At 41.1% G+C, this 72,089-nt stretch overlaps 1 protein-coding gene across 1 annotated transcript; it reads left to right on the top strand.

Annotated features, from left to right (window-relative positions):
- Positions 1-48,866: 48,866 nt before the first annotated feature.
- On the top strand, positions 48,867-62,249 carry LOC127639283 (prosaposin receptor GPR37-like). Its single transcript, XM_052121212.1, has 2 exons — positions 48,867-50,408; positions 61,202-62,249. Exons 1-2 carry the CDS (start codon positions 49,356-49,358, stop codon positions 62,030-62,032), a joined length of 1,884 nt encoding a protein of 627 aa, XP_051977172.1. The 5' UTR covers positions 48,867-49,355; the 3' UTR covers positions 62,033-62,249.
- The last annotated feature ends 9,840 nt before the right edge of the window (positions 62,250-72,089 follow it).

Genomic DNA, 72,089 nt, shown 5'->3' with positions numbered 1-72,089 from the left:
TGCGTTTTTTATTCTGTGTTACTGACAGGACGTAATAGAGCTCGCCAGAGAAATAGCCAAAAACTCTACTCAAGTAGAAGTAAAAGTACTAATAAAAATAATTACTTAAGTAAGAGTAAGAAAGTATCCAATTAAAAGAGTACTCAAGTAGTGAGTAACTCGTTACTTTCACAAATGACATAATAGACGTTATCTCCCCAATATTCCATTACATAATACACATTTAACATGTATTACAGAATCATTATTATTATTAATAGAAATTAGACTGTCAGTCTAACATCTTTTGTGTTCCACAGAATACAGAAGGTCACACGGGTTTGGAACAACATGAGGGTTGGGAAATTATGACTGAGCTCAGTTTCACCCAAAAATACAAATTCTTTAATCATTTACTCACCCTCATGACATCACCAATATATGACTTCCATTTTTCTGCAGAAGACAAATTACGATTTTTAGAAGAACATTTCAGATCTGTACAATGCAAGTGAATGGGTGCCAAAATTGTGATGCTCTAAAAAGCACATAAAGAGAGCATTAAAGTAATCCATAAGACTCCAATAGTTAAATCCTTATTGTCAGAAGTGATAATATAGGCGTGAGTGAGAAACAGATCAATCTTTGTCATTTTTTGCAAGACATTCTTTTCCCTACCCAGCAGGGGGCGACTTGCAGAGAAGAATGTGAATCACCAAAAACACAAGAAGAAGAATGTGAAAGTGATCTGTTTGTCTGTTTCTCATCCACACATTCTCATATCATATTGCATCTGAAGATACAGTTTTAACCACTGGAGTCTTATGGATTATTTTATGCTGACTTATTTTTTAGCTTTAAAACGTTGGCACCCATTCACTTGCATTATATGGACCAAAAGAGCTTCTAAAAATCTTCACGTGTTATGCAGATGAAAGAAAGTCATACACATCTGTGATGGCATGAGGGTGAGTAAATGATGAGAGAATTTTTATTTTCGGGTGAACTATCCCTTTAAAGGTGGTGAATGACTGTATAGACTGTCTTTTCTCCATCTGCATGAAGAACGTGTCGGTGTAGAAATGGATTAATTGATCATCAATAAGCTTAATCGATCAAATTATTAACAATATATAATCAATCATTGGTTATTTATTAGCATCCCTAGTTGTGATACATTTTGAGATTCAACCATGTGTGAAATCGAGCTTTTGTAGCTAGAAGTGTTTGCAGTCACGTACGCAGAGGATGTTTTTTTGACTCTTGGAATCACTCAAGAACATCAACTTGAGTGCTTGTCAGAATGACAAAGTATAATTATTTGTTGCATATGCAACAGAAATTCAGCTATATTTACCTTCAAACTGCACAACGGCCAAAGGCACAACTTATACATATTTCCACTAGATTTTGTAAAGGAGTGAAATTACAAGCTTGTCAGTATGTAAGAGCAAATCGCCACATCTTTTTGACAAAGAACAGGTAATTCCTTTTTGCACCAGACATTTACACCAGCCATGCAAAAGCATCCGTTTAGAGAGTGCTAGCCAACATTTCTATTCCTAGCGTGCCGGCAGTTCTGTTGAGTTCTTCACTTTTTAAAACACACAGATGCTTAACTGAAGCCCAGATAAACCAGGAAACTGATGACAGTGACTCCCATTACCTAAACCTTGAGAGACAGGGCAGCCCTTTACCTTGAGGGAGAGTAATGTTGTGTTGTGCTGCGCTGCGGCAGGCGGTAATGAAAGCCAGTGGCTTGGTGACGTGAGAGTGTCTCTCCGGCAGGGGGAATGGATGGGGTTGTCTGTGGTGACACAAGCAAACATGTCAGCCCTGTTAGATAAACCGGGTGATGTGCAGCAAGCTGCTCTTCTGTTACAACACACCATCTTCCTTCTTCCACCCCAGTAGCTACCATATACATATCGTCCTAAAGTTAAAATATAGGGCAGCCTAGGGGTGGGCGTCTTATATCACAGTATGAGTAATAATATATCATGATGACGGTTTGTATCATGATACTTACAGTATGTGCTTAAAAGAAGGATTGTCCTTTGTTTGTTTTTTCTGCAGTGCATTTCATGTAATGCTGCCAATCAAGAATAATATGCTGATAAATATCTTTCGTTTGTGTGTTGCTCACCTCTAGATTATTATTTTCGAGCAACATCAATGCCGATAAAAAATAGGCCGACTGTCTGACTGACGGCCTATTACGTAAGGGTAGTTTCTGCTCATGAAACTCGCCCGTGATTGGTTGGATGGTTGCTCAATCAGTCCAAAGTAATAAAACGCAAAGAATTCTGTGTGAAAATCCACCATCTACGCCCTTGCAGTCTCAATAAGAAGCGATGTCAAATAATAGCGTTCCAGGCGGAGAACTTCTTCATTCTTCACTCAGAGCGGAGAGTGGATAGGACTCTATCAACTTGGCACATCTGGACACTGCAATGTTTCCCCATTCTGCTTTGCAGAACTGCTCAAGCTCTGTCAGGTTGCATGGGGATCGAGAGTCTTTTTCAAGTCAATCCACAGATTCTCAATTGGGATGAGGTTGGGACTCTGACTCAGCCACTCCAGGACATTAATATTGTTGTTGTGAAACCATTCTTGTATAGCTTTGGCTGTATGCTTGGGATCGTTGTCCTGCTGGAAAACAAATCTTCTCCCAGTTCTTTTGCAGACTGCATCAGGTTTTCCTCCAGGATTTCCCAGTATTTTGCAACATTCATTTTACAAGCCTTTACAATATGTGATATTCAGGGACTTGGAATTTTCCTTGTATCCACCCCCTGATTTCTGTTTATCAATAAACGTTTCATGGATTTGTTTGGAGTGTTCTTTTGTCTTCATGGTGTTGTTTTTCCCAAGATTCTGACTCACCAGTAAGTGGACCTTCCAGAGACAGGTGTATTTATACTTAAACCGCTTGAAACACCTTTTCTCACACAGGTGATCTCCATTTCATTAATTGAGCGAATTGTGCACATTGCACACATAATTTAGGTGAGTTCAGGGCTGGACTGGGAAGATAAATCGGCCTGGGATTTTACATGGCAACTGGCCCAAAACTTGTTGAGTGGGCGGGGTGGAGGGGGCATATCGCGGCACCGTTTTGTTGTCCGTTCTGCATAACGTGGCGCCTCATTTTAGCGTATCGCGGCACATTTCGCGGCCGACCCACCAGCCCACTCGGTTCTCCCGATGGCCAGTTCGCCCCTGATCGGCCCCAAATTGCATCGGCCCAAATTCCCGGTATACCAGATTACCAGTTCAGCCCTGAGCATTAAAGGGAGTGCATACTTATGCAGTCAATTATTTTGTGTTCAATATTTGTTTTAAATTTAGACTAATTGGTAGAAATGTGTTTTGACTGATATGAAAGAGTCTTTTTCTGTTGATCAGTGTCAAAAAAGCCAAACTAAATTCACTTTGAATCAATATTTAAAATAAAATAAAATATAAAAACATCCAAGGGAGGTGAATACTTTTTATAGGCATTATAAAATGTGTTATAAATGACATTATGCTACATTTCATGAGTAGAATTCACACAAGATCCATTAAAAAGCTTTATTAGCTACTTGATGATGATTTAAAGTAATATAGAGGATATGCAGTATAGATAATATATCAATTATCTTGTTTACGTTTCAAATTCATGGGGCTAATGCTGTACATTTACATTTATTTTTATCCAAAAAGACTTACTTATTACAGGGACAATCCCCCCGGAGCAACCTGGAGTTAAGTCCCTTGCTCAAGGACACAATGGTGACGGCTATGGGATCAAACCAGCAACCTTCTGATTACCAGTTATGTTCTTTAGCCCACTACGCCACCACCACTCCATTGTGGTCCAAACTCTATTTGACCAACGGTAGTAAGAAGGTGATTAGCAGCTGGTGAGAAGTTTTCTTCAAACCTTGCGCTGGTGAGCTGTTACGAAACCACTTAAACTCAAAAACACCCTATTTTTGGCCAAATTTGTCCATATCCGCTTATCCATATCATTCTTAAATTTTGTATAAAGTGTGCAGGGGCCTTTAGTTTGAGTAAAAAGTAGTTTAGTGTCAACTTGTGCATTTGTTTGCTGTCATTACAATGCGAAGTAGTTTATGATATCAACATAACTAACCTGGGTCGAAAGCTACATATCATCCACCCTCTCCTTAAACTTTGACGGGTGATGCATTGTAAATATCTGTAACTATATCAAATGACATTAGCGAGCAGTGTTAGACTAATGAGCATGCTAAAAATTTACCTTTTTTAAACCATGACGTTATTCCTGCAACAACCTAATGACAATTAGACAACAGTGCATAATGGACGGCAGCAGAACAGCAACAAGGATATCAATTATTTGGGTGGACCGTCCAGCCATATCTGATTATTGGGGGGACTTGTCCCCCTCCATGTATATTGTGGTCACGGTCCTGCTGTAATCCGGTGTACTGTAGTCAAGCTGATGAATTACCCAATGTTGTAATGATTTATTTTTAAAAGTGAGCTCATATAGAGAGACTTTCCTTGCGATCATAATCTGCGGTGTTTTTGGAGGAGGTGTTCAAGAGGGGAAGATCTGCTGTGGTTTGTGTTAATATGGCCATATACAACATTTTGGTGCACTGCAGTTAGTGTCCTGAATCAACAAATGATAATGGCCTTAGTTTTAATACAATGCTTTATTTACGTACCTTTTAGTGAAAGTTTGGACTTTGTAGTTGTTACAGTACACACGTTTCATTCGCAATTGCTGAACTGGCCACATACATTTGTGAGAAACACATCTGTGGCTGCAAAAATAATAAAATAAAAAAATGCTAAGTGGACGTTTCTTTAATATGAGATGCATTAAAGCAGGGTAATAACATTTTACAAACTGGCTCTGCCATCATTGGTGTATGAGTGTGTGTATATGGTGATTGGGACACAGTGTAAAGTGCTTTGGTAACCGCTAAGGTTAAAAAAGGCGCTATATAAGTGCAGACCAGTTACATTATTTTATTGTAAGGGATGATGGCTTCACAGAAAGCTTATTGACAACCAGCTATTTTTCATCCATTTCCCCTTACAAAAAAGTGGCATACCATGGTACATATGGTTTTGGATGATTACTGTAGTCATATACCATGGTATTTACATGATACCTCCAAGGTAATTTGAGGTATACAATGGTATTATGATGGCATGTGTCCATGAAAATAAAAAAACATGGTATCTGATGGCATCAAAAATGAAATATTTTTTTTCTTAGTGTTGCTACTAATTTAAATATTTAATGCAGTGTTTCCCAACCACTGTGCAAACACTAGTGTGCAACAAAATAAATAAATCCATGAAAAAAATTATAATTTCAGGGATCCAAACTCCTCACCTTTCTGAGAAATTCGCCGTTTTGAAACCGATGATTAATTTGCAAAAGTGAGTGATATTTATACACATAAATGGTCATCACATGACTCGCGTCAGCGCTGCAGAATACACTGAAGTCTATGAAGCGAGTGATATTTATACGCGTAAATGGTCATCAAATGACTCACGTCAGCGCTGCAGAATTCATTAAAGTCTATGAAGTGAGCAATATTTATACGTGTAAATGGTCATCACATGACTCGCGTCAGCGCTGCAGAATACATTGAAGTCTATGAAGTTAATGATATTTATACGTGTAAATGGTCATCACATGACTCGCGTCAGCACTACAGAATACATTGAAGTCTATGAAGTGAGTGATATTTATACGCGTAAATGGTCATCACATGACTCACGTCAGCACTGCAGAATACATTGAAGTCTATGAAGTGAGTGATATTTATACGCTTAAATGGTCATCACATGACTCGCGTCAGCACTGCAGAATACATTGAAGTCTATGAAGTGAATGATATTTATACGTGTAAATGGTCATCACATGACTCGTGTCAGTGCTGCAGAATACATTGAAGTCTATGAAGTGAATGATATTTATACGTGTAAATGGTCATCACATGACTCGCGTCAGCACTGCAGAATACATTGAAGTCTATGAAGTGAGTGATATTTATACGCGTAAATGGTCATCACATGACTCGCGTCAGCGCTGCAGAATACATTGAAGTCTATGAAGTGAGTGATATTTATACGCGTAAATGGTCATCACATGACTCACCAAATGTGACGTCACACCAAAAAAGTGCTTTTCACACATGTTTCTGCTTCACCAATAATGTCTTTGAGTGTACTAAGCAACAAGAATATTTAAAAACTGTCCACATTTGTGAAGAGACATTGAATAATAATTTATTTTAATTAAATATTATCTCATCCTTTACGGATATCAGAGACCAGTTCTTCTAAAATCGCCCCTCTGTGGCTCTTTCTGCAACTCTTGTCATTTGGAGGGCGATGCGCAGACCAAATTAAAACTGACACGAGAAGTCGTCTGTCCGAGACAAAGATGCAAAATCTAAAACAATCACCTGAGCATCAGTCTCCCTTGATGCGTTTGATTATGCACAGACGAGATTAAGTCGATGCGGACCAGGAGGAAGGTTTGAGTTCTGTTCAGTTAATATTTCACGTGTTTTGTTCATATTTTAATTGTATTTGTTTTTTGTAATATTGCGTTGTTCATATGTTGTGTTTTAGTGGCATCCGCTGTCACATTCATCTGCTTCGTGTCTCTGTTGTTCATCTACTAAGATGGACAGAAAACATGGACAAGTTCTTGAAAAGGAAAAATATTGACGATGGTTAGCCTATCCAAAAAGGTTGGGAAACACTGATTTAATGTAGGAACAAAAATAACAGAAATATTTTTAAACTCTTTCTACTATTAAAATACACAAAAAAATGATTTTTTTTTTAACAGTAAATGATTTTCTGTTATGATTGGGAAAAATACTGTAAAGACAAAATTTCTTAAAAGAAAATGTACACCCAAAAAAATTATATTTGGTGAAATTGTGGTGTTTGGAGTGCCATTTTTTTTTTTTGCCAAAGAAAGGAAAATATAAAAACTTGACAGCTGCTGACTAGTAGGCATAAATAGAAAGAACAACGACTTATTCAACTCAATTTTGACCATTTGTTTTTCTCGTCTTAACCCTGCAGGCAACTTTTTATTTTTATGTGGGCTTAAAAGGTTTCCGGTGAGGCACAGACAGATGGCACAATTTATCCGGCTTACCTGTAGCGATGCCGCCTCTATGCTCTCGGATAGAAAGTAATGGCAGGATATGACATAACAGACAGCTGAGCCCTGAGCAAAGGTAAAAAATAAATAAATAAAAAGCTCTCCAGAGACACTTGTTTCTTCCTCAATCACTTCCCCCTTATTCCTTTTCCTCACCGCCACATTCCGTACTATCACATGAATTATTCCACATGAGACTAAAAGCCTGTAATGTAGAGACAAATGCCTACTTTTGCTTCCAAAGCAGCCTGTGTATTCCTGCCCTCCTTGTTTCAGCAATTTAACAGGACGTTTATAACGCTGAGTAGCTGCACACAAGAAATGTGTTATTTTGTGACTACACTCTTAATAAGCAGGCAGAGCATATGGAACTTTAGTGTTATTGAATCCTTTAACCACAGTCCAGATATTTCCCGTCGTATAAAACGTAAATTCAAAGTGACTTTCCGAGTGTATCGGTGCTTCCTCTCTTTCTCTCTCATGACCACTTGATGGGTCATTGCTGCTATGAAATACCTTTTGAACTATTTCAAAAGAAAATGGTGCCTAATTAAAGGTGGAGTACATGATTGCTGAGAAAGACTGTTGATATTTCAACTCAGCAGCCAAACAAACAAACCCCTCCTTTCAGTGCTCCTTCAGAAGCTCCACCCCCCCAAATTCATGCACATTGTGGCTATAAAAACCTTTGCAAACATTGTACAGACAAATACCATGATATAGAGCGAACAACAACAGAGCAAGTAATATAAATAATGTTAGCTAGGGAGTTGGTTAGCAAACTGTTGCCACGGTTGCAAAGATAACATGCAGAGAGGACAAAACTCCAGCTCCAGACGGCGACACTCACAACTCTCCTCATACTGTAGCTAATGGGGCTTTTCCACTGCATGGTGCAACTCGACTCAACTCGACTCTGTTCGCTTTTTTGGGGTTTTCCACTGTGGATAGTACCACCTCGGTCGAAGTTCCAAGTGAGCCGGGCCGATACTAAATGTGACGTCAAAATCCTGCAGATCACTGATTGGTCAGAGAGAATCGGCACTATCAGCGATCACTGGATTTCTGACACGTGACATCAACCAGCTAGTTTTAAGGTTAGCAACAGCGATAGCAGTATCATTTGTTCACGTGACTTTCAAATTGTAAAAAGAAATGGCTGTGCACAAAGCCGCGCCGTGGTCAATAAACGAGGTGCAGACGGGCGACTCGTTAGCGACGAGCGAAACGAAAAAGTCTTTCAGGAAGTGTTTCAGCTGTTGGGCGCAAACAGCTACCATCGGATCTACCAACAGTGTAGGGAAAAGTAAAAAACACTTAAAAGTGTTTTACATCTTTGGTTAAGGCTCTGGGTTACTGACTGAAAGGTTGGGGGTTCAAGCCCCAGTACTGTCAAGATACCACTGTTGGGCCCTTAACAAAGGCCCTTGATCCTATCTGCTCCAGGGGTGCTGTTTCATGGCTCTTAGTTGGGATTTTGGAGCAGCATTTACTGCCATCCAGCACTGTCTTTTCCAGGGATGTCCTTGCATTTTCCAGCAGGACAAATTCAAACCACATACTGGCCAAATAATCAGAGAGTGTGGGTGCCAGATTGTCCTGCCTGCAGTCTTGACCATTTCCAATTGAGAATGTGAGGTGCATTATGAAACACACAAAATGTCAATGAAGGCCCCGTACAATTTTGCAGCTGAAGACCTGCGTAATGGATGAATGGGGGAAAATTCATCCATTTAGTGCCTAAATGCTTGATAAGTGTTATTAGAAGAAATGGTAATGTTTCACAGTGGTAAACACTCGACTGTCTAAACTTTTTCGGAGTGTGTTGCAATCATCTGTAATTACTGTACATTTTCAAAAAACTATTCAATTCACAAGGCAAAAACATCATATCATGTTTATTTGTATTGCTTTCAGGGGTGAATATAATTTACAAATCACTCCTTTTAGTTTTTATTAGCATTTGTCATCATGTCTTTTTCAGAATTGAACAAAATTGAAAAGGACAAATTAGTATTTTGTGATAATTTCCAGGATATTCATTAGCTACATAAATGTGCAATATTTTACAAATATTAGATCAAATTGACTCAAAATCATCCATTAGACATTACATGCATTGATCTCATGGAAGAGGAAAAGTTGGCAGTTCATAGTGTCTAACAGGTGTTTTGGAAAGTCCTGTGGTTGTTTTTAATGCTATTTAGTGTTTTGGGAGGAAATAAAATTAATGGAGCCTTTTACCTGGTGGAGCCTTTAGCACCATTGTACCCTTAGTGCGGTGATAGGTGTGATAGTAGCTTGAAGCCACAACGTATGAGCAACACTGACCATGGATCATTCAAAAAGGCAACCCTATGGGGGAATCACACGTTTTCAAAATAAAGAAACCGAGAACCGAGAAGAGTCTGCGAGCAAAAACGGAAAGCGACAGAGCCTGTAATAAAACACGAAAAAACATCGGATTTGCTTTTCAGAGGTGGCGACAATTCAGAGATCTTAATGGATTTAATACCGACCCAAAGATGGAGTTTTTCTTGCTCGACAGGTAAGATATTTTATTGGATTGATAGTTAGCCAGGTAGCTCCCTTAGCGCGGCAGTTCATTAGATAGCATTAGCCTAAAGGGGCATTTTATGATGGATTGTTGTACTGGAGTGCTTTCAAAATCATTTCAGGAAAAAAATGGACAATGGATAAAAAAAGTACTTTTAGGGCTAACCCGGTACTCCTCAAACCATCAGATTCATCCACGCAGAAGGGCAGAGCCGAAGCCCAACTCACGTTTTTACCAAAACAATGTTCCCCCGCAAGTATCTAGTTTTATGCTTAACCGCTAGAGGACGGAAAGTTACAGTGTGTACAGTAGCTTTAATTTGAGCTTAATACGTTACACATGAAACCCTTTAAATTGCACAAAATCTTCTCCAGTGAAATAATAAGAAGGAGATCATTATTTTAGGTTTTACAGTATGTGGCAGGGATTTAAGTGGCTTAGGTCCATTGGCTGCTAGAACGCAAATGCAAGTAAAGTATTGAACTTAGAGCCATTGTCAGATTTTAATCAATTCTTTCAATTAGTGATCTGAAGAAGGTGATACATACTTTTATTTAATCCTGCCAGGGCTACTGTAATGCCCTTTACTTGGGGACTAGTCAGGCAGCAAGACAAGAACGCTGGATGTACAATGAGTGTTTTTGGCCCTACCCTTTTGATCTGTGTGAGGATCTCATCTAATCAGTTACCTTTTCTCATATACTAAACGTGTTATTGTTTCCTAAATTATACTCTCATGGTATGCCATTGATTCAAACTACAGCTTTTAAACTATTAATAAAGACTATAGCTATCCAAAGATTCAAATACATCTTAAAATAGAAACATTCACACTGATCTGATGACTGGTGTCTTTTTCAATGGAGAAACTGTCCGTCTTGGAGTGCATTTGCTGCATTTGAAAAGAGAACGATTTACTTGGATTGGATCTGGTTGAGCAGGTAGTTTGAAGACTTTATGGAGTACTTTTCCCCTTGCTGTCACACCGGGTTTACGGGGGAATGCAACCACGCTGTCTGACTGCTGTTTCTGCTTTCAATTTAACAGATCTGTCCGCTGCACTTACCTGATCCCTGCCTGCCAGGTGCATACTGGGTAGGAGCTCCACCGCTCTTCAGGAGCCATAAAGCAGCACAAATGTTCCACATGGGAACCAACAAGGGCCATAAGGGACTTTTAATGCCCCTATGACCCCATCTCTTATTGTTTCATTCTGTTCCTCTTTCTGTTACCATTCGTCTTCATCGCATTGGCTTGAGGGCTTTCAGCATTATATATCAGAAATAGAGGGCCACAAAAAGCCTGTAAGTAACATACTGAGTGGAGCTGTTATATGTTTTCAGCAGTCATGTAGGAAAGAAAAATCCCAAATGAGATTTCTCAGATCTTAGTTGTGTTTGTCCTAGATAGCAATGAGAATAGATGCAAACTTTAAGTCAAGTTGCTTAAAATTGAACATATTTACTTTCATAATGCACATTGCTGGTCTCATGCTGCAGTCCATTCAAAGTCAGGTGTAGGAAATTCCGAACTTGATATCTCAGATCTCCGACAATAGAGCGTAACATTCTGATTCCGGGAGTAAAAATTGACTAATTGATCCAATGCTCTAATGGATTTTTACAGACATACTGTTAGCTCTGAGGTTGTTCATCATATATGCTCCTATTGAAGCCATTAGTCTGCGTTATTTCAACTTCATTTTTGCTTTTGTGGAATGGTGGTGGTGTAGTGTGCTAAAGCACATAACTGTTAATCAGAAGGTCGCTGGTTCCATCCCCACAGCCACCACCATTGTGTCCTTGAGCAAGGCACTTAACTCCAGGTTGCTCCGGGGGGATTGTCCCTGTAATAAGTGCTCTGTAAGTCGCTTTGGATAAAAGCGTCTGCCAAATGCATAAATGTAATGTAAATGTAAATGCTTAAAAATAAAGTTTGTAATGCTGTGATTCACCTCAGAGCTGGTTGGTTTCTCTGAAAAATACTTACAGAAACCAGGTGGCCGAAAAATTGTCCGGGCACATTTGCGTTCTATCCACCGTTTTCCTAGGCAACCACTGGGTGGTGCCATGATTGTTCTTATCGTCTGTTTTTTGTTTCTAGTCTTGAGACGCAATGCAAAAACTACCGAAATGTGCAATCCAAACGAAGAATAATATAACATCTTAATAATATTATATAGCCCCCCCCGAGCTATTAATAGGAGATGATTAAGTGGGGCAAGATGCCTAGGGTAAAGGTGGAGTTGGGGAGGTGGAGGGACGCTGGAAACAGCTGAGACAGAAGAGAGGAAAACGGCTGCTTGTATACTCTGTCTGTTAATTGAATGATTAGATGGACTCGCTCCTCTTAATCGTAGTACACTTCCGCTTTCAGGAAAAAGGTCTATATAAAGGCATTCCATTTCCCCATGCTCGGAAGATGACGTATCCCGTTATCTTAGCAGGTGTTTGATTTTCACCAAAGATTTCTCTTAGCAACCAAATTGACAAACGATCCTACAATAATAGCATGTGTTGTATAGGTGTACGATTATCAAAAGACTGTATAATTTACTGTATTTTGAACACCTGTCTCTGCAAACGTTTGCGAATTCAGAGTCTCGGACATTTCCGCATGAGTTTGGAAGTTGGAAGTCTGACTTCAAGGGGCATTCCATTGCATTTTTTAACCTAGTAGGAATCTGAACTAAAGTTCATACTTTTCTGAGAACTCCCATTAAATCTCCTGAGCTATTTAAGAGCATTCTTTGTGCAATGAAATCCTCCTATGGTGTTCCCAATGCTTTCCATGCAAGCAGTGACCGCGAGAGATAAGTGCACATGGTCAATCTTGTGTAATGGTGCATGCTGGGCGTGCTCCGTCTGCCCTCTCACCTCACTTGAAGGTAAAAGAACACAAGGATGTGTTATGGGAGACATATTTTACCATAATTAGCGTTGAAATTCCTCGATTTGAATACACTTTGAGCTAATCGGTTTGAAGATTTGTAGCTGCACACGCAGAGACAGCGGCACTCAAATATAATGAGCTCTTTGTCTTTGTGTGTCTGTGTGTTTGTGGGATATCCACCCGTGAGTGAAAACGCTGTGGAGTTGATGTCAGCAGCATTCTGGCTCTGTGACTCACCGGCATGCCGTGATAACGGGTGTCTGTGCTTCAGAGGTTGCGCACACACTGACTTTTGACCTGGAAGTGCTGGAGCCAGCTTTATGCATAGCTGCCCTGCCTGCTCAGCAAAGTTTGTGTATCAGTGGCTGGTTGATTTCACAAGTGTATTTTTTCTGTTATGGTGTTTGCAATGTTGCTCCTAAAAGCTGATGTTCAAAGTACTGCTAAACACTAAAATTACATTGCATTGTTTTTTCATAAGAGTCAACTATTAATAAGCTATTCGTAGGTTGATTTCTCTGAAAAGTGTCAACACTATGGGTGTGTTAGACAGGGCTGGACTGGGAAGAGAAATCGGCCTGGGATTTTACATAGCAACTGGCCCAAAAGTTGTTGAGCAGGGTCCTTTTCTGCATATTGCGGTGCCATTTTGTGGTCCGTTCTGCATAACATGGTGCTCATTTTAGCTTATTGCGGTCCATTCGGCCCGTTTCGTGGCCGACCTACCGGGCCGCTCGGTTCTCCCGATGGCCAGTCCGCCACTGATCGGACAAAGTGCGTCGGCCCACCGGGAAAATGCCCTAAATGCCAGATTACCAGTCCAGCTCTGGTGTTAGATCATCCAGGGCTGTGTTTCCCAAAAGCCGCCAATGGTCTCTATGATCAACTTGCTATGCTTTTGGGAAATGCTGACCAACATTGACTCAATCGATGGCATGGGTTTGGAGCAGGACTCTCTGTTTGCCCAACCAATTGCAGATGAGGAAGATTGCTAGTATCGGCCGATAAATGTTTGGCCGGGACATCACTACTATATCACATTCACAAACACACAGCTACATTTGCTTACATCTTTATATATTTATTAGAACTTTATTAGACTCTTGCTTCACTGCATTTTAAAATCAACCATCACAGATCACCAAATCATTGACGACCCCTCTCCAATCCTGCACTTTATGCAAATCATGCTGAAATCTTCATCAGTCCCTTTGCTTACTCTACCACTGCTGCATGTGATATGTAATGCATTATTTTACTGTCACACCAGCACACTCATTCACAAAAGAGGAAGCAGGTGCTTAAGTGCATTTGTGCTGATGGCGTGACGCATGAGTGTTTAGTCATTCGCTGTAGGTCTGTGTCATTCTGTCATGTCTTGTAATGTATGCCTCCCATGTTAGAAACTCCCAAAAGAGCAAAAGGAGAAAAGATTTCATCCTAAAGGAAACGCATCATTGTTGCACTATTTAGACATTCTATAATGTGACAAGATTTGGAATTAGTTCGGGGTTTGCCTGATGAGACCTGCCATAAATGACAGCAAAGATTTCAAGCCAAAGGGGGAAACACCAGCAACCTTATTAAACACCATCGGACACATCCCACTGCTTATGCTGAATACACACCACTTAGTGCCATTCCATTTAACCTAAATGCTTTATCTTAACATTTACAGATTTCTCTGAAAAATGTAATGTTGCAATCGTTTATTTTTTTTCCAAATACAAATGCATAGTGGCGGTAACTTCACATTTATAATCAGGGCTGTGTTTCCCAAAGGCATCATAAGCATTGGATCCAGTGGTCTCTACGATCAAATTAAGCTTGCAATGCTTTTGGGAAACACAGCCCAGATCGGTTTGGTCATGGTTTGTTCGCGTCCCTGAGCTGTGCAATTGAACCGGTGTGTGTGTAATCTGCATTCGTGCTGCTCTTTACCAGGAGAGAGGGACTGAAAGGGTTGTAGTGATGAAACAGCTGCTCAAAATAGTCTTTTCACATAACACTATCTTTATTTTTATGTTACCAATATTCAAATAATCACAGAATGATGGAAACGTGTATTAGGTAACAAGTTAGTCCATTTGAGCATTGTCCCAGTTCATCCATCAGTTATTTTCACCACTTCCAGAGCAGCAAGCACTGTTATTACAATTATGACAAACTGTTAAGAATTAACACACTATTGTGTGGTATTGTGATACTTTAGCTTGTATATTATCATAAGATATGATTATGGTGTTGTGACAACCCTAATCGGGACCTACTCCGTGTTCAGTCCTGAGTGTGAACCACACTGACGTGAATGCTAGCCAATCAAAACGGACATAATTTACATAGAGAATTCATAAAGGTGATTAAAGAGTATAAAATATGGTAAATTATGACTGTTTCTGTAGATAGAAATTGTCGAAAGTCATGCACTAATATGGTGCCTTGATCCCACTATGGAAAAAACATTTTTGGTGGACTTTAGACTTTATTCCGACATTGCAAGTTGTTTGATTTTGCAAGATATAAAGTCACAATTGCGAAATATAAACTCGAACTTGTGAGATATAGTCCAAATTGTGAGATACTAAAAATTGCAAGATATAAAGTCACAGCTGTAAGATAAAATCTCAAAATTGCAAGATATAATATAAATATCTATAATTAAAAAATATATATAAAAAAGCTGAAGTACTGTAATTACTGCGACACTAACAGTGGGTTCGACTACAGTAACACCTTCACAAACGGTCAGAAATCTAGGGGTAACCATTGATAACAAACTAAATTTCACAGACCACATTTCAAAGACTGCAAGATCATGTAGATTTACACTCTACAACATCAGGAAGATAAGACCTTTCCTCTCTGAACATGCCACACAACCGCTTGTTCAGTCATTTGTCATAACTAGACTGGACTACTGTAACGCTCTCATTGCAGGCCTCCCTGCATGTGCTATTAGACCTCTCCAAATGATCCAGAATGCAGCAGCACGTCTGGTCTTTAATGAACCAAAGAGAGCGCATGTTACACCACTCCTTCTCTTTCTCCACTGGCTGCCGGTTGATGCACGTATTAAATTCAAGGTCTTGATGCTGGCATATAGAACAAACACTGGGTCTGCTCCAACATTCCTAAAATTATTTCTGCAGCGCTACACGCCCACTAGAAGCCTGCGGTCGGCTAAGGAATGTCTCCTTGTTGTACCAACACAAAGAGGCACCAAAACAATTTCTCTGACTTTCAGCTTCATCGTATCACGTTGGTGGAACGTCCCAACTCCATCCGTGAAGCAGACTCGCTCTCTGTCTTCAAAAAAACGACTTAAAATGCATCTTTTCCAAAAGCACTTAACTAGTCACTAACAAAAAAATGTAAAAGAAATAAATTGCACATAAATTGAAATGTTTTGAATACTATTCTGATGCACTTTTGTACCACTGTCTCCTTAAGATGATTCGCTTATGTTTTCCTCTTTTGTAATATCCCGCTTTGGATAAAAGCGTCTGCCAAATTAATAAATGTAAATGTAGCGCCACCGAATATAAGCTGTTTCCAATATCCACTTTATTTTCGGTGAAACTAGGGCGCCGCCATAATCTACCTTGAATGTGGACCACTTCCGGTATCAGCCACTTCCAGCTATTTTAGTGATACAAAAATACTACATTATGCTCCTTTATATCACAGGCTGGCAATATATGTCATCATATGATTATAATTAATTAGCGGGTTTGACTTTGAGATTTGAGTTCAGTTCTGTATAATATGGCCTAGCTGTGATCTGGTGCCTCACGAAGGGCTGAATTGGACTTAAAGGGTAACTAAACCCTAAACCAACTTTTTTTAGTTAATGATCTGTAAGAATGGGGCTTTATTAGTACTGGTCATTGATTCAAGTAATTTTTTTGACATTTGTGTATAAAGTGTTTTAATTCTACAATATATGGTGTAAAAACGTCTGAGTGCTGCCCTCTTCAGGTTGAACGGTGGCTACTGCAGTTGAATTTTCCTATTGGCTGTTTGCGGTACTTCGTGACGTAAGTGGTGACAGCTGACGTAAGCAGGTTCCAGCTCACCACGCCCTTGGTACGAGCTACCACGCCCATGGCAGTATAAAAACCATCTCGTTTCGTCAAAACCACTGTAGCGAGTCAGGAGTTGGAATTGCCATTTTTGAAAACGATCAGGATAGAGTATTTTAGCATCTATTTAGCATAGCATTTATATAGTTATTTAGATTATTTAGTGTAGTCTAGGTAGTTAATTAGCATATTTGTTAGTGTAGTATTGTTAGAAGCATAGTTAGTTAGTAGCATAGTATTAAGGCCAGTTAGGATAGCTTCAAGTTAGCGTAGATTATCTGTATTTAGTACAGTGGTCAGGATGGTACGTAGGTGTAGTGTTGCTGGTTGCAACAGCACTGCTGGACTGTATTGCTTTCCAGCAGACTTGGAAATTAGGCGCCAGTGGTTGCATGTCCTTGGCCTGGAGACCGCGAGTTCCCGCCTAGAGCTGTAGGAGTGTGCAAACTGCATTTTACGCGGGATTGCTTCTCCAACGCATGGAGGTGGAAATGGGCTTCTCCAAACAGAAAAGCCGACGCAGTGCCAAACGCTGCTCCTCCTGCATGGACTCCACCACCTCAGCGGCGTCTTGAGGTGAGTGATCATATATATTTGAATCACAATTTATGGTTAGGCTAAAGTTAATCCTCTGGGGTCGACAAACGCGCCGGCGCATTTGCTGGATTTTTTCACATAGCGGCAAAATATGAATGCTACAGAGCACGCGCTATTGACATCAACTCGATAAAACTCATCAGATTCATGTACATGTCGTCTTGCGACCGTGTGAGGAATAATAATAACATAATAGTAAACTCCTGGAGAAAATTACCACTCCAGTCACTCTCCATTTTAGAGTCTGACAGCAGCTGTCAATTAATCTGTCACTACGGGTCTCAGGTGCACGCCCGCCCGCTCAGCCCCGCCCTCGTTTCGTCCCCTCTATCCCCGCTGGTGTCTGCCCACTTTTCCAGCATTTTTCAAATATTGCTAGTGGGTGGAGTCAGACTCTGAGCAGGGGTTTAGTTAGGCCTCAAATGCTCGCGATCCTTGGAAATGAAATGTGATGCTCAGCTCAGTACATAGAGAGGTGTATGATCACACTGGGGAGATGACTTCTATTGCAACATTTTTGGGCATTTATTTTCTCCAAACATTCTCTTCGATCTTGTGGGATGAAGGGGAATTAGCAGCACTTCGTCGGAAAAAGGACACGGTGACCGCAGCACAACCCCGCGTGAGGACACTAATCGATCACAGCAGCTCAACAGGGGACGGGATTGAACAGTGACAAAGAAAGCGTGGTGTTGATAAAACATACTGATGTGACTCTCGTGGGATCCGCTTATATTCCTGCATGCATCCCCTGCGGGAACTAAAATGAAAGGTCTCTCTGCCATGCAGTTGTGAGTGTGTGTATGTATGCATGTTAATGTATGAGTAATTATGGATGTGCTGGTTATGTAAAAGTGAATTGGGGGAGATCAGCAGAGAGAATCCTTGCTCTCATTTCACTCATTTTGTCTGTAATCTTGTTTATTGGTTATAAGATCAGCCCCCTCTCCTTCTTCATGCATTCTCCTTAGATGAGTCATGTGTCTCAAATATAGATACCACAGCACCATCTGTTGAACTGCATCTGTAATAGCATTTCACCTCATCCAAATGTCCACTGTATGGGTGGATAAACAGACAAACAGGCAAACAATTGAAAATTGTGTGATCTTATTATGTATTGAATTTTAAATTGGATTGTGCATTGTGTGTGTCATATAATAGGGAATACTTCAAACTGTGCAAAGCCGGTTTTTCAGTCTTTTCTTAAATTTTAAATGTTGCCAGTCATAAACGTGTATGTTTCCTAAATAAACAAATTTTCATTATTGCTATTAGCCTATTTACCATCCAGCTGCATAGAGAAAAGCACCCGAGAGCATTTGGTCATTGTATTAATCGATCTGATCTATTTATACACAACATAGCTGAGAAAACCCATATATAAATCAATGATAATAATAATAATAATGAGAAATGTATTAGATAGCTTCTACTAAGAGATGTAAACTCACAATTGCATGATATAATTACAAGATAAAAGTCACAGTTGTGATATATAAAGTTGAGATTGCAAGATATAACATCGCAATTGCGAGACAGACAGTCAAAATAGCTCAATATAAAGATGCATTTGTGAGATATAGACTCGAATAGTCGTAATTGCGAGATATAAAGTCGAAATTGTGAGATATAAAATCTCAGTTGTGAAATATAAATTAGAAATGGCAAGATATAAAGTCACAGTTGTTAGATATAAACTCGAAATTTTGAGATGACAAAGTCGCAACTGCGGGATACAATATAGTCAAAATTCCAAAATATAAGGTTTTAATTGTGTAATCTTCACAATTGTGAAGGATATAATAATTGCTAGATATAAAGTCGCAATTATGAGATATAGTCACAATTACAATAAATTTGAAATTACGAGAAATAAAGTCAAAATTGCAAAATGTAGTCACAATTGTTAAGATATAAAGTCAAAATTACGAGATATAGTCATAATTGTAAGATATAAATTAGAAATTGCAAAATATAAAGTCAAAACTGTGAGATAGTCGCAATTGCAAGATATAAAGTCGCAATTATGAGATTACAATTGTGATCAATTTTAAATTACAAGAAATAAAGTAAAAATTGCAAAATATAAAGTTGCAATTGTGAAATATCGTTGTAATTGCAAGATATAAAGTCGCAATTACGAGATATATTCCCAATTGCGATAAATTTGAAATTACGATATATAAAGTCAAAATTGCAAAATGTAGTCACAGTTGTGAGATAACTCGAAATGGAGAAATATAAAGTTTTAATTGTGAAATCTTCACAACTGTGAAACATAGTCGCTATTGCAAGATATAAAGTTGCAATTGTGATACATTTGAAATTACGAGAAATAAAGTCAAAATTGCAAAATGTAGTCACAGTTGTGAGATATAAACTTGAAATGGCAAAATATAAAGTTGCAATTGTGAAATGTTGTTTTAATTATACGATTTAAAGTCACAATTACGAGATATAGTCACAATTGCAATAAATTTGAAATGACGAGAAATAAAGTCATAATTGCAAAAAAAAGGTAGTCGCAATTAAGAGAGACTTATCTCACAATTGATAAAAATCAGCTTTTCTAATTCCCAAATTCCATATTGCCAGATGTGGCAAAAAAAATCATTTCATCAAGCTCATTTGTGCTTTGCCCACCCATCTGACTGTCCCATTGTCCTCAAAAGATGCTGTTTGTTTGTTATTGGCCATGAAGCACCTCTCCACTTACTCCTAAATTATGCTTGATCTAAACTGTGGGTTAGTGGAACAGAACCGTCCCACCCAATCAAGCCGCACCCTTCCACTGGTGTCCACCAGCACACGGCACACGCGATAATCTGCACGTAACACATTTAAATCATTGACCAGCACTTGGCCGTGGTCACAGTGTCAATGCAAGAGTGACGTGCAGATCCATTTTTATTCCACCTGCTGCGACTGAAGGATGTTTCGCTGGGTTCATCCAGGTTTAATCAGAGCTTTTGTGTGCTGATTCAAAATGATTCAAAGGATCAATCGAAATCCACCCAGGAACCGCTGTCTGCTCAGAGAGAGTGAAAATGGAGGCTGATTCTTGTTGTCGGTGCTTTTGAAAGCCTCTTTTGATTTGTGAGACTTTCTTCGAGTCATCGTCAGCGCTTTAAAATGAAAATAATGTAGTCGGTTTGCATTATTGCATTATTTCTCAAACAACCAAGACCTTTACTATTACAGTACAGTTTAATAATGTTTATAATCCCTAAACTTGTGCAATTCTTCCACCCCACTCAAAGTTAAAAACATGTCAACTAGCATTAGCATTTAATGCTGGATTGATTTAGTCACCCTCATATTGTTGGAACAGAAAATGAGATGCTAGGCTAACTGATGTAAGGGTAAAAGATAACACTTTTCATTTTTTGGTGAACTATATCCCATAATAATAGCCCATAATGAAAACATACTAGCATGTTTTAGGCTACTGGATATGGTAAACCCCATAAAGTGGTTTTGGGCTCTCATCATGGTTACTCTTCCTGCAAAATCTCTCCACACTGCAGTGAATTTCCTGAAAGATGATAATCAACTCTCAGCCACAAAGATACACTGAGAAGCCGCCATATAAATCTTAGCTGCAGAAGGAGCTGCCACACATTCACAGGACCCCTGAGGTGCTGTAAATATTGCCCGCCTCATAAAAGATGAAGAGAAATGAATGCAATATAATGAATGTTACTTATAAGTCGCGAAAAGCACAGACCTCTTAGTCTTTAATATTAACCAGCCCTATAGTATACCCCTGACATCACCATCCTTAACTACCAAACCTCAGGTCCAAACGTCACAGAGAAATATTGGAATCCCATTAAACAAAATCAATGCATCCACTACACATTTCTTTACATGCAATGGGGATTTTTGTTTATTCTGCATTGAAAATTGTCATAGGTCTGAAACAATGTAGAGTTGCAGTTCTAGAGTGGCTTTGCTTCAGGATCCAGATTTTAGATTGGACGCCAAATGGTAAAAAAGTGCTAAAATTGTTTACCATAGAAAAGAAAAGAAAAATGTCTTCATATATTGAGAGTTTAGTTGCTAAATGTATCATGAATTCCAATGGTTTTATGTTCTCAAAAGGGCAATAAATTACAGTAAATTGTGGATAAACACATACAGTGTTTATCCTTATTGCAAGAGAAGTTGTATTTAATGAAGTCTGGGTCGTATTGTCACCATTCGCATGTCACGCTACCTTCCATGTTGGCACCTGCATAATTTGGCTAGCTTCTAGGGTGGGACTGGCCATCGGGACAGTCAGGACTTTTCTAGGTTCCTGGCGGGAGGGTGGACCACTAGCAGTCTAATGCACATTTTGATATATGAAAATTAAAAAAGCCAATTAAACGACTACATCTGTTTTAAAATGTTATATTATTGCTGTATACTATGTTTACATTTACATTTATGCATTTGGCAGACGCTTTTATCCACAGCGCCTTACAGTGCACTTATTACAGGGACAATCCCCCCGGAGCAACCTGGAGTTAAGTGTCTTGCTCAAGGACACAATGGTGGTGACTGTGGGGATCGAACCAGCAACCTTCTGATTACCAGTTATGTGCTTTAGAACACTACGCCACCACCACTCCAAAATTTCATTTTAAAATGTAAAAAAACAACCCCCATAATGCTTCACACACCCATCTTTGTCATCAGATCAAATAGGATCGAAGAAAGAAGGGGGCTGTTCACGCCAAACGTTAGGCACAACGGATAGAACAGAACACAGGTGTCTCGAGACACGTTTTGAACTATTTAAGTGCATAGGAATACAATTGAAAAACAGTGCGAACGGGCGCAAAAATGTACAATGTCATTGGACTTGCCTACAAATTCCTAAGTTCCTAATTCTAGCATTGCCTAAGTTGCATGTGAGAGGAGGTTTGCACTGAAGTTCCTTTAAAAACAGACTTGATCAACCAGATCACATTGTTCTCCTCTTCATCATTCAATGGGACATAGCCTATTTATGTGCAAAATATCCTATGAGTCCCATATATAATCAGTAATAAATATCAAAATAATAGATATATTAGTTATCTATGATGAAAGCTATGATCAGAATTAAAGTTTTGCCTCCCTATCCGACCCTGCTAGCTTCTACGAAGGGCCAGATGAGTTTTATCGGACGCATGCCTTTGACGTCAATAACAAAAGATATTGAAAGCGTTTTCACCTCCCTTATGAAGGTTCATAAGCATGTTTATTTTGCCATCATTACCATGTACAATTAAGTGTACAGTACTCCGGGTAGGGAAGGAGGTATTGCCCCCAAGTGAAGGAGTTTAAGTACCTCGGGGTCTTCTTCACGAGTGAGGGGACAATGGAGCCGGAGTTTGGCCGGAGGATTGGGGCAGCGGGGGCGGTATTGCACTCGCTCTATCACACCGTTGTCATGAAAAGAGAGCTGAGCCGGAAGGTAAAGCTCTCGATCTACCGGTCAATTTTTGTTCCTACCCTCACCTATGGTCATGAAGGCTGGGTCATGACCGAAATAAATGTGTCACGAGTACAAGCGGCTGAAATGAGCTTCCTCAGAAGGGTGGCGGGCTTCTCCCTTAGAGATAGGGTGAGGAGCTCAGTCATCTGTGAGGAGCTTGGAGTAGAGCCGAAAGGAGCCGGTTGAGGTGGTTTGGGCATCTGGTAAGGAGGCCCCCTGGACGCCTCCCTAGGGAGGTGTTTCAGGCACATCCAGCTGGGAGGACGCCTCGGGGAAGACCCAGGACTAGGTGGAGAGATTACATCCCCACACTGGCCTGGGAACATCTCTGGGTCACTCAGTCAGAGCTGGTTAATGTGGCTCGGGATAGGAAAGTTTGGGGCCCCCTGCTGGAGCTGCTGCCCCCGTGACCCGACTTCGGATAAGCGGTTGAAGATGGATGGATGGATTGTTTTTCCCTGCTCTCCGTGACTCCAAAACAAACCTACAATCCATTTTTGGGTTACAACTCACCAGATAAGAATCACTGATGTAGCGCTAACACAAGAGCGAGATTTGAAATTCACAGGCTGCTTGGACGTGCTTGAGGTGGCACATGCATCAGACAGGCTGCCTTGGTTGCAGCGAAAACAGTTCATCAGTGAGGCCCCTAAAGGGCGTCTCGCTAAATGCCTGTTGTGGTGGGGGTGAGAGGAAAGAGTGCCATGTTGAATTCCTGGATGGCCAACACACTGCATCAGGGCTTGATGCCTTCATGTCAGTCTTACACTAAAAGGAGGTCTATTCTTAGCATGTCTGTCCATCAGCACAAGAAAGGAAAGGCCTGTTTTAAAGATTAGATAAAAAATTTAAATGCTTGGCTGCCTCAAGAGGTTACCACTCAATGTCAGAACTAGTGCACACTTATATACAGCTATGGGCTCACTCAGGGCTGGACTGGTACTCTGGTATACTGCACATTTTCCCGGTGTGCCGACGCACATTGGGGCCAATCAGGGGCAGACTGGCCATCGGGAGAACCAAGCGGGCCGATGGGTCGTCCGTGAAACGGGCCGAAATTGCTCGAATCCCATGAGCTAAAATGAGCCGCCACATGAGCCGCCACAAGCGCACGTGCTCAACTTTTGGGCCAGTTGCTATGTAAAAACCAGGGCCGATTTCTCTTCCCAGTCCAGCCCTGAGCTCACTGTATTAATAAAATCAAGCGTGCACATTAACATTTGTTAAACAACATTTGCTCAGGCAAATGCTTCCACAATGCTAGGGTGTAGCATAGGGTCCGCTCAGTACGCCCTGGATTCGAGCCTGCGACTCCAGGTGTGGTAGTCAGCGTCTTTACCTGCTGAGCTACCCTGGCCCCTATTTGGTTAGTGAACCAAATAGGGGCCAGGGTAGAGTGAAGAATGCCAATGCTTAAATGTCTCAAAGTTGTAAGTAAAATTCAAGGTTGATCTTTTTCTTGTCCAGTGGCTTTCATTTGTATTGTTTCATTTATGAAAACATTTTTTTTATTGAATTTTTTTCTCTGTACAAACTTATTTTTGAAGGTTGTAAACACACCAACACACACACTCACAATCATTCACTCAATATTCTTACACGGCACCCTGTTTTTCCTTTCATCTGAAAGACAGAAAACAGCTCATACAGACGCAGAGTCACGCTGTCGGAGTAAATTATGCCTGGAACATGAAAGTCTTGATTGAAAGGAAACGGAGAGTCCTGAAATGGTTCCCCCTGGGAATTAGTCCTAGAATTGACAAGAGGTAGAGAGAAAAGGGGTTTGTTATCTGCCAAATATTGAACAGGGCAATCCTCTACCTTATTAAGGAATGGCTTGACATTAAGATGGCGTGACTTTGTGTGGACATCGTAGAAAACCCTTTGATTGTCTGATTCACCCAACTTAAATTCATTGCTGCTAACGGCAGACGAAATTAGATTGTCTATGTAAAGATAAACAGGGAAGAGTGATGTACCGCTAGTGACTCAATTAGCTTATTGATCCGTCGGCCAGCTGCTAAAATGATGTATGTTGGTTTCATTTGTTTTTCTCTCTCTCTCTTTCAGTGATGTGAATTCAAAACTCTTTCCATCTAATTGAATTTGACCAAGGAGAGGTTTAGAAAAACAGGTGTATTTAGCATTAACTCAGAGATTACATTCAAAGTCAAAATTGACCTTATTTACTTTCCTAATGCACATTCCTGTTCTTATTATGAATGATTCATCAGTGCAACAGTTATTGTCCAATAATAGGGCATAGATATAAAATATGTGCAAGGATATCTGACACCTTTACCCTTCTAGAACTAATGTAAATTCAGTTAGGAGCACTAAATGTAATTTGAGTAATACTGTGTCCTCTTGAGTCTGCATTAGATATGGTGTTTTGGTTGCCCTTTATAGCCACTTATGATACATTCAAGGGTTTAACCCAACAGCAAATGAGAGGTTGTCTGATTGTTCAAATCTACTTCAAATTTCACCTCGGTTGGATCCATTTGTGACCTCTTTTTCCACTTTTAGTTGTGTGCTTTTGTGTATGATTAGCCACAGCTGCATGATTGGGTTGATAACACGTTGTATAAAACAGTCATGCTTGGCCTTTTGGGTTTCATGGTGATGTGACATTTCAGACGGGGAAATATTAGCAGTATCTGCCAGTTATTTGTCTGGCTTTTTGTTTGTCTGGCGACTTTGCATTGAAGAACTGTATTTAGATATGGTAAAGCTCTACCATGTTTTGAGATGCTGGATATTATCAGTCGGATCTCATAAAAATGATGTGACTTAATGGGAAAATGCCCACTGTGTGGCGCTAAAAGTGAGTTACATTTCCTCCCAAACAAATTAGGGTTTTTTTCTCCCCAATTTGTAATGGCCAATCCCCAATGCACTCTAAGTCCTCGTGGTGGCATAGTGACTCGCCTCAATCCAGGTGGCGGAGGACGAGTCTCGGTTGCCTCCGCGTCTTAGACCGTCAACTGCGAAACTTATCACATGGCTTGTTGAGCGCGTTACCGTGGACATAGCGCGTGTGGAGGCTTTACACCATCCACCGTGGCATCCACGCACAACTCACCACGCACCAACTCAATCATAGCAACCACGAGGAGGTTACCCCATGTGGCTAACCTCCCTAGCAACCGGGCCAATTTGGTTGCTTAGGAGACCTGACTGGAGTCACTCAGCACGCCCTGGGATTCGAAATCGTGAACTCCAGGTGTGGTAGTCAGCATCTTTACGCGCTGAGTTACCCAGGCCCCCACAAATGAGGTTTTTAAGGTTAATGCTCAGGACCTCCCTACCCTAAACCTTATGTCATAAAAGCAATTGTGAGATGAAAAGCTTGCTGAAGCAACCACGCCATTTTTGTGGTGCTTCTGTGACGCTTTGGGCTCACGCGTCGACTCGTGTGCTCTTCAGGACTCGTACCCTCGTCCGTTACACTGCAGTTGCAACGCTCTATCAGTTGAGCTACAGAGCAATTTGATCACATTTATCTCTACTGTGAATGTAGTTGGTTATGTAATGCAAATGTTAAAATGTATCTCCTTAAAAGTAATGCACTATAGTAAAAGTTAAGTCATAAAAAAGCATTGTGTTAGAAACAGAGTGAAAAGTACAGGTTTTATGAACTAAAATGTAATTATTACAGGAAGATTCATATACATAGAAATGTTATGATGGTTTATAACATGTATTTTACCCCCTCTTATTATCTACATCCCCTATCCTCCCTGTGCTTTTTCCATAATTCCTTCTTTTCTTTCTTATCTCTGCAATTCTGGCCTGAATTTCAGCCTAGAGCACAAACACAATACTCGATAATGATGAATTCTTGTTTGCTTGCCTTGTGGAAGTGCTAATTCATCTGTGTGGTCCGGTTTGATGTGTTATGATGCAATGCTAAAATGCATCATCAAATCTGCTTTTAATGCGCTCAAACGCCTCCATTCGGCCCTTCCAGCATATGCACAATACCTTCAAGAACAACACACAGACCACACAGCAAACAAAAGCTGTCCTCCTCCTTATAAAAACATCTTTGGTTTGTTGTGTTGTTTTCTCGGCTGATTTTCCTTTAGAAAAGAGCTGATAGACAGCTATGTGTTTTGCCTCGAAAAATACCCTATGCATATGAAGAGAGACTCGTTCAGCAAGTTAGTTAAGCTAGTTAATCTGTCAACATGTTTATAGCGAAATACTTGGATAATAACGCAGCTGATAAAATTGCTGACATTTTAAGGTAACTCCGTCACTCCCTTTGGGACTGAGGCTTGTTTCCGCCACAGTAAGGCAAGAACTCACATTTAAGGAATGTTCCGGGATCAATACAAGACAGCATTTGTGCATAATCTTGATTACCACAAAATCCAATTGCAGCTCATCTCTGGTTAATTCAAAAAATATCATGCTGGTTACATTAAGGCACTTACAATGGAAGTGATTGGGGTCAGTTCACAGCCACAAAACGTAAACATTATACTTGTTAATGTATGTTTTGCATGATAGAATCACTTAGCGCGGTTACAGTGTTTTCCAGTGTTACATCGTCATGACAACAACGTTGTAATACTGGATATAACTGTTCACAGATGTTTTCTTCAAATAAAACTGTAAAAAACGGTAATGAACATTATGCCACAAATGCTGTCAATACAGAACATCCCATTAAAGGTCTAGTTCACCCCAAAATTTACTCTCTCTCTCTTGCCATCCCAGTTATGTATGACTTTCTTTCTTCTGCAGAACATAAATTAAGATTTTAGTAGAATATTTCAGCTCTGTAGGTCCATAAAATGCAAGTGAATGGATGCCAAAACTTTGATGCTCAAAAAAGTGCATCATAAATGTAATCCAGTTCAATATTTAGGTCCTTTTTGCTTGAAATTCTTCTCTCTGCCCAGTAGGGGGCGATATGCATGAAGAATGTGAATCACCAATAACACAAGAAGAAGAAAGTGAAAATGAAAGTGATCTGTTTATTATATAATATATATATATATATATATATATATATATATATATATATATGATATTTATTTAACCACTGGAGTCTTATGGGTTACTTTTATGCTGACTTACGTGAGTTTTGGAGCTTCAAAATTTTGGCACCCACTCACTTGCATTATATGGACCAAAATAGCTGAGAAATTCTTCTAAAAATCTTCATTTGTTGGCCAAGCATTCGCATCAGCAGAGTACATCCAGCAGTACATCTGAGACCCTTATCTTATGTTGCAAAAAAACAACGCGATAGCAAAAAATAAGTGTAACGTAAAAAGAAGTCAACATACAGTAGCAAATGATTGTGGATTGTTGCCCCTCCCTTTTTTTGTTTTTGTTTCATTGCTTCCTTTTCTCTCTTGTTCTGTTCTCTTATGTTTCTCAGGATGGAGTCTGCAAAAGCGGCAATAGAAGCAAATGTATCTAACAGTTTTTCCTTTTCCACTCTGCTCGTCTTATTGAGGCCAGGAGGCAGGCGATGTTCCTCATATTTCTAGCTGACATGGAGAGTTGAGTGCATCCCCAAAGAGAGCCTAAAATGACTTGTTTAGAAATTGTTTTATCTTTCAGCACTTTCCTCCAGTAGTGTAGCCCGCAGATCCATCCACCAATATCTACCAACCACCCCCTCCCCTTCTCTGTAAATATTTGAAGAGCAAGTTTATGCTTCCAGAGCAATTTGTTGAATCCCCTTGTGTCTTCATGTATGAAATGATTTAAAGTCCTCAGAGGAAGTGAACACAGTACCACAATAGCTGACAGCTTTGAGCGCTGCGTTCTGATACAGTTTAAGCTTCATAAGAACAGAGGGTGACCAAGACTGTCTCATTCCACACCCTTGTTCCCTGCTACCTGAATCAGTATTTTGAACACAAATTCCAGCTCTAGCAATGGTCTTGATCCACTACACTTTGGGACACTGAGGACTCAAATATCTGCAACACGATTACAAGGTTGCATATGAAAATGTAGCTCAGTTATTCCTGTTATGTGGCAAGTTTTGAGCTCTGTGACTGGAACTCATTAGTATTTTTATACAGTGTGTAGAAAAGTTTTCCGTTATAAGGACTTTTTAACGTTGTGATACGCTAACACAGACATTTGTTCATTTTTGCTATGTTTCAAATCCTAGTGAGCTGCCTTCATGTCTACTGCTTACCTAGGTGGTTGCCTTCCATAGCCCAATGTATACTTCAATTAGACGTGAACACTAGGCATCTGCGTATAGGAGACGTGACGCAAAATTCGTCATGAGCAGAGTGCTCGAGCACTGATCGTGTGCGGCCTGATTTTTCTAACCATGCATACTCTGAATACATTTACATTTATGCATTTGGCAGACGCTTTTATCCAAAGCGACTTACAGTGCACTTATTACAGGGACAATCCCCCCCGGAGCAACCTGGAGTTAAGTGCCTTACTCAAGGACACAATGGTGGTGACTGTGGGGATCAAACCAGCAACCTTCTGATTTACAGTTATGTGCTTTAGCCAACTACGCCACCACCACTCCAATAGTATGCTGTAGTATCCAGCATGAGTATGTGCTTGGAATAATTTGCATTGATTAGTGGGTTCACAAGGTGGCCACCCTCACACTTCAGTGGTTGTATTCACCAAGAAATGCGAGAATTGTCTGTAAACAACATGGAGATGAATGTGGAAACAAAAACAGTGTCTGAGGAGGTCAGGAGATGTCTGCATTTGTATAACATCTTTATGGGTCTAAACTCCAGAAGAGAATAGTCCATTATCTCATAGTTGTAGCACGTACAGTATGTTCCAGCTGCCTGTGTATACACACACACACACACACACACACTCAGATACTTTGAAAGGCTGAGCATTCATGTCAAAACCAAAGTATCCTTTGGGCATAAGGCAGCATCCTAATTGAAATGGAATCTCATAATAACTGATTTGAAACTCTCTACATAGGCGCCATGCAAATGATGAGCCTATGAAGCCTAAAAATGCTGTCTAGGTACAGCCGGCAGCTTGGTTTTGGAACAGAGCACTTCTTCTTCTGATCTTCACTTCAGAACACTGCTTAGATTTTGTTACAAAGTGCCTAATATTAATCCTGAATCAGCTCAGTGGATCCAAGCATTCACCATTTTTAAGCTGACAGAAGTTAAGTCTCAAATGCACGCGATGTGTTGCAGCTAGCTTTAGCGCATTAGCTAACCTCAGTTTAACATTTGTATTTCAAATAAGACATATTTACAGAGCAAGGGTTGATGGTAAGTCATTCAACTCACAGAATGTTCACTAGTTGCCATATTCACCCTGAATTACAGTTCAGTTAGGACTATATATATTAACATATATTTTTTATTCTATATATATATATATATATATATATATATTGGTTCGATCCCCACGGCCACCAGCATTGTGTCCTTGAGCAAGGCACTTAACTCCAGGTTGCTCCGCGGGGATTGTCCCAGTAATAAGTGCACTGTAAGTCGCTTTTGATAAAAGCGTCTGCCATTGCATAAATGTAAATGTGTATATATATATATATATATATATATGACATGGTATGGGCTTGGTCTTGGCAGAGTAGATCTGCTCTACGCATGCTGCTGCTACATGACATGAGTAAATATGCCGCTACTGTTGCACAGAACCCATGCGTACTGCTTCTATTGAACAAACATAAAATCCCCATCCCGTAGAGCAGATCTAGACATGTGGTGCTGGGGAGGTGGAGGGAGAAATGCTGCGGGTTACCATGCTGCTGCAGCCGTGCTGCTGCAATGCTTGGGTGGGTTATATATAATGTGATGAGGACAAAAGGGCTTCTGATAGGTTAATGTAGCAAGTAGTGCCGGGGTGATCTATCAGCCTGCGCCTCAGAGTTTCCTAACTGAACTTAGTTTGTAATTTCGGTTAGGACAACTCTCAGAGTAATATAACATATATACTGTATATATGACATGGTATAGGCTTGGTCGTGGCAGACTAGATCTGCTCTACGCATGCTGCTGCTGCTACTGCTACTTGACATGAATAAAAAATGCCGCTGCTGCCGACAGAGACAAACAAACACAAAATCCCCCAAAACCGTGTTAAAAGAAAATAAGTACCTCCAGACATGTGGGCTGCAGTGAGGTGGATTTCAGACATGTGTAGCTAGCAGTGTATCCCTAGTGTGTGTTAAAACTGGGGTTTATCTAGTGACCTGAATAACTTTGTGTTATTGTCCTTTTCTCCCCAATTTGGAATGCCCAGTTCCCAATGCGCTCTAAAAGTCCTCGTGGTGGCGTGGTGACTGCAATTGAGCAATTGTATGATCAACTGAATCCAGAATGCATCGCTTCAGTGTTCAGATAAATTGACCTTGTCTAAGATACATGCTGCTGAATACCTTATAAACTTATAGAAATCTGACAAGGTATCTCTGGGTGCTAAAGTGATCTTGCTCCAGCTTTGAAGATTGCTGGTGTATGCTTCTGCATACAGAGTCCATTCTGTATACAAAGTCCCTTGAATACACATTCTTGCTTCACTGCAGGCGAACCATGACTCATCATAAGATATCCGTCGACCATTAGGAAGAGAGGATCATAGAAGGAGGCAGAGTTCTGGGACTCAGATCCAGAGACATGTGGAGAGAGGGCAGAACTGTGTTGTATCGTGAGAGGTTTAGTTGCTCGGCCTAAAGACTCTGCAGTTGTGGTACCTGAACAGCACATTTATATAATCAGTATCATATTTTGTCTTTATGTGAAAATTCGCTGCCCAACTCAATGAAATAATGTGCACAACGCACGTCTGTCTGTTCTTCCTTCAGGTTACTGTAGTAATCTTTTTTTAATTTTGCTGTGCTCTGTCTAGCTGTTTGAAACACTCGCCTGCTGTATATGCACTTCTTCAGTGCATTAGTGCACTGCCACATGCCTGTGTGTGTGTGTGTGTGTGTGTGTGTGTGTGTGTGTGTGTGTGTGTGTGTGTGTGTGTGTGTGTGTGTCTCCCCAAGTGTTCGCTCCTGTGGGGAAAGCTGTGATGCTCCGTATTGTTGTTGCTGTGATGATTCATGGAGCGTTCCATTCAACTCGGAGAGTCGGAATTTCCACCTTTCAACTGGGGAAAGTGCCACGGAATGACACTTTGTGTCAGACTTCTAACTTGGAAACTCGTTCTGAAATCTTCATCTCCCATTTCGTCGAGATGCAGATGTGTGTTACATCACGCAAACATTTAGGCACCCGGGGCAGGGAGGTTTACAGTCAGTGACAAACATTCACTTTTATAAAATAATCTCCATTAACATGTCAAATGTTTTATTTACACTCTCTTTTGATTATAGCAATGATAGCGTTGCAGCGTCGCATATAAGATTGGTTGCTATGAGACTTCTCTGATAATCAATGTACCCCTCAAAATCACAACGTTATCAATCTCAAAATTAAAAATAAGCTCCTTTTTGACACGCTTGTGTTAGTTATCAGGTAATTGTCACTGAATTTCGAATTAATTGAAAAGTCACGTCATATTTGATCACCATCGATCATCGTTTTCATGATCGATCATTGCTGCCACTTCAGAGTACCCGAGAACTCGTGCCCATCCCTAATATAAATCCTCCTAATGCTATGTTTAAGTGTATCATATAATTTAACTGGTTAATTTACATTAACTGTCCAAAAGGATCGATTAAATGAAAAGATTTTGTTTACCGAACTCTACACATGAGAGAGGACATTTTAGGTGAGAGTGTATTATTATTATTGTCTCGGCTCCTTTGCTGCTTTACAATACACTGTAACAAATGTAACATTTTGTGATGCTACTCCGCCATGGGCCAAAACATACTGCGGGCACATTTCACGTGTCATTGCGTTCTGAAATGTGTCAGACTGCAATTCATAACACAACGCAACCACGTGTTGCATTTTCAACATCATTGCAGAGCAACATTTTGAAGAGTATATTGCTGAGAAAGTTAAGTTAAAGTTAATATATTTATTGCAACTTACCAAATAATATCACGTCCAGTTAAATGGCAGACTTTTGAAGGTAACTCTATCACCCCCGTGAGTACTGAGGTTGTTCCCACCACGGTAATGCAAAAAAAACCTCGTTACGCATGTTCAGCCAGACCATGTGTTGGCAGTTCAGTGGCCAAGCTCTCACATTTGCATTTACATACTTTTGCGGAGTATGTTTCGACCCTAAACGTTGGAAAATGTAGCTTGTTATTGGAATAAATGCACTATTTTGAAAACAGCTGAACAGCTGTTACGCTACGGAAATATGTTTCCGAATTGCACAAAACAAATCATAACACCAGGTGTTAATAGGACCTATTTATAGTGCCATTTATAGCTGGTTAGCCCCGCCCACAGTGAATTCTCATTGGTTGAAAATCATATCATCCTCATGCACATACAATATGTTTTGTCTTCGCTATACACTATGCATACTTCAATTTAAATGGACTGATCTCAGATCAGGACACTCAGTGTTAAAATTGTTCATTCACCCATTCACACACCAATGATGGCAGAGCTGCCATTCAAGGCGCTAGCCTGCCATTGGGAGCAACTTGGCGTTCAGTGTCTTGCCCAAGGACACTTCGGCATATGGAGTCACGTGGGCGGGGAATCAAACCACCAACCCTGCAATTACTGGACAACCCGCTCTACCACCCGAGCCACAGTCACCCCGTGCATTTCAAACTGTTCTGAGACCAGTACATACAGACAGCTCACTGGAAGTCATTCACTAAATAGGGAGCAAAGGAGCATCCCGTAGTTTTCTATGCAGCAGTTTAAGGCTGCAGATCATGTTTGCACCACTCAACGTCTTTATCAGACACGTGACAATGATAATCAGTACATAGATTCGGGATTTATGATGCTACATTTTATTTGAATATGGTCAGCAGTGATTGGTCGATGCTTGCCATTATTTTGAATCAATATTAATCGTGCTCATTTCTGATTTGTAACATGCTTCACTAGCTCTCACATTGTTTTGATTGACATGTCAGTATAACAGCAGGATAACTGTACATATTAAACATCAAATTTGTTCTGATTGGCTGTGATTGTGTTGCATAATGCCACATTTTCATTTTTAGTGTAAACAGATAAATTACTTGTCTCGTCAAACCTACTCAGGACAGTGGTAGGTAACACAGACACAATCAGCTCAAGGAAGAAGCTCTGTTCACTGCTGGTAGAGTTTGAATGATTGTCAGAACTTAATAAGTGAGAAGCAGTTGTGAAATTGTGAGTAGCATTGTGTGTTTGTGTAGTAAGGCACATGAGGTTTCACAATAGTTTGATTAATGATGCAGTAAAGCACACACACACTGAGAGTGTCTCCACTGCAGTCTCTGTCACACTACAGGACACACACACTCACACACACACAATATACACTCTTAAAAACCACACAAGAACAGACTCACAGCCAGGCTTGGTTTCCCTCAGCCCACACACACGCACACTCTTTTTCAAAATCATTCATGTTATTGTAAATCGTAAATGCACATTTGGACATTTATTAGTCCATTTATATCGGGTTCAAGTCAGGACTTTGACAAGGCCACTCCAAAACTTTAATTCATCTTCTTTTGAGCCATTCAGAGGTGGACTTGCTCCTGTGGATCATTGTCTTTCTGGATAATCCAGTTGTGCTTGAGCTTCAACTCACGGACTGATGACGGGACGTTCTCCTTTAGGATGTTCTGGTAGAGAGCAGAATTCATGTTTCCCTCAATTATTGCAAGTCGCCCTGAAGCAGCAAAGCATCCCCACACCATCACACTACCACCATCATGCTTGACTGTAGGTCATTCTGTGTTTGATTTAGGCCAGATGTAACGAGACCCCGTCTTCTAAACAGTTCCACTTTCAACTCTTCAGTCCACAGAACATTCTCCCAAACGGTTTGAGGATCATCAAGATGTGCTTTGGCAAATTTCAGACGAGCTTTAATGTTCTTCTGGGTTAGCAGTGGTCTTCGCCTCGCCACTCTTCCATGGATGGCATTTTTGCCCAGTGTCTTTCTGATAGTGGAGTCATGAACGGTGACCTTTATTGATGCGAGAGAGGCCTGCGGTTCCTTGGATGTTGTCCTTGGATTTTTTGACTTTCTGGATGAGTCGTCGCTGTGCCCTTGGAGGAATTTTGGAAGGTCGGCCACTTCTGGGAAGGTTAACTACTGTGCCAAGTGTTCTCCATTTGGAGATAATGGCTCTCACTGCGGTTCTTTGGAGTCCCATAGCATTTGAAATGGCTTCGTAACCCCTCCCAGACTGACGTATTTTCCTCATAATTTTTGGAATTGCTTCTGTGCTACTGGGTGCGACCTTTTAGCCAAATTCAAGCTGCTGAAAAGTTCTATATAAGTGTTGATTTGATTGAGCAGGGCTGGTAGTTATCAGGCCTGGGTGTGTCTAGTCCAGCTGAACCCCTAAGGGCAAATACTTTTTCATACAGGCCGGGTTGGTAAAGAATAACTTTTTTGCTTCAATAAATAACATAATCATTTAAAAAACTGTATTTTGTGTTTACTCAGACTGCCTTTGTTTAATGTGAGATTTGGTTGAGATATTCACAAAAACAAGAAAAAATACTTTTTCACATTCCTGTTTTCAATGTATCCACATTGTTTGCTATAGAAATGATGTAAGTGGCAGCACGATGACATGAGACTTTGTCATCAAACAGTTGAGAGTAGCTGTCAGTGTGGGAAGAGAGGACAGAAAACTGTATTTTGCCTCTGTTCATGTCTATTATGACATTTCGCCACATGAGAGACGCTCATGAGAGGCGCATGAGAGAACATTTTATGCATTCATGCATAGCCTCACTACATAGTAAATCTCATATAGTTTGCTGTATGAGCAAAGACACAATATTGCCTACTCTGTATGATGTAACATACACACTGTGTCCCTGATTTTAAAATGGATTTCAAAGTGCATGTTTTGGATCAAGTTTGTAAACATTGATTAACGTATGTGTCCTTTTGCTGCTCAGATTACAAACTTGAGTTTAATTTCAGTTTGAAATGCCTGAAGAAAATTTCTGAATCTGGATTAGTGTTGCCTATATGAACAAAGCCATTGGGACTTGGGGGGTGGGCTCTTTTGACTTAGACCAGTGAGCAACCACCCAGAACCCAACCACATCAAAATGCACTAAAACCACCCAGAACACCCTAGCAACCGAATGAAATGCACTAAAACCACCTTGAAGACCCTTGCAACTGCATAAAAATGCACCAAAACCACATAGAACACTCTAGCAATGCCAAAACAACCACCCACAACACCCTAGCAACTACATAGAAATGCACTAAAACATTGAGGACACCCTAGCAACCGCATAGAACTGCACTAAAATCCCAGAGAACACCCTAGCAACCACATAGAAATGCAGTAAAACAACCCACAACACCCTAGCAAACTAATGAAAATACACAAAAACCACTTACAACACACTAGCAACTGCATAGCAATGCAAAAACAACCACCCAATCACCTTAGTAACTGCATAGAAATGCACTAAAACACCCTAGCAACCACATGAAAAATACTCTAAAACAGAACACACTAGCAACCACATAGAAATGCCCTAATATCACCCAGAGCACTATAGCAACCGCATAGCAATGCCTAAACAACCATTTACAACACCCTAGCAACTGCATAAAAATACAAAAAACCACCATAACACCCTAGCAACCACATTAAATTACTCTTAAATAGAACACCCTAGCAACCACATGAAAATACTCTTAAACAGAACGCCCTAAAAACCACGTAGAAATGCAAAAAAAAACCACTCGCAACACCCTAGCAACTGCATTCAAATACATGAAAACCACTCACAACAACCAAGCAACCACATCAAAATTCAAGAAACCACTCACAACACTCCAGCATCCACATAGAATTGCATTAAAACCACTTAGAACACCCTAGCAACCACATAGAAATGCACTAAAACCCCAGATGACACCCTAGCAACCAGACAGAAATGCACCAAAACCACAGAGAACACCCTAACAACTGCATAGCAGCGCACAAACAACCATCAAGAACACCTTCACAACCACAGAGAAATGCACTAAAAACATTACTTGGCCTGTAATTGACCACCTAGTGACCACCCAGAACCACAGCCACATAGCAACACACCAAAAAACCCTCAAACACACCTTGTCAACCACCCACAACACTTTAGCATCATTGTGGTGAGTTTTGCATGGGCAAGCATCACTCACATTTTCGTGAAAATTTAAAAATCTAGTGTATGTTGTTCTCCCACGCCTACAGTTGTTTACACCCATGCACGCTACAGCTATCAATCACTACCCTGCTGAAGCATGCTGCAGCCTATTAGTGGCTAGCATACAGTGCCGCTGCCAGAGGGTCTCTCTCTGCCTTTCCATCGCCTGCGGGCACTAAAGCTGAGGTGCACAGGAGTGGGCTCTCTCTCAGGCTGCTGTGATATAGAGAGCTCTACCTCCACTTAATTGTTTCCCCCAGTTTCCCTTAGGGCTCGAGTTGGGGGGGGGATGCGAAGGGATGGCATTCCCCTTGTTGCAAGAAATATCAAAAAGCATCCCCCTTGTGAAACCACCATACCCTTACCATCGCCTTTAGATCAATTGAGTCATGTGTTACTTAGAACTAATCATGCAAGTAAAATACAGAATTTTCTACATTTGATAAATAACAGACTTTAAATACGGGCGATTAGCCAATCAGATTTGATTTCGACATGTGAGGTTGCCAGATTTTTAGAGATGAAATCTCCCAAATTAGATCTTGACACGTGTACAGTTTGGAAATATTCTGGGAGGGCGATGCTTTAGTCGTGCAATCTGGCAACCTTGAGTGTGCAATCTCTCTCTCCACTGTGAAAAGATGCCAGTTTTCTGAAAACACACATATTATGGCCACGTGTCATAAGGCTCAATGAAGTGACGCTCATTTTTGTCCAGATCTAGAACCGGCATCTCCGATTGCCCCTTATCTCGCTCTCCCGCTGCTCAGCTGATTCAGCGCCGGCCGTGCTCCATCACAGCCTGGCCATGCCCTCCTCCTCTTCACACTCCTCCCCCACCCGATTCAGGCCGGGTGCCACCAGTCTGAATAACTCCCTCCCCATCTCTGGAGGGGAGACGCTGCCCCTCTGGTCGTTCTGTCAGCCGGTGGTCCACCCCGCCTCCTGCGAACCTCATGGAGAGATGAGGGGAGGCATGGGAAGAAGGAAAGGGCAAGTGGAGACACACACAGAGGGAGAGAGGAGAGAGAGAGAGATTAAATTGCTCGCCGGCTCCCGCATGCGCTGTCACCTGGTCCGCAACCGCTCCTCCGCCCTCTGGCGGACACCAGCTCGCTCATCCCCCAGCGGACGCCAGGGAGTCCTCAGGCCCCTGGCAGACGGAACCGCTCCTCCACTTATCGGCAGACAGCCAAGTTTCCTCCGGAGGAACCGCGGATGGCGACAGCGCATCCCTCCTCCCTCCCGGATTTCGGCACCACTGTAACAGTTCAAGTATGAGCAAGGAGGAGGCAGGAACCAGCTGAACAGTAAACATAAGGTTTAATGCATCATTCCAAAAAGCAACCGTTCTACATGCAATAAAAGCCAAGATGCCACCAAAGTGATTGTAGTGACAAATAACCAAAGTTAACAAAGCCATAACTTTTGTTTTTTGCAAACACTCTAAAATGTGCTGAGCAAATGTTTAGTTGGAACTGATTGTCAGAATTATGAATGTCATTTTGGGGAATGAGTATTCAGACTGCATAATTCAATCAATCAGAAAGATATTAAGTTATGAGCAGTGATACTCCATCTGAGCTCTGGATCAGAGTTTAAACTGGACAGAAGTATTGGAGGCTCAGCGGGGCTTTGTGTCAGCGCCATCCAATACCGTATCCCATAATCCTGACTCAAAAGCCCTTCGGAAGGACTTTATGACTGATTGGCACATAGGCCTAAGATTACAAGTGCTCCAGTTGATCAAATTTTGTAGTTCTGTAGTAAGTGTTTTGCTCAAACTTATTTAACCCTAAGTATTAAACTTCAGAGTGTAACTTGTTCCCATACATTTTCTATGGACACGAATGATGCCTCAAATCATACAGCTTATTGAGGAGTGGTGTTATTTTACTTTTAGAAGCGATCAAGCAAATATTTGACTTATTATTCAAACTTAATAAGAGCTAATTGAGATCGAACAAGTTACTTGAAAAGACAGAAGTCGTTTTTTTTATTAGATCCCTTCAAAAACAACCAGTTTGAGCTGCAGTGGTAAGAAAAGGGGGCATCATCCCGTTAGATCTTCCATGGTGGCATAAGGTGGCATAAAAGCAGCCAGAGTCTAAGTGATTCCTTTGTAAGAAGTTCCAATCTACCAACACCAGCTGCGGGGACAAATGGGTCTTATGTGAGCAGCCGCGATAACAATTACCCTGATCTGTGAAATAACTTCTTTCAAATCATGAGTTTGTCCTAATCCACTGATCCCACATTTTTCAGAAACAAGGTGTTGCAAATCCACAAACAGCACATTTTGGCTCAATTTGAACAAGCGCCCACTGATAGCAGAACCCAGAAATGGTTGAAGGATATAGCTGCAGACCGAGCTCCAAAAAGGGGCAGGAGCTCCAAACCGCCAGTAAAAGTATAGAGAGCACCTAGCCTAACCCGTTCCCTAACCCTAAAGCTGCGTTCACAATGCCAGCTACTTTGTCGCTGCATGTCGTCAGTAGCTGGCGGTTTGGTCGCTAGTGGTGCGTATGGAGAGCCTGAACAGCGCTAATGTTATTATTAAAATATTAGGATCAAGTGAGCTCCCCCATCTTCTCTTGTATTGGCTGTCGCTCCCAAAAGTCACTTTTCGCTTGCATAAAGTTAAACATTTCTCAACTTTGTCGCATCGCTGGACACGGCCACATCCGGTCGCCAACGGTCGCCGTCGCTCATGTTGCCGGAAGTCGCCGGCTCTCTTTGATAAATGAATGAGACGAGGCCGTTTTGTCGGTGCGTGCCGCTGGCAGTGTGAACGCAGCTTAACCGCGTGTGAAGTTGTTGTCGCCTTTTGGAGTTGGCCGAGCCCCTTTGGGGGGGTAACCCCGCCTCCTTGTAGAGTAGCTATTGCAATTATGAACCGTTGGGTCCAACGTAGTGTCATCTGCATCTGAGTCATATCTCAAGATGACATTATCTTTGAAACGTGAGCACAACGCCAGCCAGATTCATTTTTTAAATACAGCAGAGCTTTATTGAAGGACTTTAGGGTTGCAACAAAACCTTTAAATGTGCTTAAATGTTAATATTGTGCTTTTCTCTTACCCTGGATCAACGTCCTAATCCCAGGGCTCAGAGACTTTCTTTCTCTCTCTCTCTCTTTCTGACTTACTTTTTGGCTTTCTGAATTTGAATGAACCAAACTACAGTGGTAAAGGAGCATGTTTTTGTCAGTAGCCCCACTTTTATGAAATATGAAGAGATAAATATGATTCATAAAACCATATATCTTGTGTCTGGAATACATATAGACTATTGTAATATGCCAACAATTGTTTTTGCATTCTTTTGTATTATTTGTCATAATATACAATAATTTTCTGCATTATTTTGTCATTTCTTTCAGTGATGATGAATTGTTTGTTGTTTGCAGCTTCTGAAATGTGTATGGATATGAATTATTCTGGGGGAGAGAATATTTCTCAGTTGTGCAGCACCGTTCACTAAACTCTTCCTCCCTCAGAAGTCTTGTTGATACCTAATATAGAGCATTAGTCACTGATATGGTCCATTTCAGTAAGCATGCTGACTTAGAAGGTAGCTGGCCATGTACAGTACAAAACCGATATCAAAGGTAGTACTTATTTACACTGGCTAAACAAAAAATGATAATAAGACCCCTGAGAGTGTTGGCAGCTGTACAGGAAGGCTGCTATCACCAGGTTCACAGACTGATGTCACACAGCGTGCTATAGGACGATACACACACTGATACTGAGACGAGACATAGAGCAGAGAAGACAGCTGGAGCCAATTTAGAGGAACACTGTCTGCCTCAAACAGACTGTCTAAGGCAGATAGTGTTCCTCTAAAGTGTCTTCTCTGCTCTGTCTATGTCTCGTCTCAGTATCAGTGTGTGTATCGTCCTATAGCACGCTGTGTGACATCAGCCTGTGAACCTGGTGATAGCTGCCTTCCTGTACAGCTGCCAACACTCTCAGATTCTCTCTCTCACACTTGGCTTTAGCCCTTAATTTTGGCCCGGTAATAGAGACGATCTAAGTGCAATGGCCTTTTTTTCCTTTTATAAGAGTCCTAAAGTCAGCCAAGATGATACGATTAGAGGATTAAATTGCAGTCTGGGAAGACAGTGAGATATTTTTCCAGGAATCAAACTCTAAAGTTGGCCAACCAGTACCACCATGTGGCCACCTCCAGAGATGCATCTAAAATTTGCTTTAGTGGGAGAGCATTCAAACCAGATCCTGGACCAGTGTTTTATATGAAAATGTTAGTCTCGTTGTCTGGTCCACTTTGCAGCTTATTCTAAGAATTGCCAGTTTTGACCGAAAGGGATTGCTTGGCATGCAGGAGAGAGAAATGTATGCTAATAATTGATTTTAGGTGGCTAAATGAATATTTGAAATATTTGGGGGGAGTGGCGGTGGCGTAGTGGGCTAAAGCACATAACTGGTAATCAGAAGGTTGCTGGTTCTATCCCAACAGCCACCACCATTGTGTCCTTGAGCAAGGCACTTAACTCCAGGTTGCTCCGGGGGGATTGTCCCTGTGATAAGTGCACTGTAAGTCACTTTGGATAAAAGCGTCTGCCAAATGCATAAATGTAAATGTAATTTGGGGCAAATATTAAAAGATTTGACTTTTTATAGGTTACTGTACTCTATGCTGGTTGTGATTTGTATCCTGAAAATTCCCCCACATGGGAAAAAAATGTAATAGCTTATTTTTGCTTGTCTTGGTTGAGGCAAGTCCATAATTTTTAGCTTGACTTTCCAAATCTGTTGCCTTGTTTCTCTTGTGAGATCTGATATATCACCCACCATTAGCACAGAGTACTGTCATTTAAAATAAGAACATTATTACCCGTTCTTTATTAGTTTTAACTGGTTACAAATTGGAAAGGAGGGTGAGGAATGCCAGAACCTGAACGAAAAAAAAACTGTTTCTTCCATTTTGGTTTTAGTCCCTGTCTAAAAGTAATAAGAACGGCTTCTTTCACCGAAATAACTCTTGGATATATTGCTTATTTGTTAAGAGTTTTGACGCCATTGACCTTGCAAATTCATTGATTAGTTCTTCCCGAATCAACCTGGTCATTTAAATCATGTTTTCTGCCTGGCTCTCTACCTGTTCTCGTTACATTTTGATGGACAGAAGTTCTGATCACCTGGTGTACATTTTTTTCTTTTTTCCCCAGATCTATGTATTCTTTATAACCAGGGCTGGACTGGTAATCTGGCATACCAAGAATTGTCCCTGTGGGCCGACGCACTGGCCATCGGGAGAACCGAACAGGCCGTTGGGTCGTCCATGAAACAGGCCGAATGGTAAATGGTCTGCACTTATATAGCGCCTTTTTAACCTTAACGGTATTCAAAGCGCTTTACACTGCGTCTCATTCACCCATTCACACACACATTCATACACCAATGGCAGCAGAGCTGCCATGTAAGGTGCTAGCCTGCCATTGGGAGCAACTTGGGGTTCAGTGTCTTGCCCAATGACACTTCGGCATGTGGAGTCGTGTGGGCCGGGATTCGAACCACCAACCCTACAACTAGTGACCGACTCGTTCTACCAACTGAGTCACAGCCACCCCGAATGGCCCGCGATAAGCTAAAACGGTGGCGCGATATGCAGAAAAGGTCCCTCCCCCACTCAACAACTTTTGGGCCAGTTGCTATGTAAAATCCCGGGCCGATTTCTCTTCCCAGTCTAGCCCTGTGTACAACCGTTCTCAGATACTGCTTTTCCAAAATGTAATTTGAGGTTTTGTTTTTCATTTTCTCTTTTCATGCCTTTTATTATTAAAGTATCATTGATTTATGATACTGTTGACTCTTATGGTTGCTTGGAGGAGGATTCGGCTTTGGTTTAGCAGTCAGCTGTTGGATTGACGAACAATAGCTCTTGTCCTGAGATCCGGTACTGAGTTCCAGGCTGCGCTCCAAATGGCTTTTGGAATGGGATTGTGTTAGTGTGTGTTTGTTAACAAGGAGAAGTGTGTTTCCCTTTCTTTTGTCAGTTGTCAATATGCGTGCGTGTCTCAAATGCAAAAGGAATTGCCCTTGAGGAAGCAGAGAAGAGCAGACAGCTTTTTCTCATGTGGAAGTATGTGAATGTCAGAAACTGAAGGCTGCTTCTCCAGCTTTTAAAAAGGCTTATTCTCTGACAGATTGATCCTGACATACCTTCTCACCCGCACAAGTTGATTGAGTCTGCCCTCTACTGTATTGCTCCATTAAAGAGGAGCAAATCTCACATATATTGCATTTGTCTCTATAGCCACCAGCCAGCATCACTATTACTCATACCGAGGGTTAGGGGTTTGTTCAAATCCCAATCCTTAATATTAGAATTTGCATTTGAACTTGTCCTGAACTGTTTGTGCCTCATACACCGAACAGCCACAACATTAAAACCACCTGCCTAATATTCTGTAGACCCCTCTTGTGCCGGCAAAACAGCGCCAACCTATTCTGAGATGCTGTTCTTCTCACCACAATTGTACAGAGCGGTTATCTGAGTTACTTTGTCATTTCAAACCAGTCTGGCCATTCTCTGTTGACCTCTCTCATCAACAAGACCTTTCCGTCCACAGAACTGCCGCTCACTGGATGTTTGTCATTTTTGGCACCATTCGGAGTAAACTCTAGAAACAGTTGTGTGTGTCTGAAAATTCCAGGAGATCAGCAGTTACAGAAATACTCAACTCAGCCTGTCTGGCACGGTCCAAATCACTGAGATCACATGTTGATGTGAACATTAACTGAAGCTCCTGACCCGCATATGGATGATTTTATGCACTGCACTGCTGCCACACGATTAGCTGATTAGACAATTGCATGGATGATTGTTAAACGGTGGATTATCAGTTCATAAACACTAGATTTCGCTCTGTTCATCACACAATGCTACCTTATGACATCTAAACACTTTTACTATAGCGCATGACTCGTAAGACAATACATAACCAATTACACGTACAAGCAAATTTGGGCAGTGGTGGCTCAGTGGTTGAGGCTCAGGGTTACTGACCAGAAGGTCGGGGGTTCAAGCCCCAGCACCACCAAGATGCCACTGTTGGGCCCTTGAGCAAGGCCCTTAACTCCAGGTTCCTCCGGGGGGATTGTCCCTGTAATAAGTGCACTGTAAGTCGCTTTGGATAAAAGCGTCTGCCAAATGCATATATAAATATAATTCTGTTATGGTTTTTATTGTTATTGATCAGTTGGTGATATTACACAGGCAAGAATGATGTCAACTTTGACTTTAATTCCAATGTATTTATTGGTTGCTTTGCTTATTATGTGGCTGATCAGCCATTGAACAACACAAAAATGAACTGATTGGCCATAAAAATCTAAATCTCATTGGGTTACACAGAATCCTGAACAAGCTTTAGAGACACAGTTGTCAGGATATGTGGTGCTCTGTGTGTCTGACTCATCCGAAGCTATCCGAGAGACCATTACCCACAGTCCTCTTTTATTCGCTCGCGGCTTCACTCACCACTAACTGCTATCTTCACTCCAATTTGAGAAGTGATACTATGTTTCTGTGCTATTGTGTGTAGGATTGAATGGCTTTTACTCAGACGTTTACTTCTGACCCAATATGACTGGTCATGTGGCATTAGGTTCAGGCTGTTTTTTCTGCTTGTTTGTAGTTTTTCTATTCTGTGCAAAAATGGATCGGACTTTTGAAGCCTTACTGATAAAGAAGCATCCCACGGTATAAGTGGTTTATGCATACATGGGCAATATAAGTGCAGCGTAGTTCTAGCGGGAAGACTAGCAGCTGTACATCATCACATCATTAGCTAGGTAACTCCTAGCCAATCGCATGTAAGCCATTGCTTTATAAGTCTGCTCACAATCTATCATATTGCTGTTTCAGTGTGCTAACCTGGCAGCCTCCTCCACCCCACCACCACCTGTTGAGTCCCGTCCTGCACGGGGGTAGGCTCCTCGCCCCTGCCTCCTATCTCCGGCAGGATATGACGGTTCTGAGTACAACTGTATTTTGGTGCAAATTAAGTTGTCACTTACAGATGCAAACATAGATTGGTTGCGTGACATGCTCTCATCCTCAAAAACATAAAAAAAAAACATGCAAGGTAAAAGAAAATAAGATCCAGGCCACCTAAATATGGGTTTACAGGTAAATCACACTTTTGCTGTTGTTTATGCATTTATTAAATTGACTGTTTTCCCATTATGTTACATTTTAATCATTTTACAACACTTATTATTGGGCCTGCGCAGTTCATGGTTGTGCTCAAAAATATTTTTTTATTTTTAAATAAATTGAAGGGATTTCTACGGAGCCCCGAAGTGACCTGTGCAAAAAACTAAATCTAAGATACTTTCGCGTGCGCACGAGATACGTTCGATGATTGTAAAATGTGTATAAAAATAAGTAATTAAATAATAATTGTATTTATAACCCAGTGAGCAAGCAGAAGGCGACTGTGTCAAGGAACACAAAACTCCATAAGATGTTGATTAATGGAGGAAATATAACCTTGGGAGAAACCAGACTCACTGTGGGGGCCAGTTCCCCGACTAACAGACTAAGAAAATGTAGACTATATTTAAAGGGATAGTACACCCAAAAATGAAAATTCTCTCTTAGCCTCATGCCATCCCAGATGTGTGACTTCGTTTCTTCTGCAGAACACAAATGAAGATTTTCAGAAGAATATCTCAGCTCTGAAGGTCCTTACAATGCAAGTGAATGGTGACCAGAACTTTGTAGCTCCAAAAATCACATAAAGGCAGCATAAAAGTAATCCATAAAACTCCAGTGGTTTAATCCATGTGTTCAGAAGCGATATAACACATGTGGGTGAGAAACAGATCAATATTTAAGTCCTTTATTACACTAAATCTCCACTTTAACATTCTGGTCACCGTTCACTTGCATTGTATGGACCTACAGAGTTGAGATATTCTTCTAAAAATCTTAATTTGTGTTCTGAGGAAAGAAAGTCACACACATCTGGGATGGCATGAGACTAAGAGAGAATTTACATTTTTGGGTGAACTGTCCCTTTAAGATGGACAATCATAAAATGCCCATTTTATTGCAAGGAAATTGAATCAGATATTTTTTTAAACAATGATTTAATAATGTGTGCAATAGAGGACTAAGGACTTTTTAAAACTGGATTAATTGTTGACAACCACTGGCTTAAACACTCTACAGTGAACTGCAGGTTTGTGTTATGATTCATTGATTGATTGCTGAATTAATGACTCTCAGTATCTTTGTGTGTGTGTGTGTGTGTGTGTGTGTGTGTGTGTGTGTGTGTGTGTGTGTGTGTGTGTGTGTGTGTGTGTGTGTGTGTGTGTGAGTGAGTGAATGACTGGCAATGAGATATTCCTGCTATCTGTATGGAGATATAGAGGCTCATTCATCTTGTTGCACGCATGTGGACAGCAGAGTGACTGATGATGCTAATGCACTGTTGCTGGGTGAGTCGAGCTCCACTTTCCTAGAGACACACACTTCTGTTGCCTTTATGCTATATTTAGTATGATCACACACTGTATTAGACATGCAGTATGCATATCTGTCTCTGTAAGTGTCCTTTTATGGTGAGTATGTGTCTGTTCTCACACTAAAGACATTGTGCATGCTTTTTTTTCAAGATTTGTGCAGTACCACTTCAAACCACCAGGTGTCGCCTTAGACTTAGATCTGCTCCCGTTATAAAAACATAACCCAGCTATAGGCGTAGTTATAATAACAGATGCGTTTATAACGCTGTAATAGAGCAACACATGCACAACAAAAACAATAATAATACTGAATCAGTAGTTTGCCTTATTTTCTCTTAATAGCCAAACATGCATTGTACATGATTTTTCTAAGAGGCAAAATTGCATAGCATATAAGATGCATGCATATTAGGAAAATGCATCATTTTGAAGTAATGTGCATTTTTGTCTTATTCCATTATGCCACTTGTTATAAGCAAAATTGAGTGGGAAATATAGTGAGGTTTATGTTTAAAACAATTTTAGTGATTAAAGACATTTAAGATAAAAATCCTCTTATATTTATCAATTATTTGGGGACATTTTTCTGGCGATCTTTAGGCACAGATTAAGAATAGTGTTTTTGCAGTTCAAGTGTTTGATTTAAAAAATTATTAGTTACATTTTCTTGAGCATAAAGTGGGATATCGTGTAAATAGCTAATTATGAACGAATTCATGTTTATTTTAGTCTTACCAACAGTATGAGATGATTTTGTGCATTAGTTGCATATTTTTACAGAAACATTCAAAATCGGCCTCCAATTCATGACATGTTTGACCTTGCTGCTGTTCTCTCTCTGTAATTTAGTGTTGGGAACCCCATGCTTAGATTTGGCAACAGAGTAACACAAATGCCAACGGTTCTGCCAACTCCAGTGGCTTATGTTCTGCACCTGGCCTTCCTGTTTTACACTTTATTTTCTGCCAAGCTCTCACTGACCCGCAAGACTTAAAGGTGATAGACTCAGACTTTGAACAAAGAAATGAATGCAGGTAAATAAGGAGTCTTTCCACACCAAACTGTTGTCATGTTTGGCCATGAAAGGCTCTCGGCTGTGACCAGACTCTGTCCAGCAGGAAACAAACCTGAAAGAAGTCAGATCTCGCCTTTTCCAGTGACACTGCCAGAGGAAAACAAAGAGCTTTCGGAAGTGAAATTAACTTACATTAGCATTTAGCATTTTTAGCAATTAGCATTAGACTTTTACAGCATTTAATAATGTCAGTTAATGTTAATCTTTACATATACTAATATTAGTTTTATTTGTTCAATGCATTATAAACTAACAATATTATTTTGCACACTAACCAAGATTAATAAATCCTGCAATTATTGTTAAATTTCACAGATTATTCAAATGGCAAATTCAGTGTTTGTTTACAGTTTATTTATTATTCATATAGCAGAACTTTAATGTAACCTTATTAGTTATACATAATATCCATTTAAGATGATCTACACTCATTTTTAAGATTCAATTTCATCACAAATTTTCATCTGATTGATTTGAGTAATATATAGTAATATTACAAATCAATAAAAATGTATGAAAATAATTTTTTTTATTTGTATTTTGATAGTGTCGTAAATGTGAACTTAATCAAAAATGCAGAATGGTGATATTTGATTCATGCCAATTTTATTTGTATGAAACGAGTTTACAAATAAATAGAAATTAAATATATAACAAAACATGCATCCGTGTTTTTGATGTATAAGGTGTATGTTATATGCATGCTCTAGAAAAGGTATTATTTATAAATCATGCAGAATGGTGATGTATTTCATCAATTAGGGTAAGATGGGGGTAGACACCCCCTGAGGTAAGATGACCCCCAGGTGGGGGGTCATCTTGCCCTAGTAGTAGGGTAAGATGGTCCCTTTTCATACTATTGTATCTTGTGCTATGACAACAAAATTCGCCAATGTCTCTATTTATTTCCCTTGATAATCTATTGGATGATGCATTATCACCATCCTGTACATGCTAAAACTTTATCTTATATATGTTACAGTTAAAAATGTCAAAACAATGACTGTAAATGCGATATAAATGATAGTTTCTATGCATACAACATTCAGTTACTACATGCTATAATATAACTCGTATAACCTAGTGTTGCACTCAAGATTGATCGGATTATGTTTCTGTTGACATGCGTAATTACGCATGCTAATACATGTATTGCGCACGCATGGGCGGGGCGTGGTCGCCTCCAGCTGCGGTGGTCCAGGGGTCCTGATGTTGATGGATTCGGCTTGACAGAACAAGGTTATCCGCCTGGGGAGAGTCCGTCCATTTTCTTCAGCCGTTCTTCACTCACTCACTCACTCACTCCAAGGAGAAGCTGTCGGAGCGGAGGGCGCAGCAGCAGCTCCCTGCCCGCACACCCGCCGCGCCGCGCCTTAGAGCGCGTCCCCACACACGGAGAGAGGATCACGGCAGAAGCGCCGGAGGAGCTGCGATATCCAGGACGCTTCCAGGTTGCCGCGCCCCATTGAAAACGGGACGCGACCGACTCGTGCTGTTTGCTTGGATGCTATGCGCTTCATAAACAGAGACGCGTGTGTTGGTGAATTAATAGCGCTTGTTGAGGAAAACGCCTTACTGGCACTTTGCTGAGAAGAGGAAAGCAAAGCTCTAGTGAGGATTTCATTTGCATTGACCACAGGGGTGGTGCACTGGAGTGGATATAACTCGAGAAAATGATGTATTTTACGCAAAGTAAATGATCATTCGTGCATGAACTTTTCCTCTGACAATGTGAATCAAGGAAAATACGATGCATATTGGAGTGATTTTTCAGCACATTGGCTCATTGAAGATGCAGGTGCTGCTTTTAAGAACGATATTTCTCATCGCTGGGTGTCCACATGTTATGCTGCATGGAGAAAACCATTATGCACACACCAAAGCAACTAGCAACATTGCTCTAAGGAGTTCTCATGATCCAAAACTCAATCCTGTGAGACATCAAGCCACAGGTACACCTGCCTTTGACGGCAAGCACACTTCAGAGGACAACAGTAACCTGTCCTCGCATCTGTGGATTTTGGAAAGCAAAGGTAAACATGGATACAGACATCTCTTGTCAAACAGAACACATGGGGTCAGGGAGAATGGCATGAATCTGCACAAGCGCTTGCGGCGACATAAAAGGAAAAAGTTAAATGGTGAGGTGCCAGCTACCATGGGAACGGTAAGTGGATACAATAGCTCCAAACCGAATTCAATGAGCAAGAGAGGGGACCACGAGAGAAACCACAGACGCAAAAGAGGCACAAAGGAACACCACAAGAAAACATTTAAGAGCGTGAAAAGGGGCCCAAATAAAGGCGGTGGCCATTTGGTACCACCCGAAACTTATTATAGTGCCCTGACATCGTCTTTAACCCTTTGGGAACCAATGCCAAAGCCTTTGGCTCTCACCTCCACAGATTTTCCCTTTGATCTCACCAGACATACTGAATTTCAAACCAAACAGGTAGATGACCCTTGGGATGCAACGCCAATGACACCTCCATATGCAGAGGATGAGGAGAGTGCATTTTTCCCCAACCCTTTTTACCCCGTTACTAGCGAGACTTATGGGGCGTATGCAATCGCTATAGTTGCAGTCCTTATTTTCGTTGTTGGAATAACAGGAAACATTGCAATAATGTGCGTTGTGTGCCATAATTACTACATGAGGAGCATCTCAAATGCTCTTCTGGCCAACCTCGCCATTTGGGACTTGGCGCTGATACTGTCTTGCCTGCCTCTCGTGGTTTTTCACGAACTGACTAAGACCTGGCTGTTGGGCCACTTCACCTGTAAAGTTATACCGTATATTGAGGTAATGGATCCCATGTTAATTCATATCAGTTTTGTTTGTTTGTGTGCATATTATGCCTAATGACTGTTTTTCGTAGTGGTGTTTGCTAAGGCAAGCATCACTATTACTATTGCATATTCTCAAGGTTATGGATTTTAAATGACCTCTTACACCAAGTTACTAAACACAAAGTACTAAATACATCACGTAACTTCAAATTTGCTGCTTTTTGGGGAAACATGTTATACATTTTCTAAGCTATGACTGACTTAGGATTTGCAAGACAAAACTGGTGAAAAGTCCCATAGACTTACATTGAAAAATGGGCCATTAAACAACCACATTGTGGCCACCCCAAATATCATAACAACCACATAGCAATGATCTGGGTATCACCGAGAACATCCTAGCAACTGCTTAGCAATAATAAAAACATTTAAAACATCTTTATCACATAATCACATGGCAATGCCCTAAGAAACCACATAGTAACCACCTAGAACACCTTAGCAACCACATAGCAACACCCAAGAAAACACTTTAGCAACCACCTAGAACACCCTAGTGATATAATATAAGTGTTAAAAACCATTTAGAACAATTTAGTAACCACATAGCAACCACCTACTGTAGAACACCTTAGCTTCTGCATAGCAACACCCTGGAAACCACTAGAACACCCTGGTGACCACATAGCAATGACGTGGCAATCATCCAGAACACCTTAGCAACCATTTAATGATGCTAAAATGACTCAGAAAACCTTAGTAATAACATAGCAATGCCCTGGAAACCACCTAGAACACCTTAGCAACTGTAAAGTAATGCCTTGGAAACAACCTAGCAACCACCCGTGCACCTTAGTAAGTGTATAGCACCACCCTAAAAAACACTTTGCAACCACCCAGGACACCTTAGCTTCCGCACAGTAATGCCCTGGAAACTACTAGAACACCCTAGGAACCACATAGCAATGACGTGGCAATCATCCAGAACACCTTAGCAACCACATAGCGATGTTAAAACTACTCAGAACACCTTAGTAATCACATAGCAATGCCCTAGAAACCACTTAATAACCACCTAGAACTGCATAGCAATGCCTTGGAAACAACCTAGCAACCACCCATACACCTTAGTGTATAGCAAAGCCCTAAAAACCCCTTAGCAACCACCCAGAACACCTTAGCTTCCGCACAGCAATGCCCTGGAAACCTTAGCTACCAAATAGCAATGTTACAACTACACAGAGCATCTTCAGTAATCACATAGCAACGCCCTAGAAACCACCTAACAACCACCCGTGCACATTAGTGCATAGCAACAACCTGGAAGCCACTTACCAACCACCCTGGAAACCACATAGAACACCTTAGAAACTGCAAAGCAATGCCTTGGAAACCTCTTAGCAACCACTCGGAACACCTTAGCATCCACATAGCAATGCCCTGGAAACCACTAGAACACCCTAGTAACCACATAGCAATGACGTTGCAAGCATCCAGAACAGCTTAGCAACCACATTGCAATGTTAAAACTACTCAGAACACATTAGTAACCACATAGCAATGACGTTGCAATCATCCAGAACATCTTAGCAACTACATAGCAATGTTAAACCTACTCAGAACACATTAGTAACCACATAGCAATGCCCTGGAAACCACCTAGAACACCATAGCAACCACTTAGCATTGCCTTGGAAACCACCACATCTTGTTTAAATCTCTATGGAGTAATGCGGTTGAAAAATGCCCATCCCGGTTTGAAAACGCTCACTGATTGAAAAACGTCCATTTTAGTTCCACGGAGACCTATACATATGTTTGCATTTTTTGTCTTTTTAAACATGAGTTTGAATTACACTTGAAACTGGCTTTGTGAGTTATGATGCCTTATTTTGGAAAATGCCACAGTGTTCCTTTTATGCAAAAGAGCATCCAGCCTGCCCCGAGGACACCTGCACTGATAGTGTGTCCTGACCTCTGTCCCACTTCAGTCACAGAGTGTATGGCACAACCATGTTATTAGTTATTTCCAATGAAATCTGCGCGGCCATTATAATCTCCACACCACACCCAGTTTCAGATGAGCTCACTGTGCAGTAGACGCCACTCTTCTTTTTTATCTAATAATTATGGACACACAGAAGTGTCTTTTGTGTTTGGCTGGGGGGAAAAAACCTGTCAGAGTGAATCTTACAAAAAATATTTCTCCCCACAATTAAAAGAGAAATACAGAAGATGAAGAAGTTATATTTAATGATGATGGCAATTTCTCATTACCATAATGAACTGACATTTCTCATTATTCTCTGTAGTGGTTCTTACTAGATTCTCATTACTGTAATACTGTAATTTAAACAGGATGTGTATCATTTTGTCAGTTTGAAAATACTTCCTCCTATTGCCTATTTTTATGCTGGAAGTTAAGCCATAAATTCTCGTGATATGATCGTGAAGCGACCGTCTGTGTTCCGCAACTTCTAAAGTGCAAGTAAGGGCAGACGGTGGACTTTCTGGTGCCCTCCTAGGGTAAGATGGTGCCCCCTAGGGAGTTGGTGCCCCACGCAGACTGCGTAGTATGCATGTAGGGAGCGTCTGTACTGGCCGTATGTATGAGCATCCCGGTCTGTCCAACATGGCAACACTGGCTCAACCAATGGCATTAGTTTTGGGTGGGACCATCTATTTATCCAAGCAATGCAAGATGGGAAACCTGTTTGAAAACAGTCATTAGCTTTGTCAGAAATGGCGTATGGGGGATAAATGTGCTAAATTGTCACGAAAATAATGTTACAATGCAAAACATCTTAATGGTCATAAAACTGGCCTAATTTCTTCTGAGCAAAGTCTCTTTTTTTCTTTTCTTTTTCATGGTGAAACATGACCTGTACATGTTCGTATGAGGTTCACCTATCTGTTGTCCTCAGAGAGGTAGATTATGTGCAGGCGAGCAGGGCTCGGGTTGCCTTTGTGAATGTGAAGGGTGGGGTGAGGTGGGTTTTGGAGGCAGAGCAGTGTGAATGTGGCCTCCTGGTGGCACACAGTGTGCGTGCTGTGATTGTATGGGACAGGCGGAGCGAGCCAAGAGGCTCGGCTTGACAATGGTGGAGTTGAATGAAAGCAAGGCAGTGTGTGTGTGTGTGTGTGTGTGTGTGTGTGTGTGTGTGTGTGTGTGTGTGTGTGTGTCCCGGTTGCTGCTTGGAATGCTGATCGACAGTGACTTAATTCAAGCTAAGTGGTGAGTAAAGTCGGTCTTAAGGGCAAATGTGCGAAGGAGTATTCCACTGGGAGAAAACGCCTCCAGCTCCATTACTCACTGCCTGATATAACACATGCATGCATGTATGCTCGGCCCTGACTTGAGACTTTTGAGAGTGTAGAAAACATGATGTGTGCTGGAAAGAGAAGTTGGCTTCGAAAGTTGAATGGCTTGCAAACAGCAAATTTCATTTGGATTTGAAAGCTGAGTCTGCATATTAAAACCTGATCTCATGAAAATTAGGAGACCACTATGTGGTGCTAAAAACTAGTTAGAAGGTTGTTTTTAAGGTTAATGCTCTACTGGGTTTTAAATCAACAAAACCGACCATCCTCCCTACCATAAACCATACACTTGAACCTAACTGATAGGGTCATAAATAGCAAATGTGAGATGAAAAGCACAATTGCTGAAGCAACCGCACCATTTTGTGGTGCTTCTATGACACTTTCGGCTCACGTGCCGACTCATGTGCTCTTCAGAACTCGTTCCTTGGTCTGCATCACAAGTGCAATGCAAAGGGCAATTTGACCATGCTTGAACAAGCTTGTAAATATTGTGGGTTATGTAATGCAAGCATTAAAACGAAACGTCTTACGAGTCATGCACTAGTGCAAAAGCATTTTGAGATGTTGTAAAATAGCATTTTGTGAGGCGCTGGGCGCAAGTAAGTGTTTATGAATTGATAATCTGCCGTTTTACTCGTGATTTGTTGGAAAGGGAATAAATGTCATTGTTGTAGCACCTCTAGGCTACATGTGTACAGCGAGCCACATAAATGGTGTGAATTTTGGGAGGGATTATCTTTATGACCAATGTCAAATGGACCAATGATGTTAGCGGAAACCTGTCTGAAAACGTCATGGTTACTGTCATAACCTCTGTTCCCTGATGGAGGGAACGAGGCGTTGTGTCGATGTAGTGACACTAGAGGTCGCTCTTGAGAGCCCCGAACACCTCCCATTCTTTGAGAAAAGGCCAATGAGAATTGGCGAGTGCAATTTGCATGCCACTCCCCCGGACATACGGGTATAAAAGGAGCAGGAATGCCCACTCCATTCAGGTTTTGTGCTGAGGAGCCGAGACAAGGTCCCGGCCATTTCAGCGGCTAGTACAGTGTTCTGGCAAGAGGGACAGAACGTCTCGTTCCCTCCATCAGGGAACGGAGGTGACGACAGTAACCGTGACGTTCCCCTTCTGTCACTCACTCAACGTTGTGTCGATGTAGTGGCACTAGGGGTCCTTATAGAAAAATGCCACAACAGCTGAACCGTGTTACATGAACTGCTGATGCAGGTGCAAGCAAGCTGCTGCGTGTGTAGTTGCAGGAGCACGAGTCTGCACGTAACCTCCCCCAATGCCCCAAACGACATCATGTAGAAGCTCAAGTACAACCGCTCGGCTCTGAAGAAAAAAATCTGAATGGAGTTGGCATTCCAGCTCCTTTTATACCCGTATGTCCGGGGGAGTGGCATGCAAATTGCACTCGCCAATTCTCATTGGCCTTTTCTCAAAGAATGGGAGGTGTTCGGGGCTCTCAAGAGCGACCCCTAGTGTCACTACAAGGTCGAGGGAGTGGCAGAAGGGGAACGTTCATTCATTTTGCAGTTATTTTGTAGCAACAGAACTCTGACACTTCTCAACGTGGTAAGTCAAGCAAATCTAAGGGCGGCAAATCCGTACAGTAATTTAACTGGCAGGGTTTGACTTGTGTTTTGACTGGCCTTTAATTTTTAAAGATTACACCAGTCACAACACACACAGATTTGTAGGAATGCCTCAATATCTCCTGTCGTTTTCTCTGTGCACTTCCTGTCTGTTAGCAGGCATATTTTAGAGTCGTATTCAACATCTCTGTTTTGCTTTAGAGTGACAGACGCACCAATATAATTTCAATAATGTGATCAGCAGCTCTAAATAACGAATCGCCTCATCCTATATTACTATATTACTTGAATAAATTATTAATGGCTTGTCTATCATGTTTTTAATGCAGCTTGTTGACTCCCACTTAGTGGTCTGAATTTATGAGGACGTTTGTATCCGTTTAATTCTGCGCTCGTCATATATAACAATTTCACTGTAATAGCTTTTGTCTCTAGCTCGCTAATGCATCAGAGTATCTCATTTGTCAACATCTAAGAATTATTGCCCTGCCTGCAGGCACAAGCCCAAAAATGGCCTCAAGTCACCCCTGTCTGAAAGCGGCCGTTAAAACCAGATTAATAACCAACACCTCCATCGGAGAGGAGAGGCTCTTAATCAGAGAATTAATGAGGCGTTCGTAAAGACCTGTGCAGGCATCGTCACCTGCTGCTAGGAAACCGGTAAGCCATCAAATGCCACCAAAATGCCAGCGGGTGTCAGATCAGACGTGCTCGGCTGAGAGCGGTCAGTCATGGTCTGGACTGCTTGCAAGTAAAGCGTGAAGTGTGTGGAGACCAGAGAGACCTTAGATTCAATTACAGTGAAAGGAAGAGAGGACTTTTGGTTTAAACCACAGGATTACTGCATGTTAATCAAGTTGTCGTCATTCTCTGTACTGTACATTGTAATATTTTTCCAGAACAGTAAAAGCTCATTTGTGCCGTGTTCTCCTCCCTTCATCTTCCCAAACGCTCAAAGGTTTCTGCCTTAAACATACTGTTTTAATATTTGAGTTTTCATAAATTGACTACTTTCCTTTTGCCAAAATGTATTTTTAATTATTAATTTTGTTTTATATATAAAGATTGGAAACTATGGCTGGACGATATAGCTAAAAATTATTTTAAATCATTTTAGCCTTTTGAAGATATTTGATATACAGTTGTTATTTATGTATTTGCTCTGGAAGTGTGTAATTCTCTCTCTCTCTCTCTCTCTCTCTCTATATATATATATATATAATTTATTTTTTCATGGATTAAAAGAGTGTTTTTTTTCATTCAGACGAAATATAATTACAACCAAACAGCCATTGATTCCAAGTAGATGCAATGTGTTTAATATCAGACAGTGAAATTTAATCTCGGTTTAATTCAAAACACAGTAAAAATTTAGTTCACAGACAGACAGACAGACATATATATATATACATTTATGCATTTGGCAGACACTTTTATCCATAGATAAAAGAACAGACATAGATAGACAGACAGACAGACAGACAGACAGACAGACAGACAGACAGATAGATAGATAGATAGATAGATAGATAGATAGATAGATAGACAGATAGATAGAAGACAGACAGATAGATAGATAGATGGAAGACAGACAGATAGATAGATAGATAGATAGATAGATAGATAGATAGAAGACAGACAGACAGACAGATAGACGGATAGATGGACAGACAGACAGATAGATAGAAGACAGACAGACAGATAGATGGACAGACAGACAGATAGATAGAAGACAGACAGACAGACAGATAGACGAATAGATGGACAGACAGACAGATAGATAGAAGACAGACAGACAGATAGATGGACAGACAGTCAGATAGATGGACAGACAGACAGATAGATAGAAGACAGTGTGTGTGTGTCTGACCTCAGTGTGTTTCCCTACTGTCCACCACAGTGACCCTCAGTAATGTATATGTGTGTGTATATATGTATATATATATATATGTGTGTGTGTGTGTGTGTTAAAACACTGTGGTATCGAATGTTCACAGATATTGTAATCTGTTACACTGTTAATTTGTACAATGAATTTAATATGTACATTTCAATTTAAGTTATATACTTTATTATTTTGATGTCTTTATAATTATTCTATGTGTTCCAAGCTTTGGCAATATTGTAATATGTACAGTCATGCCAATAAAGCATTTTTGAATTTGAAATATAGAAGACAGACAGATAGATAGATAGACAGATAGATAGATAGATAGAAGACAGACAGACAGATAGAAGACGTAGTGGCTAAAGCACAGGGCTGTTAATCAGAATCAGAAGGTCACAGGTTCGAACCCCATGGCCACCACCATTGTGTCCTTGAGCAAGGCACTTAACTCCAAGTTGCTCCAGGGGGATTGTCCCTGTAATAAGTGCACTGTAAGTCCCTTTGGATAAAAGCATCTGCCAAATGCATAAATGTAAATGTAAGACAGACAGACAGATAGATAGACAGATAGACAGACAGATAGATAGATAGAAGACAGACAGATAGATAGATAGATAGACAGACAGACAGACAGACAGATAGATAGACAGACAGACAGACAGATAGATAGACAGATAGATAGATAGATAGAAGACAGACAGATAGACAGACAGACAGACAGACAGACAGATAGATAGAAGACAGAGACAGATAGAAGACAGATAGATAGATAGATAGATAGATAGATAGATAGATAGATAGATAGATAGATAGATAGATAGATAGAAGACAGACAGACAGACAGACAGATAGATAGATAGATAGATAGATAGATAGATAAATAGATAGACAGACAGACAGAGACAGACAGACAGACAGATAGATAGATAGAAGACAGACAGACAGACAGATAGATAGATAGAAGACAGAGACAGATAGAAGACAGATAGATAGATAGATAGATAGATAGATAGATAGATAGATAGATAGATAGATAGAAGACAGACAGACAGACAGACAGATAGATAGATAGATAGATAGATAGATAAATAGATAGACAGACAGACAGAGACAGACAGACAGACAGATAGATAGATAGAAGACAGACAGACAGACAGATAGATAGAAGACAGACAGACAGATAGATAGATAGATAGAAGACAGACAGACAGACAGACAGACAGACAGACAGATAGATAGAAGACAGACAGACAGACAGACAGATAGATAGAAGACAGACAGACAGACAGACAGATAGATAGATAGATAGATAGATAGATAGATAGAAGACAGACAGATAGAAGACAGACAGACAGATAGACAGACAGACATGTATAATGTATAGACACGGCAAGAAAAATATCTTGGTATTTTTTGGTAAAATATACCTAAACATCCTAACAAAGAATTAAACCTTACGAAGCAAAATGACATAAGAAATGAGGTCTTGGTATTTTAGAGAAATCTAACCAAATTTGGTGGGGTTTATGTTTAAATCTATTTCTTGCCCCTTTGGCAAATATTTTTTTCTTTATATAGGAATAAAAAAACATTTTTAGATTTGTCTTGTTTTCTGTAAACACTTTATGTTTTAAGAATGTACCAATATTTTTATTTTTACTAAACATTTTTATACATGAAAAATTCCACATGAAAACCTCTGTGAACATTTAAGTGATAGCACGAACGTATCGCTGAATAAAAGTAAGACTTACCTACTTTAATGTCATTTTTGCTATTGCTATTTCTTGCAATATGCGAGAAAATAAACAACTGCAAAACTAGCCTCATAACAGGACATTAAAATGGGATCTTCACATTGTGGCTTAATTTTATATTTCTTGCAAAATCATCACAAATATATGGTGAATATGTCACCCGGCCCTCCTGGAAACCCAGTCTGCAATCAGGAAGCTCTCTGACCTGCTGTTAAGATTGTACCCATCCTACGAACCCTGGCAGAAAACTGTTATGCGTATTTTCCAAAGGGCATCTGATAGGAAAAATGAATGCATTTCACACCTTTGGAAGTAATGTTATGCCATTAAAGCATCTTAATGGACACAATGGTCCATAATGAATTCTGAACAGCCTGCTTTTTGTTTAGATGTTGAAGCATCAAACAGATTTGTGTTTTGATATGAAGGATGTGGGCTAGTTTTCGTTTGGCGCAGACCCGCTTCAGCAGCCCCTTCGTCATTCCCCTAATTGTCTCCTCCTTGATGCTGATGTGCCTGATTGCTCAGTAATTATGCTAATAAAGACAAACAGTTGCCTTTTTCATTTGGGTTTGTATCATCCGCTGGGACGCAGCTGCTAAAACATCTCTCCCGTCGTCGTCGTCTTTTCATTGATGTTGTTCCTTTTGTCTTGCCTCTGTAAATACTCTTTTATAGCAGCCAGTTTATTGTGGCAATAGTCATGGCAAATGTCCCATTTCTCGACAGGAAGTGTATGTTTAGAGCGTTTGAGAGCTCTGCTCAGTGTAGAATTAATTGCTGCCATGCAGGAGGTTGACTTCTGTCACAATAACTCAGCAGATAAAAGCTTTAAACGTGAGAGACATTTCACTCACGTTCTGCAAACCTGCCAGTAAGTGGTGAATAAATTACACGGAGAGCGTTTCCATCTGTAGATCTTGGTTCATCTAGATGCCAAACATCAAAACATCTTCCTTCTTTAACTATTTGTTTCTTACGGGAGTAACACTAGACACTTACTGATGTATAGCTGTTATTTCAAAGCAATTCCCAAAGGTTTAAAATTCACTTTTCGCCACACTTAGCATTGGCGGCTGAATTGAGAAAAGTTAGCAGCTATAAATAATTATTCCCGGATAAGGACTGTGTTTTGTATGGAGCCCCTCAGAGGACTGATTCCAATGCGACACATTTTTGGTGCGAAAAATATAAATATTTAAGTACTTTTTTAACTCTAATTCATGCTTCCGGTTGGCAGTGGTACGCACGTGCGTCACAGCCAGAAGGGCACCGCTGTTTACAAGTGAGATGGAGGAACGCTGCACAGTATCTTGGTTGATTTTGGTTTAGATCTGTTATTATCTGTTTCTTTGCTCACTATGGTGCGTTTGTGTGCTCATCCTGGATGTCTCAACCGAGTGGAGAAGGAGAGATTACCTCGGTATCCATAGCAACGCAAATACGTCCCACAAGAGACCGCTTGGACTCCACCTTCTACAGAAGCGTTGGATTATAGTTAAAAAAGTACTTAAATAATGATCTTTTTCGCACCAAAAGCAATCGTGCCACTTTATTAGACATTCATTTAACACAATAGGGGTCTCTCTTGAGTGCCGAATATACCTCTGATCTATGAAAAAAGGCCAATGAGATGTTGGCGGACAGAATTTGCATGTCCCGCCCCCGGACATACGGGTATAAAGGTGGGGAAATGCATCTGTTTCATTCAGAAATTTTCTACGGAGCCGATGGTCGTGTATGCAGTGAGCGAGTCACAGACCTGTTCCTGTTCCTCAGCGCATGGCATGATTTAAATTGGACCCCTAGTGTTGCTTCTTCGACACAACGTCGAAGTGAGCGACAGACGGGGAACGTCTAGGTTACGGATGTAACCTCCGTTCCCTGATGGAGGGAACGAGACATCGTGTCCTCCCGGCCAGGTCACTGAGCCGAGCCACTATTGTGGCCGGACCATTTCCAGCTCCTCAGAAAAATCCTGAATGAAACCGACGTATTTCCCCGCCTTTATACCCGTATGTACCCGTGGGACATTTTGACATCAATCATGTATTATGTTGTAGTTCTTAATAACACTACCGACCACTGGCACTGGTTTGTTTTATTTACTCTATTTTTTATTATATTTAACCCTTGCCCTGTGTTAGTTTTGGACCCTTGTGGAGAAAGTATTTTAGCATCATAAACAATACACACTGCACCTTAAAAACCCAATTGTTTTTGTGTTTTTATCTCCAGGTGGCCTCCCTAGGTGTCACCACATTCACCCTGTGCGCACTCTGCATCGACCGTTACCGTGCTGCCACCAACGTGCAGATGTACTATGAGATGATTGAGAACTGCACGTCCACCGCTGCCAAGTTGGCGGTCATTTGGATCGGTGCCTTACTTCTCGCTCTGCCCGAGCTCCTGATCCGCCAGCTGGTGTCGGAAAATGGCGAAGGCACAGTAGACGACCCTGCATCGGAACGCTGCCTGATTCGCATCTCAACTTCCCTTCCCGACACGCTTTATGTGCTGGGCCTGACCTACGAGGGCGCTCGTCTGTGGTGGTGCTTCGGTTGCTACTTCTGCCTGCCAACGCTTTTCACCATCGGCAGCTCGGTCGCAACAGCCCACCGAATACGTCGTGCTGAGCGGGACTGCGCTAGAGGCAACAAAAAGCAAATCCGATTGGAAAGCCAAATGAACTGCACCGTAGTGGCACTCGCGATCGTCTACGGTGCATGCGTGGTTCCTGAGAACGTGTGCAACATGGTTTCCGCATACATGGCGGCAGGAGTTCCGCAGAGCACTATGGCGTTGTTGCACCTTCTCAGCCAACTGCTGCTTTTCCTGCGGGCGGCCGTTACGCCAGTGCTGCTGCTCTGCCTCTGCAGGCCGTTCGGTCGTGCCTTCCTGGAATGCTGCTGCTGCTGTTGTGTGGACATGTGCGGAATTGCAGCCCACTCTTCGGCCACAGCGAGCGACGACAACGAGCACGAGTGCACCACCGAACTTGAGCTGTCGCCATTTAGCACTATACGGCGAGAAATGTCAAACTACACCGCGACTGGATCGCACTGCTGAGTTTGCACTATTTGTATGCTTGTTTGCGTGCATTTTAGTGCCAACATTGTCACACCTTGTTCTGTGAAAGCAGTCTTGCCTGTGTAAATACTTGTACCACAACTGATATGTTGCTCTTTTGTAGAAAATAATGTAGACTGAAAATTATTAAATAACTTTTTTGCACAATAGTCTTTAATATATATACAGTGTGTGTATATATATATATATATATATATATATATATATATATATATATATATATATACACTGAGATAGTGACTGCTTTTAATTTTAATGTTTTTTTGCACTGCCAACCACTTTAGCTTTTTCGCGACTCTGTTTCCACAATTACACTGTGTCTACACTTGAAGCATCTGCACATCATCTCCGAAAGTTCACTAACCACAGACCGATCAGCTTGATACTATACTTTAGCCACAGTGAGATATAAAGTTTGTCAAGATAATCTTTGATGTTAGCTTGAAATAAAAAACCCTGCCCTGACAGATTAAAATAGTTTTAAAAGCTTGAAGTTTAAAGGTTTTAGCCCAACAGTCAGAGAGTAAAAATGAAGGAAGGATGGATCAATCTGACCATGTTCAATCTGAGCATGTGCGAGTTTGTTTACATTTGAATATTTTCACAGTTACAATTTGAATAGTCTTGGCCCATTTCAAAATTCCGTCAATGGATTTTTCAGAGATTTGATTATTTGATGTGCAAAAACGGTAATTCCGATTTCAGTAGTTCACAAATTAATGTAATCCTGTTTAGAAGATAATCTAAATGTTTGTGGCTCACTGTCCTGGGCGAAGGGCTCAAGGCTCAAGGCTTGACTCGAAGCTAGAAGCTAGGGAGGTGGAGGGATGCCAGAAGACTCGATGCTATGTAGAGGTAAGCGGTTGTTTATATATGCTTACTCTAGCAATGTGATTGTTCAGATTAAATGACTGCTTAGATGATAGTGGAAACATTTGTGGCTTGCTGTCCTGGTCAAAGGGCTTGAGGCTCAAGGGTTGACCCGAGCACGAATTTCCCCCAAAAGATGCCATAATGCAGGACATTGCTGTTCTCTATGGTGTCTTGTATTTGAGATGAGACAAAGTATTTAATGTTACCTCTTGAACCCCCCCAAAAAGGAGCATGGAGCGATGAGCAATGAGTTTGGGGAAGGGTGTGGGGGAGGTGCTTGCTGAGCCCTGTGAGTGGTGGGCAGAGGTGCCAAAATATGATCGAACGAGCAGGGGATGCTAGTGGAGGGAGGATCACACTTGGGTCTGCACACGGGATAGGAAATTGGGAGGTATAGAATAGGAAGTGGTGAAGAATTGAAATTTGGCGAAAGCCATAAAGAGATAGTGGCAGTTGCAGCCACATACAAATGAGCTCTGCGAGATTTCCTGGATGGAGGCGAGAATTCTAGCTACCCGGACCAAACCTTAATTCTCCCTCCAGTCTTGGTGAGTTCGATGGATGGGCCCGTGCGGTGATTGGCGAAACCTGAGGGACCTTCTCTGCTTGAGAAGTCTAGCCCAACCTGCGATCGAACGGGGGCTCTCGCTGTATTCAACCGGGAGAGTCCTCTGAGCTTTGAACGGGAGGGCCCACGATACAAATAAACATGAAACAGCTCACTCAGTGTTTGGGGTGTGGAGAAGAAGTCTGGGAGGGTGATTTCTAGGAATTTAATTTCTTAATGGGGAGGAACTAGGGTTGGTGTCAGATTTGCTTCTAGGGCCAAGGCTCTGTATCTCTGAAGGAAAATGATAAAGAGTCAGCAAAATTGTTTTTGAGCCTGGAATGTGTTCTGCTTTAATTATGATTTGCTGAGGAGGGATTTGAGACTAAGTTTGCTTGCGGAGGCAGCCTTGCACAGGGAATGAATCCAGAGTAGGAGAGATTAAATGGTAGAAGGGAGGGGGATGATGTAAAGAGGGAAATGGGTCTGGAGTGGGGTTCACCAGCGGAGGTGGTGGCCCATGGATAGGAAGGGGTAGAGGGATGGATGTTAGCAGATAGAATAGGTTGTGTGGGAAAAAACAAAGGCATCTGAAACCTATGTGAGGCAATGTCAGGATATGTGCTTGCATGGCATTTGTGATATGAACGGGCTGAATTTTCAGGATCGGGATCGCACAGCATTCAATGGGAGAGCATACAATTTGTGTGAGAAGGTTTATACTGAATTTTACTGAGTTCGCTCGAAGCTACAAGTGGCTGGATCCACAGGCGGGCCCACATGGTGTACAATGGTAGGATTAACGGGATGAATCCTCGAGCACAGCGTTTATCAGGAAGAGCCCATGTTTTTATGTGAAAGTTTACACTGCAAATAAGCAAAACTCAATCTGCGATACAAATGGGCTGGGCTGGCATTTGACGTGAGGGCATATGGTAGGCTATGCTCGAATGAAATTGATTAGTACGAAGATGTAGGCTTATGGTTGTGGAAGGGTGGAGGGCGGGGCCGGGTCGTGATCCTACACACCCGGTCCCATATTAGGCTAATCCCGTATTAGGCCCAATCATATCGTCAAGCCGGTTCTCGCCTCCTCCTTTCCATTGATACCTTTACACTGGGCTTGTCAATATAAATAATATTTTAATGAGAAACTTAAAACAAGGACACAAACACACGACAGACATGTCCGTAAACTATCTCTCTCTCCCGCACGATCCTCTGCAGTCGACCTTTATCCCTCTCTGGAGGCTTGATTAGCCTAATATGGGACCGGGTGTCACGACCCGGCCCCGCCCTCCACCCTGTCACAATGGTGTTCTGTTTAGAGAAGACCTGAAACAGCCAGATTGTTGTCAGTTGTTAGGTGGGTGATGGTTCGTTTTGTATACACTGAGAGTGGCATTATATGGGTTACAGAGCAATGGAGGCTGAGAGGCATGGTCTGAAAGACATGCTGCGGTTGTGGCATGTGACCAGTAGCTACACTTGGAAAGCGCATGCGCTGTTTGCAGTGTAGTGGGGGTTTGTTGCATGGCCGGAAAATGGCACAGTTGTGACGCTTGGACAGCGTGTTACACTGTATACAGTATAGTTTAGGTTTGGTCGCATGGCCCGAAAGATGCCGCAGTTGCGCCACCTGGGCAGCACATTTGTGCCGCTTAGGGATATGTTGAGCAAATAGAAAACATGGTAACTTGGAAAACGTAGCATCTGCGGACTCCTGGACGTAATTGTTTGCAAGGTTAAATGTCAGGAACATGTTAAACGATGTCTGGAATCATGCTTGTGTGTGCATACGAATGACATCATTGCATACGAATAACACCTGAAACTGAGTGTCCAGATGAATGCCGTGGTCTGTTGTTTATAAACGTACGTTTTGTAGATTTGTTTTCCAATGTAATGCGAGTCATTTCATGTATAAAATGGCATGAGGTTAGATTGCGGAATGATTATGAATTGGCCGAATTCGCTCGTGTCTGCTCTTATAGGGGCTGCGTAAAACTGCGGTGTGCTGTGGAATGGTCAGAATGAGTGCTGTGCGACAGCGGGCTCCTGCTAAAATGTCTGCATTGGTTTGAAAGAAGTTGTAATTAGTGTATCAGTCGATTGAAAGTAATTCGCTGTGCATGATTGCCAACGAGTTCCGAATGGGATGTATCACACTTTGGGTGGCATTTCTGAAGGGAGAAAAATCATGATATTCATGTTAGAAGTTGACGAACAGAACTGCTGAATGGATCACGCCCTAAACGAGCTAAGTGGCGAGGTAATGAGGCTGACAGGAATCAGCTGTGCGGGAGAACCAGATTGAAACGCTGGGGAGCATTGGAATGATGATTGTTCATCTTTTGTTTTCCTTGTGTTCAGATGAAGCTGTAATAGAACTCGAGTGGCATGAAGTGACATTCCGGGTGGAAAGTTTAGATAAGATAATATATGAGCAGTCGTAGAGAGCTGTTTCACATGTATTCGGAGCCAAAGCAACCAGTTTGCAGAAGCAATCTCATGCTATAAACTGCTTCGACGGATGGAGCATAGAAAGAACGACAGAGTAAAAATATAACACTTAACGCGGTAGCAGCCAATACTGTAAAAACAAATGAGCTGCTGTGGCCGCCTCTGTTGAATAACGAGATTGTTTGGATGGAAGGGCAGTTCTGATGAAGGCGAATGCTTTGCAGCGAAGTTGCATCCGATGATCTGAGTCACTGCAAGGGTCTTTTCGTGGGCAATGGGCGGGGCCGAATGCCGGAAGACTCGACGCCATGTAGAGGTAAGCGGCTGTTTATGTATGCTTACTCTACAATGTGATTGGTCGGATTAAATGAACTTGCTCCTCCCAAACCTTGTTTATAAAACTCTATATGTTGGAAAAGTCATAGCAACACGAGTCAGAACAGTCATGGCAATTAAATGGCAGATCTGTGCCAAGTTTGGTGGATATAGCTTGAATTTATCCTTTTGGTCTTGGTTTAGATATTTGAACCATGTTTGTAGTAGAACAGCATGTTGATTTTGTCAAGCCAACATACTTAAAATTAAACATTTTTTTTAAAAAAAACGTAATTTTCACTAAAAATAACATGGGTTATTTTAGAGTAGCAAAATACTTTTACGCAATGTTAGCATTTCTACAACTGCATATATGTATGTTAGACACCAAGGATTCAAATAAAGTAACCTGACATGTAAGATTAGTTAATTTATTTAACATTTAAATAAAAACGCAGAGACCAAAACTTCACTTGCTTGCGTCAAATGTTATTTAAATTGTCTACATGACAAATCTTTATCAAAAAAATGTATGCATAATTAAAAAAAAAAAACATTTAATTTCAGATGGACAGAGAATAAAGTGGCCAGAGTAGCTGTGCTGAAAATCAAAATGGGGCATCCATCAATTTCCAATGTCAATGGACGACTCCTTTGATTATAAAGGGATTGATGACGTTTTGACACGTTCAGTGTAGACACAGTGTTACTGCCGCACGGTGTGTTTCTGCATTTATTGAAAGTAACACTTCTCTAATGTTTCTCTATGGCTGTGTGTTGCGTGCCGTGACCTTTGTCTATATGAAGGTGATTCTTGTGAATCGTTATTGAAGTCTGTAGAGCAGATGTGTGGGTAACTCACCCGCTTTGATCTGTATGTGTCTTAAACCTGTGAACGCCCACACTACACTATGCTCGTTCCTGTTAACGGTTTCTAAATGTTTTTATATAACCAAAAGAAAATGTCTCTTTAATAAACTGGCAAGGTTTGCCAGAAGAATGGCAAACTGATATATTAAAATGCAAACATGGCTGCCTTTGTTTTATTTGCACAACCGAGAGTGTGAACTAATTCTAATAACTGGCTTGTTTGTGAAGGTTTCTTGCAACAGAACAATGTTTTTTAATGACCTTTCAGAATACAAACAGTTTGCTTGACTAAAGCCTCTAACAACTGTCTTAAATGTTGTTTTATGCAGCCACAGCGCTTATTTTATTGCATTATTCAAGGGCAGCGACACAGATCCGTCCCTGCATGTGTCAGAGGAAGTGTTTATCCACATAAAAGCATTAGCTGTCAGGCTGCACATTGAACAGGCTCGGATGAGTGTCGCTATACATCCTATTTAGAGCATGGCGGACTCCTTCCCCCAGCCTGGTGGAGGTGGTCTTTTATATTTCAAATACGTCTGCAATTTTTGGAAAACTTTGTAGGATGATATTGACAGGCAGGCAGGGACATTTCTCTTTGAGCGATCTCCATATAAAACGTTTCACCGGTAATGTCACGCTTTGCTTCGCTGGAATGTATTTAGACTCTGAAAAACAAAAAAAATGCACATACTCTCGTTCCATCTCAATCGTGCATGTGGACAAATTATTTTGGAAAGCTTTGAATGTTTTCCGGTTCGTGCCCAATTTTTTATATTGATTTTGACACCTGAACATGCTTTGAACAAAGAAAATTAAGCCTATTTTTAGGACCATTAAAACATTTTCATTGTGCCATTATTTTCATGACAAGTAAGCATATTTCACCACCAGTTCTCATTATCGTAACTCATCCAGATATTTGACCCTTTCTGTAATTCCCATTATTCTTCAATGCAGTTCTCATTACTGTGTTACAGTGAAAATAACATAATACTTCCATTTGAATCAGCATTAATTAAAGCTACAATGTATCATTTCTGTGCCTCTAACGTCACCAAACAGAATTACAAAAATATTAATTGTTTCCAAACAGGTTTCCCAAACACTCCCCTTGTTTGCCATTGGTCTGTCGAACAGATAGTCCCGTCCTAATCTCACACCATTGGCTGAACCATAGTTGCCATGTCAGACTCACTTATTGAGACATGTTGACATGCTTGTGTTGTGGTGTTGTGGTGGTGGCGTAGTGGGCTAAAGCACATAACTGGTAATCAGAAGGTTGCTGGTTCGATCCCCACAGCCACCACCATTGTGTCCTTGAGTAAGGCACTTAACTCCAGGTTGCTCCGGGGGGGATTGTCCCTGTAATAAGTGCACTGTAAGTCGCTTTGGATAAAAGCGTCTGCCAAATGCATAAATGTAAACATGCTTCATGAGATTAATAATTTAGGTGGGCTTTGTTCTTTGTCAGATTCTTGTCTTCTTTGTGTTCTCGTTAGATCAGTTGGTACTATATTGTCTCGGCCTATCCATGGTTGGTGATTGATCTGCCATATTTCAGTGTTAGTGGTCCCGGAACAGCGTGACGTCTATCATTACAGTGGCTCAGTCTAACCCCAGCACCCACTGCTTATAGTATAACCCCATTACTGCTGGAAGCCAGGTCTCCTTTCAGATTCATCCGATAATACAAGCAACAGTAAAGCAAGTTATAAGCAAGGTCTACAGCTGGTAAAATAATCCTATTTTCTTCCAGGGCTCCTTGTAGCTGTATTCCAGGCCAATACAAAGAGGAACAGATGCTTTTTGTCTGTTTAATGAGGTTAGTTTTGAGAAAAATCCAAGAATAAGTGACTTGCCCACAGACCTTGTTACAGTAGGTTGGTGAGGAGTCTGCAGCCTTCTGTCAGAGCCAGTGAGTCTTCATGGTAATGTGTTCAGTCCATCGAGCGTGGAGGTGAGACGGGGCTGTGTGCACCACGTACTTATTCAGCTGGAAACAGAGCTATTTTCTTCCCATCACTATCAAGACCGGATGTGCTGAATCACAAACCTTGTACTTTTGATGAGTTCAGAAATTTAGTATTTTCTTCTAAATTCAGTTCAGAGTTTTTGCTGAGGACACAAAAATGTACATATCCCCTTTTTGTTATTCTTTACATGGAGCACCAACAAATAGATTTTGAGGAATCTTCTAGCAACCCTTTATATATAACAACATAGTGTTGTTAAAAGGGACCAATAACACAATAAAAGCATTGTCCATATGACTCGTGCGCTAAATTGAGAGTCCTTTGAGGCCTTGTGACAGCGACTGACCGAAATGTACGTTACTCACTAAAAATCCCTCTGTGGCAGCTCTCAAAAGGTATTCTCCTTTGAAATGTTGTGTTTGGTTAAGAAACAGCCAAGAACAGGGCCTGGGTAGCTCAGTGAGAAAAGATGCTGACTACCACCCCTGGAGTCGTGAGTTTGAATCCAGGGCGTGCTGAGTGACTCCAGCCAGGTCTCCTTAGCAACCAAATTGGCCCGGTTGCTAGGGAGGGTCTGTGTATCTCAGTGAGTATTGACGCTGACTATCACACCTGGAGTCATGAGTTTGAATCCAGGGCCTGCTGAGTGACTCCAGTCAGGTCTCCTTAGCAACCAAATTGGCCCGGTTGCTAGGGAGGGTAGAGTCACATGGGGTAACCTCCTTGTGGTCGCTATAATGTGGTTCTTGCTCTTGGTGGGGCTCGTGGTGAGTCGTGTGTGGATGCTGCGGTGGGTGGCATGGAGTCTCCAGAAGCATTATGTCTCCACGGTAACGTGATAAGATGCACGGATTGATGGTCTCAGACGTGGAGGCAACTCAGATTTGTCCTCCACCACCCAGATTGAGGCGATTCACTACGCCACCACAAGGACTTAGAGCGCATTGGGAATTGGGCATTGCAAATTGGGGAGTGTAAAGCAGTTCAATGGAAAGGAGGAGGCGAGAACCGGCTTGAAAATAATAATAGTTTAATAAAGAAATAAACCAAAAGACACAAACACACACATAGGACGGACAGCTGCCCGTAATCGCACTACTGTCCGCATTCGGCCTTTATCCCTCTCGGAGGCTTGATTAGCCTTATAAGGGACCGGGTGTGTATAATCATGACCCAACCTCCACCCTCCGCCCTGTCACAGGGACAAAAAGGGGAGAAAAAATAAGAAATAGGCGAGAACTAATGGTGAATTTATTTCAGTTCACTTTGGGGTGAACTATTCCTTGAACTGTGGAAATCAGGTTGTAAACCACATGTCACACCCATCTTTTACAGTCAGGACATGGTGAAGTCGAATTGATTATGTTTCATTCATAAGATTTAATGGCTCGTTGACAGCCAGTTTTAAAGAACTGAATTGAGAGAAATGCATAATGCAAAAGCACAATGAATAATTGTGAAAGAAACGGTGGGAATGAATATTTCAGATTCCTCGGATGTGTGGGTGCTGGCGTGCGAGTGCTGTGGAGGAGGGAGACAGTTTTCCTATGTTTATTTATAAGGGCTCAAACAGGATCTGATCCAATGACTCGAAACCTCCACAAAGTCTGTGAATGTGTCTAAGAAAATTGTTAGAAACTTTCTTGATGACTTAAAGAGATCTGTACAAATACTGTATAAAGGCATTATGAAAGCCATTTTTTTTTAAGTCTTTAATCATTTTAAAAAGACAAAACATGGTTCTTCAATGGGGGGGACCCAAACATTACTATGAGCTTCACTGGTAACACTTTAAAATCATTTAGTTTATATGAGCTGACAAAGAACAATACTTTTACAGCATTAATTAATCTTAGTTCATGTTATTTTCGACATATGCGAACACATTTTTTAAATCAATATAAGTTACATGTATTGATAATGTCTTATTTAAATCGGTAGGGGTTATTAGATGGAAATAATTTAGTCATTTTTAGGAACATTTGAGAGACATTGCTGCATTCTGATTCAGATTGTGTCAAATAAATGTGATCTTTTTATAATTGCCTTTATTTCTGGGTCAGTACTGGAACTGAATGCACGAGTGGATGTTGAGCAGAGGATGAGAGCTTGTCTCCTTCAGAGTTTCCACTGGAACAAGTCTAAAAACAAATCTTCATCTTTCAGGAGCCCTTCTCCTCCTCCGTGTCTCATCTAGGTTAACGAGGATCTTGGCTGATGGTAAGTCTAGATTATTTCAGATCCCTTGCTCCTTGTGTTTCCGGATGAAGCCATTGGCATTTTGCAAACATTAAGATCAGCCTAAACTGTTGCATAAATGGCCTTTTTCTACATGTAAAATCCACATCTACAAAAATCTTAAAAGCTGATGTACTGCACCACAGCTTAACTATTTTAGACAAAATGTGTTGATTAAACTCATCCCTCCATTTCTTAAAAAATAAAAAGGTTACACTGAAGCACTTACAATGGAAGTGAATGGGGGAAATGATTGGAGTGTTTAAAGGCAGAAATGTATCACATTTTATGCCTTTAAACTTTTATCACAAGTTCGAATCCACAGCGTACCTAGTGACTCCAGTCAGGCTTCCTAAGCAACCAATTGGCCCGGTTGCTAGGGAGGGTAGAGTCACATGGGGTAACCGCCTCGTGGTCACTATAATGTGGTTCTCGCTCTCAGTGGGGCACCTGGTGAGTTGTGCGTGGATGCCGTGGAGAATGGCATGGCGCTACGTCTTTGCGGTGACACGCTCAACAAGCCATGTGATAGCATGTGCGGATTGACGCTCTCAGACGCGGAGGCAACTGAGATTCATCCTCCACCATCCGGATCGAGGTGAGTCACTACGCCACCACGAGAACTTAGAGCGCATTGGGAATTGGGCGTTACAAATTGGGGAGAAAATGAAAATGAGGGTAAGTCAAAATGTATTTTTGTGGTAATCAATATTATACCAGAAATGCTGTCGATTGAACTTGTGTGATATCTCAC

Source organism: Xyrauchen texanus, chromosome 47 (assembly GCF_025860055.1).
Source record: "Xyrauchen texanus isolate HMW12.3.18 chromosome 47, RBS_HiC_50CHRs, whole genome shotgun sequence".
Taxonomy (NCBI): Eukaryota; Metazoa; Chordata; class Actinopteri; order Cypriniformes; family Catostomidae; genus Xyrauchen; species Xyrauchen texanus.
This window is presented reverse-complemented; position numbering and strand designations above follow the sequence as displayed.

Excerpts from the sequence above, each read along its gene's own strand:
- LOC127639283 (XM_052121212.1), top strand. The coding sequence starts at position 49,356 with ATGCATATTGGAGTGATTTTTCAGCACATTGGCTCATTGAAGATGCAG. Across the intron at positions 50,409-61,201 it reads AAGTTATACCGTATATTGAG|GTGGCCTCCCTAGGTGTCAC; the intron begins GTAATGGATCCC and ends TTTTATCTCCAG.